The sequence below is a fragment of the Sphaeramia orbicularis genome, chromosome 14, assembly GCF_902148855.1.
Source record: "Sphaeramia orbicularis chromosome 14, fSphaOr1.1, whole genome shotgun sequence".
NCBI lineage: Eukaryota > Metazoa > Chordata > Actinopteri > Kurtiformes > Apogonidae > Sphaeramia > Sphaeramia orbicularis.
In genome coordinates, this window is record NC_043970.1 from 44378653 (window position 1) to 44450741 (window position 72089).

The window sequence follows — 72089 nt, forward strand, 5'->3', positions numbered from 1 at the left end:
TACCGTAAATGTTTTTGTTTATTTTGATTTAGCATTAAAACCAAACAAGAAAACTTTTTTTTTTAACATCACAAATTTCTGGCGACCCCAGACATTCAAAATGGAGATTTTTTTTTTTTTTTTGCTAAAATTAATTTGTTTTTGATCACATAATAGTTTGCTATACTATGTTGCAAATAAATGTTAATTTTAGAGGACGTTTAGTCTATATAATGTATATCACATGCAGCCCGGGGGCCAAAACCGTCCCAGTGAAGGTTCCAATCTGGCCCGTGGATGAATTTGCAAAGTGCAAGTTAGGGCATCAAACTCAAAAATAATGTCATAATAGCCTAAAAATAACGACAACACCAATTTTTCCTCTTTGTTTTAGTGTAAAAAACATTAGATTATGAAAATGTTTATATTAACAAACTATCCTTTAAAATGTGAATAACTTGAACAAATATGAAGAACCTGAAATGTCTGAAGAAAATTAAGTGCAATTTTAACAATATTCTGCCTGTTACTAAATGTTTTGTGCCTTTTGTAGATCTGATCTATAATGTATATTACTTACTTATATTTCTTAACAAATTCCATTTTTTTCAGGTTACTCACGTCCTTTTTGTTTGGATTGTTTTTAAATGTAAATATTGGCATAGTTGAATGTTATTTTTTGCACTAAAACAATTTGGAGTTGTCATTATTTGTTGGTTTTCATGCCATTATTTTACTGATCCAGCCCACTTCAGATTAAATTGGGATGAATGTGGCCCCCGGAAGAAAATGACTTTGACAACCCTGATGTATATTATTATGGACGGAGGCAGTACGGCCAGGTGTAGATTACTGCACTAAGGCAGAATTGGATTTTCCTTGGTCAGGATATGTACAGTCAGTCCATCTTGGATTTAAAAGGCTGACGAATAATACTGAACAAACAAGAACTCAAACTATGAATTATGAAAGAGCTGCAGCATCTGAAACCAACCACAATGAACATTATTTTTTATTAGTCTTTTTTTTTTTTTTTTAACCAGTTACTAGAAACTCCAGGCGACCCCACGTAGGGTCCTGACCCCAAGGTTGAAAAACACTGTCCTAATGGGTCTTCGTGCATCTGCTACAGTTGCCTATTAGAGTCGTTATGTCCAAGTTAAAAATCATGTCTGGAGGAAAATAAATCGCCTTTTTATTTTTTCCCCGTCTTTTGAATAAAACAAAGCCTAAATGTACAAAATAGGATGAATACATTAATCATTTCTGCTCAGAAGTGTCAACCAGTGACAGAACTCTTCATTAAAAACTAAATTAAATCATTTATTGCCATTCTTTCTGACAGACGTTTGAATGCTGCCTGGTTTATGTGGGTGTATTTTGTATAATTTGCTCAGGTTTTTAGATACTTTTTTCTTCTTTTACTGACTGTATACATGTATTTTCTTAATTTGTGTTTGTTGTGACCATTAATTAACTAAAATGTCAATTAAATGTGATTTAGTAATGAAGTGGAACCATAAATCTGACAAATTTCTCAAAATTCCAACCTAAACGATCAACTGTTAGAAGTATCAGATTGAAGTGGAATGTTGGGCCTCGAGTAAAATGGCTTTAAACACTTGGATCTGAATTTGTTCCCTGGTTCGTTTTCTTTCTCAGGTGTCTCCGTATGAACCGTCTGCGGCTTCAGGACCCGGTTCTACAACAGGCCTGTGAACGCAGCAAGGTCCGCTACAAGGACCTGGGTCTGCCTCAGGAGCTGACCATCTGGGTCGACCCTGGAGAGGTTTCATGCAGGTCAGAGGTCACACAGCATTCAGCTTTTTAATCGCGTATCAGTGACTGTGGGCGGTACTGGGACATGGAGCAGGAGTGGAAACTGTCTTTGAAGACCTGGGACAGATGGACCTGTTGAGGGTTCCATCAAATATGTCAAAAAATTTAAGTGAATTTCTACAAAATCAGCAAAATAAAATGCAAATGAATGTTTTCCACCCACAACTGTAGTAGTAGTAGAAATAGCAGTTGTAATGGTAATAATAACTGTAATGGTAATAATAATAGTAATGGTAATAGTAATAGTGATGATAATAATAATGATGGTAGCAATAATAATAGTAATTATAATAAGACTTGGTTCATCATCATGGTTTTGAAGTTGGCCTGTTGGATTCAGTGTTTTATAAAATCCTACTGATGGGTTTGACAAACCCATTGGATCATCTCATCTCAAAAAATCAACATAAAAAAATCAATGTCATTACATCCAGCCATTAGTCTATAAAAAGGGCAAAAGTGAGACTTTTTGTCAAAAGCAGTTTTTTTTTCATCCTACATGAAGCCAGCTCTTCAGTATCTTCAAACAATACCGCTGACGGCCACTAGATGACGCTCCAGAACATCCTGTCTTCCACAGACTTGCATTCAGCTGTTCTTTATAAATACTAATATTTTTTTTATTTTCCCAGCAGTGTTTCTAATCTCATTAGTTTTAGCTTTTAATTCTTCCATCAGTAAAATCTCAGGGTGACCTTTAAGCTTCTAAATTACTTTTCCCTGTCGGCTCAACTGTAGTTGTGGTTAATGGGTTCCACTAACAAGACCATAAAACTACACAAGCTTGAATAAAGGTCACATGTTTGCAGTCTCAGTTAGTATTTGGTTTTATTTCACCAAACATCCCTCATAAATGGCTCTTACCCCTGCCAGTCCTGCAGCTCCGCCCCTTTTCTCCAAATATAATCACTTCTGGCTCCAAAAACCATCTTGAATGTAACACTTCAGATACAGTTCTGTCCTTTTGACCAGAGTTTGGTTTTGTTTTTTTTCCATCATAGATATGGTGAACACAGTGCTCCGTTCTGCGTCTCAGTGGTGGATGAAAGTCGCCGTGGAGACGGGGAGTTTTCCCGCCGTATCCATGAAGCTGTGGAGCGGGCCAGCCTGGACGTCCAGTCAGGTTCGTCTTCAGACGAGGAGGACGGAGGCAGAGACGTCACCATGAGCAGCAGCAGCAGCAGCCTATTGGCTCTTTGCCCCACACCGACTCCGCCCACAAACCCTGAACCCAAAACCATCCCGACTGTCAGCAACCCCAACAGCGTCTACCGGGTAACAGGGACGGGTCTCTGGGGTCAGGTCTTAGGTTTAAGACTTCCACGTATCTAACACATTTTTTTAATGCTAAAAAACTTTTATGAATAACCTCATGAATTTGTTGAATCTGATTTTTTTTTTTTTTTTTTTTTTTTTTACATTTTTTTTCCCCCAAGGTTCCCCTTTATTTTTTTTTAACCATTATGAGACTTATAACTGACTCTTTAGATTTTAGAAAATACATTATTTTCTGTGTAGCTACATGACAGACTGCAGAGCCTGTTGCAACACCTTGAACTGTCACTATTCACAAAATGATAGTTTTGTTGATTTTAGAATATATCAGGAATTAGAAGACGTTATTAATCACTGGGGGAAATTATTGTATGTTACCATTCAAGTTTAATAAAGTAGCATGAGGTCTAATTGGTGCTTGACACAGTGTTAAATCTTATTATGAAACTGTTCACAAAATACAAGTTTGAGGTCTTGCTAATACAATTTGGAACAGAGGTGTGAAACACACGGCCCACCACAAGGGTCCAATCCAACCTGCAGGATGAATTTGCAAAGTGCAGAAATTACACTGAAGACAAGGGTGTCAAACTTATTTTACTTTCGGGGCCATGTTCAGACCAGTTGTGACCTCAAGTAAAATAACAGCATAAGCTGTAAATATCATCTTCAATTTTTTTTTTCTTGGTTTAATGTGGAAAAAATTTTACTTTATGCTTGCAAATAATGACTTCTCCAAATTTTTTCAGTGCAAAAAATATTACATTCTGAAAATATTTCCATTAACCTCTGTAGATCCAGTCCATAATGCACATGTGTAAACGAGTTAAAGCACAATATTGTTAAAATTGCCCTTACTTTTCTTAAAAATCTGTTTTTTCAGGTTGACTTTTTTTTTTTGTGAAAGGATAATATGTAAATGTACTTTTTTTTCTTTTCTTTTTTTTCCACCAAAACAAACTGTTGTAGTAGTTTACTGGCTTTGTCTACTTCAGATCAAAATGGGCTGTATGTGGCCCCTGACAGAAAATGCGTTTGACACCCCTGGTCTATGGCGTCTGTCCTCCCGACCTCTGACCCCTCTGTCGTCCTCAGTTCAGTGAGTTCGCTCCAGGAGCCCCTCAGACCTGGCTGACGTACCATAAGCGGAACGCCTTCTCCGGGGAGGCGTTCCCCCCTCTGCCTGCTCTGGCTGCAGCTCAGACCTCACAGTTCTCCAACCAGAAAGGCTTCAAAACCTACCGGGCCACCTTCACCTTCACTGGGCCCCGGGTCGACAAGTACCACTGGGTCAGCAAATCCCGATCCTAGAGCGGACTGAACCCACAATCAGACATCACCGGCAGGAAAAAATACTCTAGGTGATTTTTTTTTTTTTTTTTTTTTTTTTCCAGGACAGTTTGTCTTTAAAAGGATAAGTTTATTATGAAATGATTTAAAGTAATGCTGTTTAAGCATGTTTTTAAACCTTGGTGAATCTGAGTGTTTTTACTGAACCTCCCTTATAAATGTTTTAAATTAAAGGAAGTGTGAATAAAGTAACATTGAACTGTGGTTGAAAAATAAATGCGTCCATTTCAGTTCTGAGATGTCGCCTCTTTATTTCAACCTTCAACAAAAGCTTAAAGATCAGATATTGGAAAAACAGGAACTGTTCAGCTTCCTCAAATATGGTAAGTGTATGTATAGAGAGAGAGAATTTTTTAAATTATTTTTCTCCCTTTCTTCTGATAGCTGTTATTATTAGTGCTGTTAATGGTGGTTTTAATTGTAGTAATGTTCACAATTTTGTGCACATCTAAGTATGAATGTGTGTGTATGGGGGGGGTATGTGTTTTGTTTTTCACTTGTTTAACGTATTTTAAATTGCAATTTAAAAAAAACCAAACTTAAGTGGCAGTTTTGTCAGTACAAATGACCTGTTTGGCACTTTTGTTAGAAATGTTAACCTTTTTACAAACATGTTTTGTGTGTGAAATCTGAACTTATTTTTTGCACTAACCTGTTCGATATATCCATTATTCAAACTTTTCCAGCTATTGAAAAGTAGAAGATAAAGCTTCTGTCTCACATAATTTAAAAAAAAAAAAAAGTCCATACTTTTTCCTCTGTAAATTATTTTTGAACTTAAATCAAAGTCTCATTAAACTTGTGCAATATTTCAAAATGGCAGTCAGAAAATTCAGAATGACTGAAACCAGTGACTTGGTAATGTGTAAAATATTAGTTACGTCATATGGGCCTGGTCAAGTGGTAATGGATCAAAAAGACTGCTGTTCAAATGGTTATACCGTTTCAACTTAGGTAACATACAGCATATTTTGGTACTTATTTATAAGTACTTTGATATGGCAAGAATGATTTATTTAAAGGAAGTTTTTGTGGTAAATGGCAAAATAAGCCTGGTAACAGATCACAGAATTTTTTTTTTTTTTTACACATGCAAATGGCTGAAATGCCCCGTTCTTGACAAAACGTCACATAAAATACAATTAAAGATGTTAACTAAGTGTTTCTATAAGATGAGTTAGTGTTTGAGCAAAAATGTGCCATAATTAAAATTTCATTAGGAGCAAAAGAAAGTAACGGATCAAAACAGACCATAGTCTCAAAAGCACAGACTATTTAGTTTGAAGAAAACAGGTAAGTTTCCAGTTACAACTTTATTACATAGAACATAACTATGCAAGGCTGAATCCCCAGGCCCCAAAATTTACATGCAATAAAAATTACTTTTTGGAAAAGGTAATATAAAAATCTCAACACAAAATGTTGGATACACGTAATGAAAAGTAAAATATGGAAAAAAAAAGAACTTCATATATGACATTTCTTAATTTGTTTTTCACAATATTTAAAAAAAAAAAAAAAAAAAAGAAGAAAATTGTAATTCTGAGATGTGCTTTCACTGATTAGATCTCCCTGTTTTCATACGGCTGTAACTTTTTTTTGTCAACAGGAATTTTTCAAAACCAAGAATGGATCCGAAAACCAGACAAAGTTTGCTGGAAAAAAAAAAAAAAGAGCTAGAGTATTGGTGGGGACAATTTAAAGTTTTTTACCACATGTATTCCTCCCCTTGACCAGGCCCATAGATGTTTTTCTGCTGAAATTGTTTAATCCAATGATGGTCCACTTCAGTTTCCCAGTTTGGGATTAATGAAGTTTATCTATGTTAATTTTGTAATTCAACTTATTTACTAAAATGACCTTTACTACTGAGTAAATAGTTCTCTTTGTAAATCTGTTTGTAGCTTTACAATAGTGCCATATAAAACTTTGAGTCGCAAAAAAAACAAAACATCCATTCAAGGGGAAAATGAGACAGCGAAAGTACAAATATTTAGGAACTATGACACAGAGGGTTCATACGGAAGAGGATTAGGGCCACTGGGAAAAAAAAAATTAAAATTATAGTCCAATATATATATATTTTTTATTATTCTGAGAAAAAAGTCAGAATTCTGAGAAAAAAAAAGTCAGAATTCTGAGATTAAATTCAGAATTCTGAGGAAAAAATTAACAATTCTGAGAAAAAAACCCTCCAAATTCTGAGGAAAAAAAGTCAGAATTCTAACTTTTTTCTCAGAATTCTGACTTTTTTCTCAAAATAATTAAACAATTTTTATTGGACTTTAATTTTTTTTTCTCTCCATTGGCCCTAATCCTTTCCTGTCGGTTCAAGACTTTTTCTTTTTCAGCATTTCTTTAATGTCTGTCCATGAATAGAACAATAGATAGAACAAAAATGGCAAATTTATCTGTGATTGTAGGATGAATTTCGAAGTGCAAAAATTACACTGAAGACAAGGGTGTCAAACTTATTTTAGTTTCGGGGCCACGTTCAGACCAATTGTGACCTCAAGTAAAATAACAGCATAACCTGTAAATATCATCTCCAGGTTTTTTTTCTTGGTTTAACGTGGAAAAAATTTTTACTTTATGCCTGTAAAGAATGACTTCTCCAATTTTTTCTTTTTCAGTGCAAAAAATATTAAATTCTGAAAATATTTCCGTTAACCTCTGTAGATCCAGTCCATAATGCACATGGATAAACAAGTTAAAGCACATTTTGTTAAAATTGCCCTAACTTTTCTTAAGAAATCTCAGTTTTTTCAGGTTGACATTTTTTTGTGAAAGGATAGTATGTAAATGTACTTTTTTCTTTTCTTTCTTTTTTTGCGCTAAAACAAACCGTTGTAGTAGTTATGCCATTATTTTACTGGTTTTGCCTACTTCAGATCAAATTGGGCTGTATGTGGCCCCTGACAGAAAATGTGTTTGACACCCCTGGTCTATGGCGTCTGCCCTCCCGACCTCTGACCCCTAAACAACAATTTTTGTTGGACCTTAATTTTTTTTTTTTTTTTTCTCCATTGGCCCTAATCCTTTCCTGTCGGTTCAAGACTTTCTTTTTCAGCATTTCTTTAATGTCTTTCCATGAATAGAACAATAGATAGAACAAAAACTGCAAATTTATCTGTGAAATGTAAAGATGTAGGAGTGAAAAGAGTCAGAACATAGAATTATCAAATGACACAAACATGTAGCACCTCCAGTGGTTTTCTAAAAGGTCATGAAGGCTCTGTTTCTGTAGATGGGATTTAATCTGAGCTCTGATGCATCCGCTGTGTGTGGCGGCGGTTGTACTGGTAGTGTTGCTAGTGATTGGTGTGTGGAAACAATCAGCTAACAACACTGCCTTCACAACAACCCCGATCACACTCACCATCAGGATGTAAGACGCAACAAATGTCACAATGGGTGACATTTTCACAGCACCGACGACTTCTAAGAGTCTGGAACTTCATCATGTGAAATATCAAAACTGTCAAATAAAAGGGAACTGTAGTAAATCTGAACAAGTAAGACAATAATAGATTTAATACATGGTTAGAAACAACACTGCAGATAAAATGGAACATGGTCAAGAATATTTAAAAAAAGAGCATAATTTTGAAAAAACTTGGAAACCTCTCTTAACCCTTTTATACATAGTGGTCACTACAGTGGACGGCTGTTCAAAGGGGTTCTCTTGTATATTTACGGATTTTGTTGTTTTAGTTCCATATCAGCTGACACAGTGGACGCTTATGTATCATCCATCACTGTAATTTATACCATTACTGTAAATTTGGTGTTCTAGATAAACCTGATCTGCGGTAACATGTTTGACTGTAAAAAAAAAAAATTGCTAATTGTTATTAAACTGTAATTAAAAGTTTTCTTTTGCTTTGGTTTTTTTTTTGCATATTATCTATATGCAGGTATTGTTAAAATGTGAGAAAACCTCAAATTAGCAGCATTAAAAATGTTTTTACCTCATAGTATATCAGTAAATACATGTTTCTTTGCTTCTAAAATTAAACGTATGATGTCCAGGTGAGTGGACATTTTGTAATTCCGTAAAAAATAGGTTCATTAAAAAAACATTCAATCACGTTTTTTTTTTTTTTTTTTTTATGCCTACTGAGGAATAAAAACACTTAGGAAAAACAAATCTTGATTAAGGTTCTCAAAATTCATGCATGAAAGGGTTCAATTATATTGAAACTTTGACCCCTCCTCCTTTTTTTCCCCCTGTCTTTCTATTTTATTTTAGCTACTTATTTTTCTTAATTAGACAATTTTTGTATCTTTTCTGTACTGATCACATGTCAGTATTGGATTTACATTAAAAATGGTCTTCTTTCAGGTAGGGTGGGATTGTGGGAGGGATAAAAAGAAAAATGAAAGAATGGAAGTCCTTTTTATCACATTGCACTGTCATGCTGCTGCCTGCGAAATTGCTTCCAATAAAGAAAGTTAATCATAAAAAAAGAGCATAATGTCTTATAAAACAGTAAAATGACAATCACAAGAAAACATCATTTTAAAAACACTGTTTTTGAAGTGTCAAAGGTCAAACTTCTGCTCACATATTTAACTTTCTACACATTCAATACAAATATGTGTTTTAGGATGATTCAGTAACAGAAAAGACAAATAAAAAAACTAACAGCAGATTAAAACATTTATCCAATCTGTCAGAGTTTTCAAATAAAGCTTTAGTATTAGTGGAAAAAAAAAAAAAAAAACACTTGCTGAAATCTAAACCTGTGAATAAATGATAAATACAGATTGAGAAATAAATATGACTGTTTTTTCTATAAACTCAGTATCACAGTCTATGAAATGACTTTACTTTAGCTTTTAGATAGATAGATAGATAGATAGATAGATAGATAGATAGATAGATAGATAGATAGATAGATAGATAGATAGATAGATAGATAGATAGATAGATAGATAGATAGATAGATAGATAGATAGATTTACTTTATCAATCCCCAAGGGGAAATTCAAAATATGAGGAAAATTTTGTTGTAATTAATTTAAATAAATCTCCTATATTAAACTTGTAAACCAAACATTTCACATGTATTTTTCCAGTTTTTTTACTCACATCTGAAAAAAAAACCCCAAAAACATCAGGTTTATAACAAATATTGCCTAAGAATTATTTCTAAAGCTGTTCATAAAATAATCCATCAGTTTCCAAGAAAAGACAAACTCATGACTTCGCATAGACTTAAGTTAGAGATTCATTTGATCAATTTGGTGAAAATCAGATTATCAGTCAAGATTATAAGGACAGAAGTGAATGTTATTAGTATATTAATAATACAAAATGTGCAGATGATGATGATGATGTCCTACCTGCAAGCGCTGTAGCTGTGTTTGTGAGTGACCAGTGAAACACAACAGCCGTCTCCACAGCTACACGGTGTGTGTGAGTGTGTGTGTGTGTGTGTGTGTGTGTGTGTGTGTGAGTGTGTGTGTGTGAGGGTGTGTGTGTGTGTATGTGCGGTCATGCCTCGACTTGCCTCTAACAGGTACGGGTTAAGTTGCCGTGGTGAAACAGAGTAAACACTCGCCCTCATATGTGACCACTGCTTCAGCTACATTTATTCAACACAACATGTAACTGATGCCTCCAGAAGCAGCTGATATTAGAGAGTAAAAAGTGAGGTCATTGGTTCTTCTAAAATGGTTAAAACAAAGTGACACGTTGTTTGATTTAAGGAGACTTAAAGGTGTAAAATATTAATTGAAATCAATTTTTTAATAAAGTTAGTTAAACCATAAAGACCCAAATATCCACCGTCGACCAAAACCATCCACTGATCTAAACTGTTTAATATCTGTTGATCCACTGATCCTATCAATACATGTAAATAATTGGTGTAAAATACAGTTATTCATCTTTTCATGGTAATCAGATATGTCCCATTTGGATGTTCAGAGGCTCAGTAGTTACCATGGAAACACCGTCATCTTCTACAACAGGGGTGTCAAACTCATTTTAGTTCAGGGGCCACATACAGCCTGATACGATCTAAAGTGAGTCGGACCAATAAAATAATACAAATAATAGGATAAGAACTTTTGAGTGAAAAAAGTAAAATTTCGTAATGAAAATGTTTACATGTATGAATTGTACTTGAACATAACATGAACAAATACACTACAAACAAAAAGTTAAGGATATTTAATTTTTTTGGGTCATTTTTTTTGTCATTTTTGCCATTTGTAAATAAAACTATGGTAATTTAAAAATGTGTTTCAATTCAATTCAAACACAAAAAAAGTAAGAAGCGCTGTGCAAGAACCCCAACTGAAAAAAATAGCCCCAAAATTAAAAGTATCCTTAACTTTTTGTTTGCAATGTATGAACAACCTGAAAATTCCTAACAAAAATAAGTGTAATGTTAACAATATTACGCCTCAGTTTATCATTTATACATGTGAATCCCAACTTAAAGATCACAGTGGATCTACAAATACACAAAACATTAAATAACAGGGAGAATATTATTAAAATTCCACATACTTCTCTTAAGACATTTCAGACATTCATATTTTTTTTTTATAAAAGACTAGTCTATAAATGCAAATATTCTTGTGTAATGTAACTTTTTTTTACACTAAAACAAAGAGAAAAAGTTGCAGTTTTCATAATTTATAGGTTATTATGATAGTATTTCACTGGTCTGATCATTTTCAGATTGAATTGACCTAAAATGATTTGAACATCCTTGATTGTTAATATCTTCAGTGTAATTTTTGCATTTCACAAATTCATCCCAGGGGCCGGATTTGACACCTGTGTTCTACAACATTGATTCACCAGTAAAACCCGTGGAGTTGGATCAGTGACAGTGGATGGACACACTGGGTTTATGTTCAGTTAATGATAGATTTTGCTGAAGATGCCACTTTTTCTTCAGTTTTCTCTGTTTCTTATATAATAACCTCCACCTTTAATCTGAGTTTTTGTGAACATCTACATGATCAGTAAATTAAATGTAGGAAAATACGTGATTGTCACTGAAAAAATGCAAATGAAAGAGAATAATATTACAATAAACGGTGATAAATCATATGATGATGATGCCCTATTGACATTATAAGATAAGATCAGAAAAGATAAGATTTTTTTATTCATCACATGCATAATTGTACGTGGTTCAGTGTACAGTGAAATGTATTTTTTGTATCTAAAGGAAAGACATGAATATAAATGAGGATCAAATGTATACATAAATAAAAAGATGTATACAATGCAAAATAATATTTTAAATGTATGTTACCTTTCATAAATGTGTCTCATAAGACAAATACTATACCTACCATCACATCACTGTAAAAATAAATGTATATTGAAAAAATCGTTTTTGTGTATTCATAGTCTAAGCCAATGAGTTATTAAATGAAGAGGCTGATTGTTAGAAAATGAATCATATTTGAGACATTTTTCCATCTCATATGTGGACATGTCTGCTGTCCCTAAAAAGGATTCTTTTTTTGTCAGTCTTATGCAAGAACATTAATTCCCGTTGTCCCTTCTTCTATTTACTGAGTCGAAAGTAGGCAGTACAGACTAACTGTACTCGTGAAAAAACGCTTTATTTTTATGAAAATGCTGTTTGGTGGCTGGTTTTACATCAAAAACGTCGGACAGGAAGCAGGAAAAGCTCTTCCCTGCTGCGTTTTCTCTTTTGTCATCCGTAAAGTACAAACCAGCCAATCAGAAAATGTTTTGGTTCACTAGCTGGACACATTCGTCCAATCAGAGGCATTTTTGTTGCTACGTCCTCGAACGGGTAGCTACATCCGGTCGTATATATGTTGCCACGAGTTAGCGGCGAATTTGGAGAGTGTCCATTTTGAGCACCCAGTCGGCGTCTCCGGTATCTTCCTCTTAAGTAAGCACATGTTTTTGTTTTCTTTTGCGTATTTAGATAGCGGTCTTCTGTACAGGGTCATTTTGAGATTCGTTTAATTGAAATGTTTCCGGTTTGCACGTTTTTAATCTGGTTTGTGTGTTCATGTTAGCAGTAATTTATGCTAGCTGTCTGTTAGCCGTAGCAGTGCTAACACACGTTAAACCGGTCATAAAGCAGTGTTTGTCTGATCGCGACAAAACCGATCAGTGTGGATCTTCAGACTTTTCTCACGGCTTTAATGCATCCTTGTATGTATAGTTTTTGTGGCTCATCTGATTCGGATTCAACCGGTCACTTGCTAGCCGGGCCTGTACTCTGCCCCGGGCGGTAACGGAGCAAAGCGCGGTCCACTTAAACCCGTTACATAGTGAGTCTCTGCGGGACATGAATGAAACCCTTTGACGCTAAATTAATGTATCACGTTTCACCAGGTGTCCAACAGTATGTACATGAAGGAAATGTATGTGATCAGACCAGATTGAACAGGTTTATGTTCATAAATGTTGACTAATAATTTGCAAAATGTCTGTGATAACGAGCATTGCTGTTGAAAATGTTACGAGTTGCTGATAAAACTGATTACGTTTTGTGTATTGCATCAAAATAAAGCAGCTTTTAACGATAGAATACGTGTGATTAATTTGCTAATATTGTACATAAATAATAAAGCGAAAAAGTCCCTGAAACAACAATGTAAATCTCATTGTGTGTAAGATGTTTATTTATTAAATTTAGTGTTAATGTGTTCTTTGTTTTGGTGATTTTGTTTACCGAAACCTAGCATTAACTTATGTCATTTCAGAGTAAGATATGTTCTACAGAGTGCTTCAGATCAATAATGTTTTTTTTGGTGATCTAATATTATATTGACTTTTTTCCATCAGTTTGGATTTAATGCTTCACACCACAAACTTCTTACTTGACAGCATAAATTCCAAATAAACCCTTAGATTTTGTGGGGGAAAAAAATCTATAATGAACGATATGTTTCTGAATGCACTGTCCTGTTTTAAACTGCCTTCTTTCAAAGTGAGTTCAAGTGTGAAAGATCTTCTGTGGAAGATTTTCCTTGATGTAATTAACTCGGGCGACTGAAGTCTCAAATTAGCTCAAGATGAATCACTTACATTGAAACTACATAAGATCACATGCACATGGACTAATAATAGGCAGAAAACTATGAACCAGTCATGGCCACATAAGCATCTCTGAGCATTTTCTGAATAATAATGGGGCTTCATAAATGCATATGAACATTATTGTAACTTACACTACAGGTCAATTTGAGACTTTACCTTTGTGTTGACAGTAATAGATTTCACTGCTCTTGGTGATTTTAAGTCATATTCCTTAACTGATCACCTTATCCTATCCTCAGTCTCTAACAGCCCACCGTCAGAATGGCAGACGCTGAGAATCTGCTCATGGAAACGTCGGAGCAGAACGGTAATGAGGGAGAGGAGGACCTGAACGGAGCCGAGCAGGAGCTGATGGCCGGTGACGAGGAGCACGACAACGGCACAGACGGAGGAAAGATCGATGCCAGCAAAGGAGAGGAGGATGCAGGGTGAGTGTCTTCACTTTTTTTTTTTTTTGTCATTCTGTGGTGCTGTGATGGCATTTTGTAGTTGTCACAACAAAAAAACTGTACATTTTTGCTATGTTTTTGTTTGTATGTTATTACAGCTAAAGCTGAGTGATATGCATAAGTAAACAAGCCTAAAAATACTGAAACATTATGTAAAACTTTTAGCTGAAGTAAACACGTGCCCTAAAGAAAAAAATATATTGGGATAATTTTATCACACTGCAATCATTATTGTTCTATCATTCTAAAAAAAACAGACTAATTAAACACACAGCACATTGTTTCCACCATCAAAAATGGATTTCCATAAAAAGAAACATCTATGTGATCACTTCTGTCCAGAGTGGTACAGAAAAGGCAACAGAAATTTTTCTTTTTTTTTTTTTTGATAGGGGAAATCTGTTTTTGTTCTTTTTTGTTTTTTCTCTTCCAATTAATTTTCCCAAAAGCAATTAATACAAACCCAAATAGGATATTTAAAGAAAACAAGCAGTTAACTTGTGTTAACTGAGGCTTTAAGACTAATGACTTGTCTCTTTTTATTCCAGCAAAATGTTTGTTGGTGGCCTCAGCTGGGACACGAGTAAAAAGGATCTGAAGGACTACTTCACCAAATTCGGCGAGGTGTCAGACTGCACCATCAAGATGGACTCCAACACCGGCCGGTCCAGAGGCTTCGGCTTCGTTCTGTTCAAAGACTCCTCCAGTGTGGATAAGGTCTGTAAGCAGTTTAGGCTGAGAACATGAGATTCTGCATGCAGGTCTTTGGTTGTGCTGCACCATATTCAGGCTTAAGGAAACCACACATTAACCACTGATTTCATGCTTCAAAAGACAGGTTTGCATATTAAGGTTCCTGGACAGAAGTCTAAAGTATTTTCTCCACGTGAGAGTATTGTATGTAAAATATTGTTATAGCTAAATTTAGTCGCTTCATGACATTCAATTGTAAACTATGTCCAGTTGTTCTCCTTTCATTAGTTTGATTAAAGTAATATCATACTTTTCTTTTAGATGTAATTGGAGTTAATCACATGCAGACGCTGAGATTTACTCCATTGGTATTAAAATTTCATATGGTTGTATAATTAATCAAATATTTGTTAACCAGTGAAATTGTTTAATTCAAAGTGCTGTAATTTAAAGGTCTCTTTGATATTTAACATTTAATCACACAGGGGTTGCTATGTGTTACAGCTCAAACTAGTGTTCAGAAAGCTTGACAACCAAATAAATGAACTCAAAATGCTGCATATTATCTACAGTAATCACAATATGACTTACACCAAATCATTCTGCTGTCAAATTATCTATTTTTTTGATATGTGGCTACATCTCAGCAATTTGTTCAATGTAATTAACATGTTGAAGTTCAGTACAGAGCTCTGAAAGAAAGTTGGAGGAAATATCCATAGTTTTTTGTTTCAACTTATTTAACGCACAAGCTTAGTATTTTTGGTGGATGTATCATACGGTTTTTACTTCTACCACTTTAACAGTAGAGGAAGTTACCACATCATGCATGATGTTAGTCAAGAGGGTGGGAATTATTTTTGCACAATATAACACAACACACATTTGACTGTAAATGACTTAACACTGAAACTATTAAACTGTCCAGGACATTTGGTCTCATCTGTGGCTCTTCGTGTTGATGGTAAACATATTCATGTGCAGGTGCTGGAGCAGAAGGAACACAAACTGGATGGGCGTCAGATCGACCCCAAGAGGGCAATGGCCATGAAGAAGGAGCCGGTTAAGAAAATTTTTGTCGGTGGTTTGAACCCAGAGGCCACTGAAGACACCATCAGGGAATATTTCGGGGCCTTTGGAGAGGTAAGTGTAATGTGCACACATCACCTCGCTCTGTGTCACAGGATCCTTGGGTATAATGAGAGATTCTTTTATATGGACTGTCTACTTTAGCCGATTAGCCAAGTCGTGTAAAATTGGGGTAGGATGATATAAACTCAGCTCCTTCCTACTCCATTTAAAGACTTACAATGAAAAAGTTGTACGTTGTGTGCCTATTTTTCTTTTTTTTTTTTTTTTTTTTGGTTAGCGTATTGCCTTTAATATCCTGGAGTGTTCTGTTTAAATTTATCATTTCTTTTTGCCTTTTGGTCACCTTTATTTTTTATTCCTACTTAAGTTTGAAATAAGTTTTCATTATAGGATATGGAGATACACTGTGTTTATTCATATCCTTTTGTAGATTGAAACCATTGAACTTCCTATGGATCCCAAAACGAAGAAAAGGCGGGGTTTCATCTTCATCACATACAAAGAAGAGGCCAGTGTTAAGAAGTGCCTGGAAAAGAAATACCACACCATCCAGGGCAGCAGGGTATAAACACACTGAGTTATTTGTGATCAGTGCATGAATTTCAGTGCAAGATTATAATAACTGGAGGAATCACGTTAAGTCCCAGAGGTTTTGTTTTTCAGTTGTGACATGTTTGTTCCTCCACAGTGTGAGCTGAAGATCGCCCAGCCAAAGGAGGTTTACCAGCAGCAACAGTTTGGAGGAGGACGTGGCGGAGGATACGGAGGAGGCCGAGGTGGAAGGGGCCGTGGGGGTGAGGGCTTTACACATTTATCAGTGATTTTGGTGTTTTATGGAGGTGAAGACGTGATGTAAAGGTCCAGTGTGTGAGACTTTGTGTGATTTATCGGCAGAAATGGGAGAAACTGATTAGTGATGTAATGATAAACACATTTGTTTGAGGCACAGCAGAGAAATTAGTTAACTTTTTTATTTTCAAAAATTGGACATGACGCAATCACAACCTGAGGAAATGAGTTAACCCTTTTTAGGGCACTTGTAGAAATACTCTGAAATTCATTATTTCAACCCAAGTGTTTTATTGGGGGACCTAATGAGGCTTTATTGATTTTATGAAATTTTCCAAAAATTTGTACTGTTATCTAGAAAATCAAGGTTAATGAAATTACCATATTTGGTTCCTTAACATAAATGGTAAAAAAAAACAACAAAAAACATCTAAGTGTATATATAAAAATCCAAGAAAAACACATGTAATGCCAAAGGACCGTGTATTTTAGAACACTATAACATTACTTGTAGAGCATTAGACCGACATGTGTGCTGGTCCAGACCCCTGTCCACATCCACATGATCCCTTTGAACATCATTCCTTACATTAGTACCATTACTTCATGGTACCGAACAAAGCTGGTACTCACTGTTCATGCAGAGGTGGACCTTACAGACCCTGGCGACCACAGTGGACCTCAGATTGTTGACTCACTGGAATGGTTGCTGTCACTGTCTTGTAAAATATGCGGAAATTACCAAAATTAGTCACTTGCCCAATAAAGGGTTAATCGAACTTTATTTCCAAACTGTCCCTCACTTTATGCTCACCTGTATAAATAGCACCTCTGACGCTGTTTCTGGTAGGCATTTCTTCCCAGACACTGTTTCTGTGATTACGTTGGAGTTTCATTCATCTCTAAAGCACGTCGGGAAGGCCAATAGTAAAACTAATAGACTGGTCATCAGTATTTGATGTGTATTGAATGAATTAAGTTTAACAAAGTTACATGTGAAATGAAAGTTTTGCTGTAGATGAGCTCAGGGAAGTGAATCTGATCATGGATGAAGACTGGATTCTGCATCTTGGAGTCCACCTGTGTCTGTGTCAATACATAGAATGTCTCATAACAGTAAACATGAAAGTCATGTGTTATTTTCTGTGCAAACAGTGGCACAAGTGTGCTGTAGAAAGTCAATGGATAAATGTTAAATTAAAAAAAACTTGTTAAAATCTAAAAACCCAAACCACTGGTATCAAAGTGGACATTTTGGGGTCTGCGCCTCTTTTATAACTTCTGGATCTTCTTGGTTTGGCTTTTTTCAACATCTCTGATACAGTGGCTCATATCTTTTTAAAAAAAATAGTTACAAACTCAGCATTTTTCAGATTTTGGCAGATGGTCTCTTGTTTTCTTGCGACATTCCCAGTGTATTCTATCTGATGTGCAGCTGGACAGTTTCTTTGTCAAAACTGTGGCTTATTTATATTTGGTTTAATCTAATACACAATTGGATTCAACCAAAATCTCACAGAACTTTAGGTAACTGTAATATTTTGGTTTAAATAATAATAATATAACACAACACATGAAAGCCCCTAATATCTTCAGCCTGTACTGAGCTGTTCACACACTAGTCTTTTTGATTTTGCAGTCATTATTTCGGAGTCTGGTGTTAAACAGAAGTTACTGATATTAAAGCTGTAACTGAACTCTGTATTTTGCATCTCAGGTCAGAGCCAGGGCTGGAACCAGGGCTATGGAAACTACTGGAACCAGGGATATGGTAACCAAGGCTACGGATACGGCGGGTACAGCGGCTATGGCAACTATGACTATTCTTCTGGTTACTATGGATACGGTCCCGGATATGACTATGGTATGTGCTGTTTCTTGAACGGTCATAAACTGTACATAATATAAAGATGATGCTTTTTATGGCTGCAGTTAACGATTATGTAATTATGGTGTAAATGCTGGTTGTTTTACAGATAATTGACACAGAAATAGGACGTTCTGTCCATAATCTGGAAAACAAACTGTAAATGCACAGATTTGAGTGACTCTTAACACGAGGCCCAAAAACCTTTAAACCAGAAACTTCATTAATATACTGCCATCAAATGTCAGATTCTTCAAAAGGTGCAGAATCAATGCAGTTAAATCCTGATTTCTCCTGGTCAGTAAATGCCCTTTTGGATCCAGGTTACTATTGGTCATAATCAGATTACCTGGAGCTGCAGTGGGGGTTAAATAAATCACATCTGAAGAAGGTGGATCTTATGATTCTTAAGATATACTATTCTCAGAGCATTTATGTGTTCATTTCCTGTTAAAAATAGCCCAGATGTTTTGTTTTTGTTGTATCTTTTCCATCTGACCTCTACTCTGTCCGCCAGACCAGGGCAACGCCAGCTACGGGAAAACCCCGAGACGAGGGGCACACCAGACCAGTTACAAGCCATACTGAGGATCACACGGTGGTGCAAGGTGCGTTTGTGGTTATTCACTGTTTTTAAGGTCAGCCCACACCAAGAACTGTGAGGAACAATAAAATGAACATCAACACTAGACTCATCCACCTTAGTTTGAGCACCATAACGAATACTTCTCACCTGTGGGAGATGGTCGGCCTCACTGAATGTGCTCTGCCAGAAGGTTGAATACTTAGGTCATGGAGTAGCAGGATTGTCGTCCTCCTCCTCGACCAAAATCGGGCAGCCCTTGTCTGATCAGTAATCAGATCACTCAAAATGATCCAACGTGACTTTGAATGATTTTTTTTTTTGTTTGTTTTGCTTTAATGTGCTCTGGTGGCTGTTATCTGTACTGATGATTATAAGCTAAAACAATGTCCCTCCCCATTCTGTATCCACCAGCTCATTCTGTACTTTGCATGTAAACCTAAATATTAAACATCTTGGTTTTGTTTTCGCCTGAATGTGACTGAATATAACGTCTGTTCCTCAGGACTCCAGTGAGAGCGACGGCTGACGACGCTGGGCCTGACTCGACCTTTTATGACAGAAGACCATTTGTACAGAAAACAACTCAAATGTAACTTTTCCATGTTTGTTTTTTCTTTTTTTTAAAAAAAAATCCTATCAGTTTTAGGTTTTACTTTCCCTTTGGTGTTGTTTTTTTTTTTTCTTCCCCTCCACATTTCCATCAGGAAGTGTAATTTTTACTGTACTTTTTGGTACCTGTTTTGATTCTAATGTATTGTAAGGGTTGTATTTTACATGTTTGCTGGCTTTACAGGTTGAAAATCTTGGCGCTGTAAAGGAGCTTTTTTGAAAAATAAAACAGTTTTCAGTAATGTTTTTTTGTTCTGATGCTTCCAAGCTCTTTGTAGAGATGGGTTTAGGATTAAATTTGGTTGTGGAATTTAATATCTATTGCCTTTTTTTTTTTTTTTGTTTATTTGTAGAATCAGTGCTCTGTAATGCAAACTGACGAGCTTATTCATGAAGGTTTGTGCTTTCCATACCCTGCCCCTCCCTCCTTTTTTTAGTAAATGACTAAATCCTGTGATCAAAAAGCGATTTAACCACCTTGGTTAGCATCACTCAACAGCCTGCGAACTCGGTTCCCTAAGGTGTCGAAGTCAACGGGAAATAAAGCTGTTTGGTCACCGCTCTAAACCTGATCCACATCTGTCTGTGGCCCTCCTGTTATAGAAGGTTTTAGTTTACTTGCAGAATTGGTTTGTCAAATGCCACTGGTTCAGTTTAAAGTTTGTCTGCTTAATTTTATTTGATGTCTCTTGAATAACTGACAATTTATTAGTAATAAACACTTCTTTGTTATCATTTGCATATTTGCAGTGCTTAATGTTACTGTTAGTATGGATTAAGATGGCAGCTTTACTCAACACTTGAATTTTATTCCATTTAACAAACACAACAAGCTGCTTGTGTGGCTGAACAATCAATCAAGTTATTCTTTTTTATATCACTACTGTGATCATCTGTAATTGGTTTTACAAATGGGAAAGTCAGGATTCTCTTTGCATTTCCTCATTTTCACAGTACATTTTCAGCCTTGACCCAGAACAAGGAATTCTAGAGCTTTGGAAAACAATTTGTAAATTCTCAATCAGCAATTAAAGTAAAGGTTAGTGTAGCCTTAGACTTTACGTAACATTTAAACATTACCAGTGAGTAGAACGTGAATTGGAATATGTTGTCATTAAAAAAATCATCTTCAGCTCAGCTCATTCAGATAAAACCAGGAAGCAGCATACACAGATGAAATAAAGCAGAAAAAGATGAATATGCCTGTAGAATAAATGAATGCATCCATCCAAAATAATTTCCGTCATGTTTCTTCATCAGTCATTAGAATCTAAAAGGTATGAATATAGAATTTTTTTCTGAAAATGAATCCGATATATATTTCGATATGAATCTAAACTGGGTCATGTGGGACACACAAGCCCGGATTAACCATATGGGCAACTGGGCAATTGCCCAGGGGCCCGCGATGTCTGAAGGGCCCTGGGTAGCTCGGGCATAACGAAAATATCTGGTTATCTTTTGCTTATAAATGAAACTGTCCGCTGTCCGGAGCCAATGCACTGCACAGAAACCCTGCTCCTGTCTGTGACCGTGAGCTGAGACCCTCTCCTCATTGGTCAGTCCAAAAAGCAAATCAGCTGTAACGCAAATCAACGTGCGTGCACTGAGCGGGATGTGAGACGTCAAGAACTATGCGACATACGTACGCGAATCAAAACGATGTTTACATTGCACTTACTTTAACTCTCTTGTTGAATTCTGAGGTGACAAGTGGATTTCTGTTTAACTCTTTCTTCGCCAATGACGAGATTTTCCGTCACTCCGTGTTTTCACTGTTATACTTTAGTTGAAGCTGTTGCGGATCATGTGAAATACTTTTCTTAGTCCAAAAACAGACAGTTAAGCCGTTTTTTCGGAAAAATGAAGGACCGGGTTTAACGTTCTCGCACTGGAGTCTCCGTATCCCATGGCAACGCATCCAGCGGCAGTCACAGAATGAGGAAGTGCAGACTGTGCAGGAACCGCACGCAGTTTCAAAAGCCTTAAAGATGATTATGGAGACAGAGTCTGACAATTCAGTATATGATGGAGCTACAGAAGAACCATTTAGAGACAGGAATGGAGAAACAGAAGGTGAGGGAGACGGACACGGAACACGGGAAACACGGATCGGCTCAGGTCCGACACGGAGATTGGGGGGGGGGGGGGGGGGGGGGGGGGGGTCACGGAGCGACACAGAAAAAATGACAGACAGGAGGAAGAGAGAAGAGACATTTCTAGGGGACATTCAAGGAGAAGACAGACAACCAGACGTGGGAGAAGATAAAGGACAGCTAGTGTTCATCTGTTAGAGTGAGTTCAGATTCAGACTGAGGACACAGATGTGGTTCAGCTCCATAATGTCAGTGGGGACACAGGTAAGACACTGTTTGATTTAGCTTCTGTATGAAATAAATAAATAAATAAATAAATAAATAAATAAATAAATAAATATATTCATGCAAAGATAAATAACTACATGTCCATATAATTATTTACAGATCAAACACAGCAGCTGGTCCAACAAGGATGTGGTACAGCCAAGCAAAGGCCAGAAATCTACAGTATAGTGAATTTGTTTCTTTTTTTCTTGAAAATGAGGAATATTGAAGTGTTCATATCAAAAAGCTAAACTAATATGTTGTTACTTATAACTGATGTATGCCAAAGTGTAAAGTTTAGAAGGAACCTGGTGCTTTAGAAGATGTTTGGTCTAAAGTTTGGTGTGGATTCCTCTAACATTTTGTGGAATGATGGGATATCTTAGAGCTGTTTGTTATTATTATTATTGTTGTTATAATTATTTTATTTTGTGATTTTGAATACAGTGTTACTGTTGGTAAAGAAGAGTCAAAAATGTAAATAGGAAATCAGTTTTATCTTGAAAATCAATGTCTTCGAAAAAATTCAATTTTCTCAGTTTTTGCTCTAAATTCATTTTTTTCCTGAAAATGACCAATATTCAAATATTCATATCTCACGAACGAATGAAGATAGAATAAAATCGTCTTTTGTGTTTAAAAGTTGACGTTCTGTTCTTTCTTTTGATGTATTCAGTGTTCACATACTCCTAACACAACATTTTCAGTCAGCCTCCAAAGATTAGTGAAAATGACCAAAAAGGCTGGCGCTGGCTACCAACTCACTGGAAAATGCTCTGGAGGGGAAAGAGTTAAAATTCATATCTGAGTCTATCAGATGATGTTTGTGTTTTGTCTGTGGGCTTTTTCTGATGATTCAATACATTTGTGTTGGCAAAAAGTGTTCTTAAATAAATACTGGATACTTTGGAAATGGTTTCTTATTTATTTTTTGTGAAAATGGAGGACACTTCCCTCTCTTTCTAATGTAGTGGATCAATTTTAGATTATACTGATGCTAATGTGTTTTGTTTTCATATCATCATATACAAGTGAGTGGCCTTGACAAGAGGCTATAGTGGTGCACTTGTAGTTCTACGAGCATTTACACATTTGTACATCAAAATGCATTTGATGATAGTTAGATATTGAAGTTTGGGGTATATTTACATATATTCCTGGAACTTATTCTGTATTTTGCCAGATTATAGGGATCCTGGGGTTGTGATGATGGGGCCCTTGAATATTGTTGCCCAGGGTACAATGAAGTGTTAATCTGGCCCTGGGGACACAGGATTAACACTTACTGTGTTTGTTATCACGTTCACCTCACACTCAAAAGAGCCAGCTGTGGATTCCTGTAGAGCTGTCACTAGCCAATAAGAAGAGTGAAAAAAATGACGTGTTCCTGCGGGTTATTCATAGCATTCTCCACTGAAACAGAGGTTCGAATCCCGGTTGAGGTAAATATGTATATGTTATTTTTACCTTTATATGAAAGGACTGTAATTGAAGAAAAACTTGACTTTTATTCTCTAAAATGAAACATGTTTTCTAATGTACACGTACACAATGTGTTACAGGTTTTAATGGAATGAGGTTGTAGGCTGTGCTTGTGAAAAAATAACAGAATGGGCTTTTCGGGTTTTCAGTAAAATCAACTTTTAATGAACAAATATTCATTCACAAACAACGAAAAATCCAGCTTCTGGAAAGCACAAATAATCAAACTATTTATTTTTTATTTATTTCAGTTATTTCAGTCATGGTTGTGCATTTCATGGGAGGAAACTACTCAACAGCGCCAAAATTCGCTGCGGCCAAATATATATTACATCCGTAGTGTTGAGGACTACCATAGAAAATGAATGGGAAAAGTTAAGAAAGTTAAGCTTAACTGTCCACAGAACGACCGCGGGGTATTTAAATGATGCCTTCGTTCCCATGGAAACAGTTTCCGTAGTGTAGTGGTTATCACGTTCGCCTCACACGCGAAAGGTCCCCGGTTCGAAACCGGGCGGAAACACTTTATTGTTTCTTTCTTACATTATAGACACTTTTAAATCATTGAATTTGCACAGCTGTGTCCTACAACTCTAATTTCCTTTTAATTTATTGCAAGAAAATCGGACTCTATATGTGTGGACCTGTTCACACGATTTAAGAAAGAGTAAGACAAGAAAAACATAGTGTACTTTCTTATTAATATGTAGAAAAGATCAGAACAAACAGTTGAACAGCGAACCACACAGTCTGAACACACCTGACCTGAACACAACTACACTGCATCTGCAGTGTTGAGGACTATCGTTAAGAATGAATAGGAAAAGTTCATAAGGATAAAAGTAGTACTGAAATGTGTTTACCATGAGTTTTGGGATACTGGAGACGTACAAACTAATGTCAATAGTACACAAGTCACCTCACACGACATTTGTTAGTCTTTAATTAAAACAGCTTATTGCCACTTCATCAAAAACACATTTAGAAAAACAAAACAAAACACAAATACAAATTAATTCTGTTTGTATTTCTTTTTATTCAATAGGCTCTTCTGAACGTGCAGGGTGGTTTCCATAGTGTTGTGTATGGAACGAATGGATTTGTATAAAAAAACACCTTACCTAACAGAATCAAGAGCCAAAGAACCGAAAACAGTTGACGACGCGTCACCATCTCCTCGGAGGATCAGCGTGATGGAACTTACTGCGGCTGCGCGTCATGGGAGGAAACCACTCAACAGCGCCAAATCCCGCAGCGGCCAAATATATATTACATCCGTAGTGTTAAGGACTACCATAGAGAATGAATGGGAGAAGTCAAGAAAGTAAAGCTGAACACTTCACGGCACGGGCATCTTACACGACATTGGTTAATCTTTAATTAAAACAACTTTTTGCCACTTCATTAAAAACGTTTTTAGAAAAAAACATATACAAACAACGTCTGTCTCTACTTACTTTTTACCCAATAGGTTTACTAAAGAGGGCATGTTGGTTTCCGTAGTGTAGTGGTTATCACGTTCGCCTAACACGCGAAAGGTCCCCGGTTCGAAACCGGGCGGAAACACGTTTTCGCTTTATTTCACGATATATAGAAGTGTATCTCAAAAAGAGGGGCGTGCGCGAAGGCCCGTCAGTTGGGGCATGGGATCATTCCTTGGTGTTTATTTTTTCCTCAGGTTCGAACATGTAGCAGGTGGAACTAATGTTTTAGCGTTGGAGCACCCTGGACTCATTTTAGGGACGTACAACAAACAAATCGGCTGCCATGGTGATCTGTCACTGGACTAGACAAAGAGTTTAGGTTTGGAGAGTGGACAAGGATTGGACTGGAAAAGAAAAATGTGCAATGTTTCTGTTTTTGCACAGTTTGTACAGATTGCACTTTGATGTTCTCAGATGTGCAACGTAAACGGGCTCACTGCAGCCACTGATATTTTTTAAAATGTTCATCTTTGTTACCAAAATGTGTTTGTTGTTCTAAAAAAAAAAGTACCTTATTGTCATAGTTGTAAGATAATTAAACATTTCCTATTTTTAATTTTGAAAAATAATGTCTCAGGGAGCAGTCTTGTTGAGTTCATTTGTATTGTTCAATCAAAAATCTACGTTATTTTTAATTTGCACAACAAATTATTCAAGGAAAAGCAAAAAAGTATTCTTACGATATTGATGTTTCTTTCAGGAAAACTAATAATTGCACCACGGGTACAATGTTGTTGGGGTTGAGGGGGCTTGGAGATTTTTCGTGCTCCAAAGGGGGGGCCCGACAGAAAAAGATTGAGAATCACTGATATATAGTAATATGTGGCACATGTTCATTACCAACAAATTAGATTATATAGTAAAAATTCCAACATTTTTGTATATTCTGCGCCTGCTAATGAAAATTCAATGAATAAAAAGTAGAATATTAATGAAAAAATGATTTGTTCCTTTCATTTTGATTTGATGACCTGAATACCGGAATGTCTTCAACGAAATAAGCAATGATGTTCACAAAAATAGACCAAAATCATTCACAAAACACACAAAAAAAGAAAAATACTCAAACGACAGTGAACATAGTAATCAGTAAGATTAAGCAACAAATGAAATAAGCAAAAAAAGAGCTAAATAAGTAATGAAATAGACAAAAATTATCCTTTCCTGATTTTTTTTTGAGGTAGATCAGTGCAGTCCAGTTCTCTCATCGATCATCCGTAAACATCCTGCAAAAGTGGCGCTTTACGTAGAGGTCACGTGACTGCGTGCAGCGAAACAAACATGGCGCCGCGAAAGTGAGGAAAAGTCTACTGTGAGTGTTGGAAAACTAGAAATGTTCAGTCTAACGTTGTATTTGGTGGCTGTTTACGGGACTAATAAACCCATATCTATTTCCAGTTTTGACCCAACGGTTCAGTAAACACACAGCTGTAATTATAAGGTATTTACACGCCTTTATGTCTCGTATCGTTTATGTGTGTCTCATGTCAACCGTTGTTCTTTGCTAACTTTTACTAATTTTAGAGGCTGTTTGGTTGGAGCTACCAGGAAAAATCTGATGAGTATTCATATGTAATCTTGTTGTAGTTGTTTCAGACTCATGAATGGGCTCTTTTCTCGTGAATGAGTTAGTGGGGGGTCCACGTATGTGTCATCGTATCCTGCTCTGCTGCTGGTCGGACAGATGAAAGGAAGAAGAGGAAGACCACACTCATCATCGTCATCATCAGGTAGGATGATCAGGCGTTTCACTTCCTGAGAGAAAGAGATGACATCCTTCTTTCCATTATGAGAAAATGTACCACATTTTGGTTTTGAAGGCAGTATATGAGTTCAAGCTGTTTAAATGCAGATACACATCCAAGTGTAACAGACATTCTAACGGAAAATCAGTAAATCTGCAAACAAATGTGCCAGATTTTGTTTGATGTTAATTACTTAATTAATGTAACGTAACTAACTACATGTTATTACTCTTTAGTAAAATTTCTAGTAATGTTTAAATATGGGTATTAAAGCTAAAAAATATAAAAAAAAATAAGTAGCCTAGAGAGTTTGTCTCCTTTCTGTACCTACCTGGCCCACTTTCATAGACTTAGAAGTAGTTGAATTTTTGATTTCATTTTGATGCCGTATATTGATATTCTACAACTATCTAAACCTCCAGATGCTCCAGCAGCTGAAGTCAGAATAAAGTTTGAAGGTAAAGTAAAAACAAAAACAAAAGGTAGAGTAAAGGTGGAACCTAAACTAACTAATACTGCTTTGTGATTGTGTGGAATGACTTTGGACTATGTTTTGGCAAACTTACAAAAATGAGATGGCATTAAAAAAAAACCCATTCATTTCTGTGTTGTAATCAGGTGAGTGTGAGTTATGTTAATTCTGTGTGAAAATAACTGGTGGATGGACATTTTGAAATGTTGACAGTTTGTGTTGGTTGAAGTTTCTCAGGGGCAGAACAGGATGGCTCTGAGGAAGCAGATGCAAAAGGATGTCAGTGATATCCCCTCTGTGAGTCAGATAGAAGAAGACGCGCAGGAAGACGACGCTCCTGATGACAAGGTAGGAAAATGTCCAAACACTGCAGTTAGTGCTGGTTTTTAGTCACTGTCAGACACTTTAGCAGCTGAAAGTTGTTAACTTTTACCAAAAAATTCTTCCCTATCCCCCACTAATTTGTACAAAAGTTGGGAAAAAATAGTTTGCCCTCAAGAGTTTGATGCAGCATGAACCACTCTATTGTTTTTCAGGATGAGCTGTCTCTATCGATGCTAACAACATCAACAGCAAGAGGGAAGCGGAGGAGAGAGAGAGCGAACAAATCGAAATCCAAAGGTATTAAAATAAGCCAAATGCTAAATCAGTTTTGTATTTAACTGTAACTGTTAATGCGCATGTTTCATTTCATGTCCTATAAATTAGGAGATGCTTCATTTTAATTACACAACTATTTAACCAAAACTCGAGTTAATATAAATGTGATTTCTTCCTTTCTTTATTTCTTACTTTAATTATAACAATGAAACATAAAATCCACTTTTTCCTATCCTGTTATAACTTCTAAAATTTTAAACAATGATATCATGAAAGTATCACCTCTTGTTTTAACAGAAGTATATTGGTGTGAAATGATTCAATCAGTGGTGTTTTGTTGATCTTATATCTTATATAAGGTGATCAACATGTCTGTCTGTCATATTTTTTTTTTCTTCAGTATTTTCTACAGCAATCATACTTCAGTTTATTAGTTATGAGCTGTAGTGTGTTGCTGAAGTTTTCTGTACATATTGTGGACTGATTCAAAATGTTGTTTTCTGAAACTCTTTGTCTCTTCTGCTGACAGTGGGCAAATTCAGTGAATCTAAGATATCATCAGTACTGTTTTTGGATGTTGTGGAATTTTTTTGCTGTCTTGTATGAATGTTCTACTTGTTTGATTTTAACTGAGTGACTGTGAATCACTTTTTGACTGATGCAAAGGTTAGATGCTCTATAAATAATTATAATTAACTGAATAACAGCCCTACTGTTAGACTGTAACCTTTGACCTCATTGTTTTTTTCTCAGAGATGACGGAGGAGGAGATGATGGACTTAGCCCTTCGTCTTAGTGAACGGGAGGCCAGTATGACTGCACTTAAACTAAGGGAAGAGGAGGAGGACATGATGAAAGCCATCCAGGAGAGTGTGAGTGCTGAAACTGTGCTTTCCTCTGGTAGGAACACTGTTGGTTTACTGTAAATTAGGGTGTTTTCACACAGCGTACTCGAGTCCGTACTGTACTTGGGTACGTTCACACCTTTCCCGCATTCACAAGTGCATACCGCAGCCCGTACCTGAGTATGAGTGGGTGTTCCAGGGCCTAAACAGTAGGTGGCGGTGTGGAAGGAATTCTGTTGTGATCCAACAAACGCGGAAGTCAGAAGAAGACAAGCCCTTACGTCATCAATCGAGAAACTGTTTTGTTCGTTTGTCTACAATGGTGGCAAGACAGGCACTACTTGTCTATCTGTTTGCCTGTTTGAGGCAAAGGAAAGAAGAGCGACCTTCGTTGTCCCTGATATATTACCAAGCGGTTTGGTCAATAAGGCAAGCCCATGCCACGCGGATCCGAGGCTTTTTCAGGAGACAACAGGAGTGCTGTCTATGGTCTTGTGGTCATAAGGTCACTTCTGTAGTCGGAATGGTGAATATGTCACTTCCGGTCTCGGGCATGGATCGCTTTCACATGGCAACGTACTGTGCTGGAGTCCGTGCAGTTCATACCCAGGACTACCTTCTCAACTGGACTTGGGTATGGTATTCGAGCATGGAATGTTTGCATTCATATTGATAATATTAAGTGGACTTTAGGGTCAAACGTACTCGGATACGGACTCGGGTACATAGTGTGAAAGCTCCCTTATAAACCAGAAAGAACCAGATATAGTTACTTGAAAAATCTCTCCAACTGAAAACCAATAGAGCATTTTTTATCTTTTCTCAGACTGTTTATCCCTCATTTCATTACAAAAAAACATGTATTTATAACATAATATTTATGACTGACTTTGTATGATTTCAGCTGGATTTTTTCTAGGCAGGTTTATTTATATAGCACACTTCATGTACAAGACAATTCAAAGTGCTTTACATAAAACATTAAAAGCTTTACAGCAGAAGCAATAAAAAGCATAGGCATGAGAAAAATAAACAAAACAAAACAAAATCAGATAAATAGATAAAACAGATAAGCAGATAAAACAGATAAAAACTTTCAGCTTAAAAGAATAAAAACTCTATTCAAATGCAGCTGAGAACAGGTGGGCCTTCAACCTGGATTTAAATGAACTGAGTGTTTCAGCTGATCTGAGGTTTTCTGGAAGTTTGTTCCAGACATGTGGAGCATAGAAGCTGAACGCAGCTTCTCCATGTCTGGTTCTGACTCTGGGAACTGACAACAGACCGTATCCAGATGACCTGAGGGGTCTGGTGGGTTCATACTGGGTCAGGAGGTCACTGATGTATTTTGGTCCTACACCATTCAGAGCTTTATAGACCAGCAACAGAACTGTAAAGTCTATCCTCTGACGGACAGGCAGCCAGTGGAAGGACCTCAGAGTTGGACTAATGTGGTCCGCTTTTCTGGTCTTCTTGAGGACTCTAGCAGGAGAGTTCTGAATGAGCTGCAGTTGTCTTATGGATTTTTTAGGTAGACCTGTAAAGACACTGTTGCAATAATCAAGCCAACTGAAGATGATGTAGTTGTACAGTTGAATAGAGACAATTCAGCATGAAAGTATAAGTAATTTCCTGTTATTATTGTCTGGTTTATTGAGTAAACACAGCTGCTCTTTGTGGACGTTTTCCCTCAGTATGTGTGTGTTTTTATTTTTATTTTATTTTATTCTATTTTATTTTTTTTGATTTTATGTGTTGTTTTCTTACTTGCTGTTTTTAATCACCTTTTACATGTTTCTTTTATAATGTTTTAAATGTGTTTCTTTTTGTTTCTTTTATTTCAATGTCCTGTGTGAAGCACCTTGAATTGCCTTGTTGCTGAAATGTGCTATACAAATAAACTTGCCTTGCCTTGCCTCAGATGGTCAGCCAGACTCAGCTGTACCCACCCTCCCAAAGTCAGAGCATTCTTGGTGATGCTGATGCCCCGATCTGTGTCTCCTCTCGACGGAAGCTCCTTTACCCAAATGGAAAGAAGCCGTTTGATGGTGATCAGGTGGCGTCAGAAACTGACTACACTCTAGGGGAAGAGAAGAGCAGAGGTGAGTTAATTCAACAGTTCAACAGCTGACGATCCACTGAAGCCCCACAGTATCTTCTGCACCATCAACAGCAAAAACGGAGGTTTTGTTTGGGAAATACCCAGACCAAATGCCAAGCTAAAAATAAATAAATGAAATCAGCATAGTTTTTTTTTTTTCGTCTTTAAGGACCAAAAGAAGGAGAAGATGAACCTAAAAACATGAATAAAATCCAGAAAAGGTTGGATGGAAGTCCTCTGATGGAGATGCCAGATTCCAACATCTGTTCTCAGGCTTCACCGAGCAGCGGCTCAGAATCTCTACGAGTGCCTTTGGACTCACCACAGGTTAGTTATAAACATTATGTTCTCTTTGATAAGAAAACACATTTATTTTTACATTGTTACATACTAAAGATTTAGTTTATGTAAAAACAGGAAGAAGTCTCTTACATCTGCATTTCTTCTCGACAAGTATGACTTTATTGAAATATTTCTTTTGTTTTTGTTTCAGAGCTCTGACTCCACACAGATCGAGGACTGTCAGCTTCGTAAATCACCCGTCTTCCCCATGGCAACCAGTAGAGCCCAGGTTTGCATATCCCCGCTGAGTCAGGACGTGCTGGAAAACTGTGCAGCATCAGGGTTTGTGTCGTGCTCTCAATACAGTTGCACTCAAAAGTCTCTTCCCGCTCGACCCCAGAGCCCGACATTTCCCAAAAGCCCTGCATGTGTCAATAATGTCCTTTTACCTGAGACCGCGCCTTCTCTAAAGCACGGCACCCTCTCAGGGACTGATCAGGGAGACGACGCAGAGACTCAGCTGAGTCCTCAGTATTGTAAAAGTCCAGTATTCGGCAGGAACGCTCAGAGTGAAGATCCACAAAGTGCCTTGAAAGCTGAAAGCAGAGGCTGTGAAAACTCTGGGTTCATCTCCTTATCTCAGGAGTGTTTGACCTCCACGTCCTGTCAGCCCAGGAGTCCTGTGTTCAATAAGGACATTACAGTCTGTAAAAGTCCAGACTTCTCGGAGACTGATCAGAGACAGGACACAGTGCAGAATCGAAGCTGCTCTAAAAGCCCGGTTTTTGGCAGGACCGGACAGAAACAAAACACTGCTTCTTTAACTGCAGAGCTCAGAGATCCAAACAGTGGAGGAAATCCAACTTCCTGTTCATCTCGAGGGTCTGAGCATCTGAGACAGGTGAGTCGAGACCACAAAAGGATCCACGAAAAATCCCAACTCATTCATCTCTAATGTCTTCATTTTGAAGTCAGTTTGTGACAGTTTGAGTTTGGGCTGTAATTTATTTATTTTGTGTTATTTTGTTATATTGATTTTTAAGGGGTGCCAGCCAGGTCTCTTTCTTGGCAGTTAAGATGTTAAGTCAGTCGTTTTAATTCAGTCTTTTGTATATGCTTCGGTTTTTGTTTTTGGCTATTTAGTTTATGTTTGCTTGTTTTACCTCAAACCCACACAAAGGATGCACAAAACACCATGAAAATAGATGACATAGTATTTGATCTGGATAAACTATGTACCCTGTGATTTTTACCATGTTTTTACTAATCTCATTTAATGGAATATATCTAATATGATTTTTAGGGGCTTTTTGTCGACCTCCATCAGCCTCCATGTTCATGTCAGATCTGCTGTTTCTGCTTTTTCTCTGTTCATTCTTCTTTTTTTTTTTGTAGGACATTGACCTTGACACCAGTGATGAAGACCGGTGTAACTACATTATGGTGTCACCAAGGCCAGGTACAGTCATTTCTGCTTATTTCATAAACAGGTCACTCACCCTGAGCTTGATCTGATCCCATGAGTTGATTCACTGTTGGTCATTTTTCACTGATTGCTCTGTTGTCAGATGATAATGAGGAAGAACTGACTGAAGCCTGGAACTCAATGGAGAGAGAACTAACCAGCGACATGACACTGCATTGGTCTGATGAGGACGCTGATGTTATTGTAAGGACACTTTTTTTATTATAATATCAGAATGTGTTTAAAGCTTTAGACATGATTTGGACATTCTGTTCTTTGTATGCCAAAACCCCCCACAAAAAACAAACGGATATTCTGACTACTTTCCTTACTAGGTTTTCATTGTGACATTTTGATATTCACTGTTTTGGTCTGTGATTAAAAATTACTGGAAGAAAACACACCTAATATTTAAGACTAAGGCAGTGGTTTCCAACCATTTGAGTTGAGATGAAATTTTTTATCAACACGGTTGAGAAATGTCTTTGGTTCCACACAAAGACAGAGTATATACATAAAAAGAAGAGATGTAGTTACACAGAAATCAAAATCAATAATGAAAAGCTGCAGACATTTGTTCTATTACAGGCCAGTTATCACAGTACAGGTATTTAATTTAATTTAATAATGTAGTTCAAACTAGCTCCTAAAACAGAAACAACTTTAACATACTGAGAAAACACTGATGATGTTATCTATTAATAATCATGACACATAGAATCATTGGCTATATAAATCATATCTAAGAAAAGATAAGACTTTATTGATCCCATTGTGGGGAAATTACACAGTTGACAGCAGCGAACACAAAAATAAAGTGTAGTGAAGACTGAAAATATACACTTCTGAAGCAAAAAATATATAGAGAAAAAAGAAAACTACTCTTTATGTACGTATTTATATAAGTTTATTTAAGTATTCTATACATATTTATAATATATTTGCACATGCACATGGTAAAGCAGTATGTTTTTACATTATTGAATAGCACTTAAATAAAGCCTCTGAATACTTCTTCTAGTATTTCTACAAAGACGGTTTGGAAAAATATTGTATTTCAGCTTCAGGACTTTTCCTTTTATCAGAACCCTTTAAAACCGGGGTCACCAGCCCTCGTCCTTGAGATCTGCTATCCTGCATGTTTTAGATGTTTCCCTCTTCCGTCACACCTGATTCAAATGATAATCCTCTCATCGAGCTCTGCAGAAGCCTGATAACGACCCGTCAGGTGTGCAGGAAGAGGGAAACATCTAAAACATGCAGGATAGCAGATCTCGAGGACCAGGGTTGGTGACCCCTGCTTTAAAGGATGTTCTTGTTAACAAAGTGTGATGAAATGTTTTATGAAACGCACCAAGACCAGATGTTCACAGTGTTGACGTCATCTCCTTCTGTTGCAGCCGGTGGATTCTCCCAGCCCAGTGTTCCCAGAGGAGAGGGCTGTTCATCAGGCAGGCGCTCAGACGGCGTCCCAGAAACTCCCGACTGCAGCTTCTCCACAGACAAACTGCAGGTGAATCCAGATTTATTTCACAGCCTGATACTGAGCTCATGATGCATTTGTTTTCCACAGCCCTACTTAATAATCCTGATTTTACTTCTTCTTTTTTTTTTTTTTTTTTTTAATTTAACCTTTATTTAGCCAAGAAGAAAGATCCCATTGAGATTAAGAACCCCTTTTCCAAGGGGGTCCTGGCCAAGAGGCAGCATGAAATACAACACACAGTCACAACATACAGTAATTTACAGGACAAGTCAAACTATGAAAAACAAGTGCAAGTCACTGAATTAGTCTCTAGCACTTTGAGTTTGGATTTAAAAGCATTCGAGGAAATCATTCATTCAGCATTCAGTCAGTTTCCAGTCTTTTAGCAACATATTCCATGTGCAAGGAGCAGAGTGGACAAATGCCCTTTTACCCAGTTCTGTATGGACGAACGGCACAGAGAGGAACAAATGTTCATTTGATCACAGACAGTAAGAATCAACACTTGTTATTATTAAACTACACTTGTTATTATTAAACTACAGCTATAGGAAGGCAATAATCCAAGTATGGCCTTGTAAATCAAGGTGTCCCAGTGTCCCAGCCTCCTAGTGGACAGGGCGGGCCAGCCCACTCTGGAATACAACTCGCAATGTGTCATGGCTTTAGAATTAATAATAAACCTCAGAGAAGCATGATAAACTCTGTCAACCATTTGAAGACATTTTGATGGTGCATTCATATAAAGTAGATCTCCATAATCTAACACGGATAAAAAGGTGGCAGTAACAAGGCGCTTTTTTACATCAAAAGAAAAACACAACTTATTTTGAAAGTAAAAGCCCAGTTTAAGTTTTAACTTCTCCTGTTGTTTGTTAAAATTGTACGCTAACATTCAGTTTATTTGAAAAGATATGGAAACAACTAGTTCCATCAACGCTTTGTTTATTTTTCACTTGTTTTGATTCATTTTTAGATGACAGTAAAGGGTCTTGTATCAGTAATGTTCATTCAGCTCTATATGTCTTCAGTCTGAATCCTCAGAAGTGTCATTCAGCCTCATTCACCAACAACAAGAGCAACTCCATCAGACAGACGTCACCTGGACCACCTTCTTCTGCATCCACCTGCCAGCAGCACCGCTCTGCTGTGGATCCTGCCCCCTCTGCAGAGCCTCTCACTGGGCAGACGGTCCACTACTACTGGGGGGTTCCATTCTGTCCACGAGGCCTGGACCCAGACTCGTACACAAAGGTGAACACTGGTTTTAGTTCACATGGAATAATGAACACGTTAGATTCAAGATTCAAGATTTTTATTTATTTGTCACATATGGATGTACAGGTATACTCACAGTGAAATGAAATTTCAACAAGCACCCCTGTGCAAACTGTGCTTACCATGGAAAATAAAATACACATAAAATATATAAAATATAATGTGAACTATAGAATGTGTATGTAGACAAGTAAGTGTTCAGTGTAACAGCAGTAACAGTTAGGAGCATACATTTAGTTTGTATGTCACAAGTTGGTATTATTAGTTCAATTTAGAGTCCATTATGAATTGAAATAATGCTGTTTGTTTAACAGTTAAAGCCCTGTTTGCATCAGACTAGTATTACCTAGTGTCTCTGTGATTTAGAAGTGACTCCTCCCCATGTCCATTTGTGTGTATTTAGTGTTGCAACGTAGGCCAGGAGTTAGCAAAGTCTTAACAAGAACATTCTGACTTGTGTTAACATGCCTCCTGAGAGATGTGATCATAGTGTACAGCTCTAATGCAAAGTGAGAGGATTATCTTTTTTATTTCCATGTAGCAGGGAAGTGAGATCTGATGTGATGTGATAATGCAAGATAAGTTCTAAAGCTAGGTGTGGACTGTAGCATTTGGAGCTGAACACTTGTGCTCGGATCAACAAAACACGTGGAACACATGAACAAGGACTGTCCCCCAAATCAAGGTTATTATTGTTAACGAAAACTAACGAAATGACAAAAACTAGAATTGTAAAAACATTTTTGTTCACTGAAATAAGTAAAAACTATAATTAAAAGAAAAAAACGACAACTAACTGAAACTGTATTGTGTGCTTATAAGACTAACTAAAAAACGTATAAAAATTATGTATAAAATTCCCTTTGTTTTCGTCTTTGTCAAGGTCGGATTGAGATGAAATCTATTTGTTTCCCTCAAATAACTTTAGCTGCTGGCACCATATGACATTTAACAGTCCGTCACTTCTCATCACCTGTGGTTTAGAGTCGTCTTCTGGTCCCCACTCTACCTGGAAACATGGAGACTAAAGTTGGGAGAAAGCAGCAGAGTCCTGTCTGGGATGTATTTGAATATGACGGCGAAGAAGATAAAAGATATGAAAAAACTTAAACTAAACTAAAACTAAGCATTTAGAAAATAACAAAAACTAATAAAAACTAGCAAACCTGCTCTAAAAACTAATTAAAACTAACTGAATTAGAGGGAAATAAAAGTCCAAACTAAATATGACTAAACTATAATGAAAAATCCAAAACTATTATAACTTTGCCCCAGATGAGGTCAAAACTCCTAATTAATAGCCCCCCAACCTCATAACTGTTGAAAGATAGAAACACCCATCTTACCATATACAGGGTGCTTGTGCAGGTCTTTAAAGTCTTAGGAAGTATGGCATTTTGAAACACTGTTTTCCAGACCTTGAAAAGTCTGGAATTCTTGTCTTCATAAAGTACGGAAAAAAGTCTCTGTCATAGTTGAATTTTAGAGAATGCTCAAAGGCACAAAATCTAGTAAGATAAGAAATACTTATAGAAAAAACTGATAGAAGTTGCATTTAATGTGTAATATGAACGAGCACACAAAAAATTGGATTTCACCAAAAGATCGGAATAGTGCATTAAGACCTACTGTCTGAACGTAGCCTAAGTTGCATTCTCCTGCTGTGATTATTTACTCTTTTTCTGTTTCTCTATGACGTAGGGCTGCAACTAATGTTTATTTTCACTGTTGATTAATTTGTTGATTTTCTAAATGAATCATTTGATGCATAAAAGGAGTATCATCTTATAGAATAAAGCACTAGATATTGTCCTCCAATATCTTCTTTGGTCCATAACACAAAGTGGTGATGTGGTAGTTGGTTGCTTAACTCTTACATGTTTTCTTTGGCTGAATTAACATCTATAGTATTTGGAAAAACACCAGACTACAATAATAAACCTGTTAATCTGTCAGCAGTAAATCATTCATGTAGTTGCAGCCCAACAGGTGACAAAGTGAGTAATGGGTTGGTGTGAATTGTTGGTTCTGTGTTTTTTCTCATACACCATTTACAGACTAACTCTGTAAAATAGGGGTCTTTAACCTGTGGCTCCAGGGCCACATATGCCTCTTTAGCTTCTGTCTACAGCTCCTCTGGTCAAAAAACATGAGGAACATTTTGAAATGAACTGAATGAGTCAATATTTTTTAACACTGTTATAGCCCTAAATCTATTCTGTCTTCATCCATCTGCAAAAATGTGCAGGCTTTACATGGAATAAAATAATTCTTTGGCAATATAAAAAACAAAATCGACTATTTTCTTGCGAAATTCAGTACAAGATGCTCAATTTGCATTTGTTCGTAGTTAGTAAGTAAGCCACTATACATAAAAATTGCGCTTTTTCTTCATTACACAACACTATTATATTTTGGAAATGGTGTCCATCATTAAAAAAATTGTATAAATCTTGAATGTTTTCTTTTTTGTAGTTGTATAATTTCTTAAATGCACCAGACATTCCATTATTGTAATGGAAATACAAAGTTAAATAGCAAACTATCACAAATAGGCCACCTCATGGTAAAATATAGATGGGTTTAAATATTTTTTTCATGGCTCCAGTCAGATTTCTTCCTTTTTTTCCGAGACAAAAACAGCTCTTTAGGTTGTCAAGCTCACCAACCCTGGCTGTAAGACAAAGCTTTCCTTCGACTCACGCTGCTCCCCTTGTGTTCCTGTCGACAGGTGATCCTGGCTCAGATGGAGGTTTATGAGAAGAGTGTGAAGCAGGCTCAGAGGTGTCTGATGAAGAAAGCGGAGTGGGGGGAGCCCATCCTACCACAGCCAGAGGTATGAGATGTGTAGATATACGGGTGCTTCTCTGAAACTGGGTACATTTCGGTATCTGACACTTCGCCAGCTTTTTAGACCCAATAATAAAAGAGAAATTTAAACATATTTCTCCTCAGGATGTACCGAATGATGACCTCAGATAAATGCAAAAAAATTATTCTTTTGCTCTGAGCCATCCCAAAATTAATGCATTTTTAATAAATTATTTGGGCCAAAAATAGGACCAAAATATGGACAGTTAAATCTCCCTAGGTGTCAGTGCATTTGAGTGTAAATAACTTGTGTAAATGGTCTTATATAGACGATAAATAAAGACACTGTGTTAGATGTGTCGATCCTAGTGGTTTTTCTGATCCATATATGTGGGTTTTTCATCAATCTCAGTCTCATTCCAGGTTTTGTATATAACCCATTGTGTCCACTTGAGTTACATGTGAGAACCTGCCCAGTTAAACGCATATAAGTTGTGAATGATTTTGCAACAGTGGTCATTTTTGTCAAACACTCTGCCTTGCATAACTGGTTCAATTCCCAAAATGTACCTGTGAGAGAATAAAGAGATATTAAAAGAAAAAGTAGCGCGTAATTTTCCTGTCCTTTTTTGACAGTGTTACATGTGGATTTTTGTATTAAATATAATGTAAAATAATATAAAAATGTGTTTTGTCTGAAAAAGTTTTTTATCTCAGTAAGTATTTCTTTATAAAATAGACCCAAAGTGCTTCCAAACTTGCTTCATAACATTAGTCTACATCTGGTTTGAATTTTTAGCCCCATGTCCTGTTTTTAGGACCAGTTTCATAGAAGCACCTATATTGATGATAATACGATGATATGAGTTAGAATCAGAACTATCAGTCCACCAGTGGTTAGTGTTAATTCTTACTGAAAATGTATTTTTGTCTTACTCTCTTTATTAAATTTCCAAACCAAGGCTCCAACATAAAGTAAATCCTGTAAATCAGTGAATATGGAATTCCATTTGTCCTTCCGGTCATCCCTCTGTCCATGATTTTGTCCATCCCATTTCTCGGACACTATTCACTCAATGCTTTTTAAATTTGACACATTCTTTACCACTAGGAGAGGTACTGTACAGTCTGATGGCTGAATTTCAAAATTTTTTTTGCAAATTTTGGAAAAGTTTTTGAAAAGATTGAAAGTTAAGACTCTAAATCAGTGGTTCTTAACCTGGGTTCGATCGAACCCTAGGGGTTCGGTGACTCAGTCTCAGGGGTTCGGCGGAGGTCAAGACACACGCTCGACTCATCAGTTGGGTGTGTGTGTCGGGCTAGGTCCGTGTATGTAAACAAACGGCTTCGGAGACTCTTTCTCTGATTGACATCCAATATACGTGGTGTATTGTTGTTGCTTATAGCACTACAACACATCCGGAAGTGTTTATAATCTCTTCCACTCGTCTGACGATGAATTATTTTCCACATCGTTGTTATGACTTTTGCTACTTCCTGTTAACCACGGAGGACTCTCTTCCACTCGTCTGACGATGAATTATTTTCCACATCGTTGTTATGACTTTTGCTACTTCCTGTTAACCACGGAGGCAGACATGTGTAGCGTTTGTTTACATTTTCAGTCACCACACTGGTCAGTTACAATCATGTGACGACCGACGCACCGTTGCCAAGGTGAAGCCACGCATTTCTGAACTGGTCTCTCAAAGACAACAGCAGAAGTCACACTGATTTGCAGTAAATATTCCTTATTATTGTAGCCTGATGGAAATTAGGTGATGGGTGTGTGTTAAAATGTTAAAAATGATAAATAGCATAAATACAATAAGTTCATTATTGGAATACATAAGGTTAAAAATTAAAACCATTTCAGTGTGGTAGTACTAAAAAAGGTCATGTCTTTGTGAAAAGGTATGTAATTTGTTGTGAGTTCATGCGTTGTATTGGTTTTGTTCTTTGAACACAGTGATGTTAATGCACGGTTCATTTTGTGCACCAGTAAAACATATACCTGTGTCTTGAATTTGAAAAAAATCATATTTTATTTTTTAATAAAGAAGGGTTCGGTGAATGCGCATATGAAACTGGTGGGGTTCTGTACCTCCAACAAGGTTAAGAACCACTGCTCTAAATTAATCTCTGGGTCAGGATAGTGTCACTGAGCAGGAGGAGCAAACTGTTGTGTGGTTGGGTAGGGGCATTAGTAACTTCCACCTACTTTTTCACTTTTTTTTTTTTTTTTTAATCTTTTTCAGAAATCTCCTTCACCCGAATCGGCATCTGAATCGCCTCAACTGCATCTCCCACGAAGGTAAAACTTGCCACCCCCTCATCCAACCACAGCTGATACACGATGTCTTGAGTAACATGACATTTAATATTAGTTTCAGATTCAGATTCCTTTAATGTCATTCAATAACATTTTAAACAAGAAAAGCACTCTGAGAGCACAGACCTCCGCCAAGACAGATCTACCCCACCCCCCACCCCCCTGATCACCACCAAAATTTAATCATTTCTTCCTTGTGCCAGTATCAATATTTCCTGAAAATTTCATGAAAATCTGTCCTTAAGTTTTTGAGTTATCTTGCTAACAAACAAACACGCACGCACACACACAAAGCAGTGATCACAATACCTCCTAGCGGAGATAAAAAAAACATGTATTCTCTCATAATATTAATAACTCCTTGACCATATTTTGCATGTAGGATGTAATTTTGAATAAGCAGATTTGTCTACTATTAGGCACTTTTTTTCTCTTTACTTTTATTATTTTATTTCTTTTTTTATTTTACCTTTTTTGTTCCAGAAGTACTTGGCTATTTTTTTTTTTTTTTTTTTTTTTATTACAATCATCAAGTATGTCATGTTGGACCAGGGGTAGGAGGGTGAGGGGGATGGGAAGAATGGGACATGCTTAAAGCCTCTGAAATTGAATGTTCAAATGTTCAATGTAACTTAAATAAGCACCAAAAAATTATAAATAAACATGTTTAACAAATAAATAAATAAAAATTTAAAAAATATGGAGGAATAGAAAGTGTTATCCAGGCCCAGTGTAGTAATAGACACATAATAAATAATCAAATCTAAAAGCAGTACTGTAAAAAAAACATGTATTATGTAAAAGCCAAGTCAACAGATGAAAACAAGTTAAAATGCAACATATTGGGTGAGGTGCAGAGTCGAGTTTTTAAAATATTTAGAAGTATTCAGCTGCCTTCAGAGATCCACAGTTTTCTGCCCTTTCATGAACTGCAAGAAACTGTTTTGTTTTGTTTTCTTTGTGGTTTTTATTTGTGTTGTTTAGTGCACATTAAGAATCTATGCTTTGCTATTTAATTTTCGTTTTATCTTACCACCAGGTGTCAGCAGTGACTGTGGTCACAATATTACAGGAGTCTTGCTTATTCTGGAACTGTAAAAACCCAGAAACATCCTCAGTGAATAGTTTGTGGAATTAAAAGAATTGCATTGTTACCGTATATTTCAAATTATTATTTCTCTACAGTTTAACTTTGTTCCTGAGTGCGAAATTTAAAAAAACAAGCTGTTTTTTTTTTTGTGATTTACTTTTTACTGAAAAGTTTTAACAACACTAATACAACAAAAACACAAAGAACACAGACCGTCATCTCATTAAAAACTAAAGCCAAAACCAAGGAAAATAGGCATAAACACGGTTGACAGGAGAAGAAAAAGTGAAGGTTATAATACATACATGTACATATACAAAAAAAAGCAAAGTAAAAACACATGACTGTTTTTTCAACATTTCAGTAATATCTACCACAAAATTTGACCATTTAGCCACAGTTTGGGGCTTTGCTCGGTAAAGTCTGGCTCTAAATTACCCACGTGTTGTACATTTAATAACCAACATTTAATAGGGTTAATTTCTTTATTAAACCATAACTCTAAGATTTCACAGCTGTAAATCCACAAAAAAGAATTCTCCGACAAATTTGTTTAAGGTTCAAAGCAGTATCATTGTTCAAAAGACATAGACCTGGGTCTGGTATTATTGTAAACATGAGAATTTTACTCATAACATTGCAAACATAAGTCCATAAAGTCTTTATTTTAGTATATTCCTAGAACATATGTGGGACTGTTCCCACAGAAGAGTTGGAACACAAAGTACAATTTGGACTAGAGATCAGACCCATTCTATAACGTTTATGAGGAGTAGCATAAACTCTGTGGATTATTTTATAAGTGATCAATTGATGGCTTAGATTCACAAGGTGTTTTTTTTTTTTTTTAAGTTTTAGCTTTTTCATGAAAACAGAACATGATGAAAACATACCTGTTAGTCTCTGATTCTGTGATTTAATGATTATTTTGTATTTAGTTTCATTCGATTTCAGTTAATGTGAATTCTAAACGATTTAAAGTAAGTGCAGAGTTTGTTTTGAACAGGTGTTTTTGCTGATACTATAAACTTAAAAAACAAATGAAAAATTGATAATTCACAATAATGGTATTCAGTGCTGTATCGTATTACACTAAATAACATTATTGTTTTATTTCCCAGCATTACTTTATGAAAACAGGAAGTCCTGGAGATGTACCATTGGACAAAATACATTAAATAGTCATATTGTCTGAGCTGACTCTCCAGGGGAAAAATATACACTTATATTGGTAGTTACTTAATGCCAAAGGAAAGTTATCCATCCAGTATCCAAATATGACACAGTAATAGCAATATAAGTGACATACAGTTGAAGTATAAAGTAACTGTATTACACAAAAGAATAAAACACTAAAGATATAAAATTGCAAATGTCTACAGTCGTGGAAAAAATTATTAGACCACCCCTTGTTTTCTTCAGTTTCTTGTTCATTTTAATGCCTGGTCCAACTAAAGGTACGTTTGTTTGGACAAATATAATAATAACAACAAAACAGCTCATAGTAGTTTTATTTCAGAGCTGATATCTATCCATTTTGTATGTTTTCTTGACAATAACCAAAATCACTTCAGGTCTTACATCAATATCTATGGCATTGTACTGACAAAAACAGTACTTTTAGGCATTCCATGTTTTTTTTTTCTGTCTGTTTTAGTCACATGACACACACAAAAGTTAGTACTTGATTGCATAACCATTGTTTTTGATGACTTTTGATGGTCTAATAATTTTTTCCACTACTGTATATGTATATTAAGTCACAGTGCATTAATATAGTTAGTGGTTTAATTTGCATATTAGAGTAATTTTGTCCAGTGAAATAAAGTAAAAGAATGTTGAGCCGTTTCTATGACTCAGATTCATGAAATAAAGCCCTTAGTTTTTAGAATGTGTTTTTTCTTGTCTTTGACCTTTATTTAAACACATTTCCAGACGCGTCCTCAGACAGAGAGGAAACAACCCATGTGAAGATACTGAGACCCCTACAGCTGAGGCAGAGGAGGAGGAAGATGACAAGAAAGAAGAGGACAGAGAAGAGAAAAAGGAGGAGGAGGAGGAAGGTAAAGGAGGAGAGCAGCAGCCGGATTCTGATGACTGCACAGTTTGTCCAGGTGTGAAAAAAGTCTGATGTATAAAACAAGTTATAATCGATTTTTTTTTTTTTTTTTTCCTCCTCTTAACAGTTCGTGCCACTATTTGTTTAGTACAGGGTTCCTACACAAGTAGGGATGTCCGATATTGGCTTTTTTGCCAAAAACCGATATGCCGATATTGTCCAACGCTTAATTTCCGATTCCGATATCTACTGATATCGCTGCCGATATATGTGGGATATTAAACTAATTTTAGGTAACATCACATATCTCCTGTCATGGAATTAACACATCATGCCTAATTTTACTGTGATGCCCCATTGGATGCATTCTCAAATGCAACAAGGCTTTCAAAATGTAAACACTGTCTGTGCAAAGAATACATACTTCAACTTAACTCTTTCTCTGCCAGAGCATTTTCCACTGAGTTGGTAGCCAGCACCAGCCTTTTTGGTAATTTTCACTAATCTTTGGAGGCTGACTGAAAATGTTGTTAGGTGTTTGATCTGTAAATAATTATATGGACATGTAGTTATTTATCTATGTATGAATTTATGTATTTATTTATTTATTTCCTACTAAAGTCAAATCCAACAGTGTCTTACCTGTGTCCCTGCTGACATTCTACAGCTGAATCTGTTCTGTGTCCATTCAGAATCTGAACTCACTCTAACAGATTCAGACTAGCTATCCTTTGTCTTGTCCCATGTCTGTGTCTGTCTTCTCCTTGAATGTCCTCTATAAATGTCTCTTTTCTCTTCCTCCTGTCTGTCATTTTCTCCGTGTCGCTCCGTGCCCCCCGCACCTCCGTGTCGGACCTGAGCCGCTCCGTGTTTCCCGTGTTCAGTGTCCGTCTCCCTCACCTTCTGTTTCTCCGTTCCTGTCTCTAAATGGTTCTTCTGTAACTCCATCATATATTGAATTGTCAGACTGTCTCCATAATCATCTTTAAGGCTTTTGAAACTGTGTGCGGTTCCTGCATAGTCTGCACTTCCTCATTCTGTGACTGCCGCTGGATGCGTTGCCATGGGATACGGAGACTCCAGTGCAATAACATTAAACCTGGTCCGTCATTTTTCCGAAAAAGCTGCTTAATTGTTTGTTTCTGGACTAAGGAAAGTAATTCACATGATCCGCAACAGCTTCAACTACAGTATAACAGTGAAAACACGGAGTGACGGAAAATCTCGTTATTGGCGGAGAAAGAGTTAAGTTGTGGAAAAAATGCCATATTTATTTATTTTCTCTCCCTCCCTCCATGAGTCTATTACAGTGTGGCAACTCTACTGTACAATTTTGAAAACTGCACATTTCTTTCAGCTACAAACAACGCTTCATTTATGCGTCGGTAAATGCTGGTGAGATCAAGGCATTATTTTATCGGTTTTAATGATAGGCAAAAAACCCGATACCGATATTACATTTTTATGCCAATATCGTATATCCCTATACACAAGTATGGAAAAGTACGGAATTTGATTTCATAAATGTCCAGGTCTGGAAATGTATGGAAAATGGAAACAAATGTATGGAAAAATATTCATGTTTCCCAGACTGTTCCCACTGGTCAATTTTCTAAAACATAAAATTATGAATATGTAAAAAAAGATATGGGTTGATCTGGGTTTTTTTTTCAGGCACTTGCTAGTGCAGCTAAAATATTTGTGAGAGCACATACAGTCGGCTATGTGTCCCAGAAAACATTTGGGCAGATTGACAAGTTGCCTTCTGCTCTTACGCTCCTCCAACCCGTTTTAAGCCCCGCCCAGGTGTTGTCAAGTTTCATTGCTGCTTTGACGGGCAGGTGATGTCCACACACTGTTTTGTGAGCTAACTATTCAACATGCCTTGTATGATCGTTGGCAGAACTCATAATGGGTTAGGGCTGCACGATATTGGAAAAAACTGTCATTGCAATTTTTTTTTTTAACCCTGCGATATATATTGCGATATGAAAAACTACTCAGGAGGATATAACATCTGTATTGCGCTGACGTAAATGGTCAAACAAATTAGTTGTTTCCTCTCATTGTAGTGACAGATGGAAGAAACTATCGACACAGATCATGATCGTGTTTCAGTTTCATCCTTCTTGTAGCTGAAATAATTCCAGATAACTGATGTTGATTTTCTTTTTGGCACCAAACCTTCATTTTCAGTGATTTTCTCTTGTTCGTTGCTCATTTTTCAATGTTGTTGCCAGCGAATCACTCCCTGTGCAGGGTCGTGGTCAGCTTCGGCAAACTGATTAAGAATGATCGGGATTGGTGGATCGCTGTGCGCAGTGTGTGTCAGGTACCCAGGTTGAAATTAGATGAGAACACACTGAGTTCATTTACTTCCTACACTGCAGAATCTGTGATGTGACTATTGCGCACATGTACATTGTGATGACGATGCTCAAATGATATACAGGGGTTGGACAAAATAATGGAAACACCTAACATTGTGGCATCATAGAAGGTGTTTCCATTATTTTGTCCAACCCCTGTATTGTGCAGCTCTATAATGGGTAGATGGAAATTCTCTGACTGGCTCATAAATCCCAAATATAGAGGCTGGTGGAATTTTTTTTACCAAGATGTCTGGGAAAAGTATGGAATTCAGAAATTTCAAATGCGTAGGAACCATGTTAGTAACGGAGTCTTGAACAGGTTGTGTTTGAATGTATTTTAGGAACTTAAGTTCAAGGTTCATATGGGTGTTTGAAATCCTTGAATTTCAATGTTGAGTTTTCAAGGTCTGAAAAATGCTTGAATTTCCGTTTAAGCGCTTGAAAGTGCCTGTAATTCTGTGATTTATTTGTTTTATTTTTAATATTTACTCTGCCAGGTTAGATTTCAAGCCAAAGCTACTTGCAGAGAGGTGATACCTTTTGAAAAAGAAAATTTTGTGTTCCCAGGTCAACTCCGGGTACATTTTTATCTTAGTCTTGGTCTCGGTGCGAGTGTGTCTGAAGAATGCCAAGTGGCCTCCCTTTTTTTGGATAAAACTTTGCGTTCTTTAATTTCTAAGCCTTTTGCTGTTATGAAACATCATTTTAGATGTTTAAAGCATAATACAATCTACATCATTGTGATAAAAAGTGAAAAAAATAATCCTGAGTATATGTATTCCTGTAGATGTATATTTTATTCCAGCAATAAGGTGGTGAAAAAAATTGAAAATGACCCTTAAAAGTGCTTGAATTTGACCTTGAAAAATTTGTACAAACCCTGGAAGTTGTTACACTCATGCACTGACAAAAACACAGACCTTAACTCATGTTTCTGTTGCGTTTCGTTGACTGTATGTGTTCATGTATTTGTACATTGTCAGTAAATTTCCCTGAGCGCTTTTTCAGGATTGCTGCTCATCCTGTTTTGCATTGCTCATTAAATCTGACCTCTTTAGTGTGAACTTACCTGATTTACTCTTCTCTTTGTACTCACAGAAACCCAGCTGAGCGACAACGACAGCACGCAAGACTTGATGATGGACACTGACGCTGCAGCAGAGGTATGTTCATGATGACGTTTCAAACATACCACAGATTTTCCCTTGGTTTCTGGAGGGTTTAGGTTGTGTGATGTGATGTTATTTGGTTAAAACCACTGCAGAATTTTGAATGAAGGTTACTATGATACTTAAACAGCATCAGATAATGTGAAAACCTTTCACATTTTCTATTCTGTAATGAAGACTTTACTATGGAAATTATCTGAACTCTTCACTTTTCATGGCTTTATATAATTAGTTATTTCTGGCAGGGTAAAATGCTTTAAATAAACCTTTTTAGTGCAAACAGACTTCAAAGAATCACAATAAATGGATTTAAATGTAGTCTCTGGTAGAGATCAGTGCTCATTTTACAAACTATTAGGGGTCCGCGTTCACGGCCCTGTGACTCAATCACATGACATTTTCAACACGTTTTAGTCAGAGGCCTCGATATATATCAGTGTCGCGACACTTCCATAGACTCCCGTTGTCAAAGAAATATGCACCTTCTTCTGGGTCATGGAGGGGCCATTGGCTCCAAACACTGAGTGTAAAGCCGTTGGAACGCATTCATTTCTATTGCAGCTAATCTAGCAACCCCAGTGGTAAGTTAATAAGATACCATCATCTTTCAAATTGAGTGTATTTCCTGTATTAGCGGACATTCATGTTGTAAATTCAAGTTTCTCTGGTTTGGGTTAGTACAAATTTATATCTTAAACAACTATTACGTTCGATTTTCTGCTGTAGTCCTATAGTTTTCTAGCTTGACTTGTCCAGCTGTTGAAATTTAACCACTATAACCACAAATTATGGAGTTTTTATGATAAGGTAATGTTAGTACAAATGTTGTTATTAGTGGGTTTCATTTTAGTTGTTTTGCTGAACCTGGTGGTTTTTGGTCCAGTTTGTCAGCTGAGGTCATGTGATCATTAGGAGGAGAGTTGCTGTAGAGCTGAGCTCTGCCAAAAAAAGTTTATGAAAGTTATTATTCATGGGTTAAAGGAAGTGAAACTTCTGTCACTGGGCATTTGTAAGATCTGACTCATCATATAAGAATTCTGTTGAGTTTTGAGTTTGCTAATGTTGAGTTTTTAATGAGTTTAGCGTCCGTGTTGACGCTAACATGCTAAGTTAGCCGCTATGCTATCCTGTGGTTTATACCTTATTGTATGTGTTATCAGAGCAGAGCTTGGCAGACGCACAATGTTCACAGATAAACACTGTTTTCTGATTGGACCACAGTCTTATAATAGGAAAACTTAAAAATGGTAAATTGTCCATCTCCTTATGAGTACAGTACAATTACAGATTGAATGAACTTGTGAAGTTAGCACCACTCACATACATAGCCTATCCAAGCTAACACCAACCTTTCCCCCCAAAATTTAAGTTTTCAAAGTAATAAAGTTAGTCCTTTCAGTGGTCAACCCCACTACTCAAAAGTTTAACACATACAACAGTACATACAGTAGCGACACAACGGTTGTGGGTGGTTTATTTTCAGATTTGCCATGTTCACTGCTGTTTCTCCCATTAAATAACATGGGAGCGCTTAGTTTGTTTGGACCTATTCAGGCTTACTTGAACCATGTGATCACCAGAGCGGCGACATCATAGCATGTCGTAACTCTCTTTATAGGGTTCTGGTTTTAGCATCGGAAGTTGGTCACGTAGACCACTGACAACTGCATTTGAAAGTGCAGACTTAAAACACTCCCACTTTTTATTTGATGTTGATAGAGCAAATAAAACCAGAGATAAGACGGTTTGAACTTGGAGCAAACAACCGTGAATAAAAGTATGAAAATGAGGTGGGGGGGTGTAATATATCTGACCATATCTTCATCATTTTTTGTCCTCTTCCTTTTCCAAAACGGAAAAAACTGGCTGAATCCGCGGATTCTAATCCAGACTGCTTTAGCATTACAGGTAAGGGTGAGAATGACCCCCACCTGAACCTGATGCAAAAACTGGGAGGAACAGGGGTTGAGAAAACTGGAGAAAATGCCAATGTTAAGATATGCTTTTATGTCAGTAAGTCAGCATATAAAGGCAAAATCAAAAGTACTCAAAAATGTCCAAAATAGGCTCAGACCCCTAAGGTTAAAGTGGTTTGGGGGATAAGTGGAGACGATATCGGCTGATTAATCAAACATTAGCTTTTTCCCACTTCAGACCATCATCATCACTGTATTGGCCGTAACAACATAAACCCCACAAATGACCCAGGGTGAAAGACTCTGTAAATGATTGTATTTACGATGGTACTTGGGCTGTTTAAAATGAATATCTGATTTTATCAACACAGTACAGATCTCATAAAACAAGCACTTGAAAAAAGAAAGAAGAAAAAAAAGAAACAATCAAATAATAGGCAGAGTAAAGTCTCACCAAGGCAAACCTTATCTACACTAGTCGCAGTCAGTTTAAATGAAATCAGTGCATCTATAAGGAGTTAGCGCTGTACATTTAGTTGTACAGATGAGTTCAGGTGACACAGGTCCTGCCAGTCTTTTTACATTTTTAAGCCTTTATCAGTACGAGAATAGAAATTGTATGTATGCAATCATGAATGACTCCTCAACCTTAAGGGTCACTTTTGCAACAACAAAAACGTCCTTCAACAATGCAAACATGAATAGATGACATTACCCTGCCATTAGGAGGAACAACCAACCCATAGTAAGAAAAAAACATTCACCTGATGGTTAAAAAAAAAAAAAAAAAAACTTTCTTAACCCTTAAAGATCTAAAACTCTTTTACTGTGCCTCTTTTTCTTTTTTCACTATATTTAACCTTTCCCAAGTTTTTTTTATCACTTTGTAATGTAATAATATCCTCAGCATTTTTCAGTGAAAATCAGACATTTTCCTATATTTAATTTACTGATCATCCACATCTACTGTCATTTGTCAAACTGCATGGGTTTTATTGGTGAATCAGTGTTGCAGAACATGATGGTGTTTCCACGTTCACTATGGAGTGTCTAAACATCCGTGGGTCATATTTGATGACCATAAAAAGATGACAAACTGTATTTTACCAGAATTTTATTTAATGTATTGATAGGAACAATGATTTAAAAGTTGCTTAACATTTTAGATCAGTAGATAGTTTTGATCGAATGTTTAGATCAGTGGTGTCAAACTCCTTTTTTTTTTTTTCAGCCCAATGTGATCTCCAGTGAGCGGGACCAGTAAAACAATAACATAATAACCTGTAAATAATGTCAACTCAAAATTTTTCTGTTATATTTCAGAGTAAAAATGTTTACGTCGATAAACTATCCTTTAAAAAATGGGACTAAGAATGATCTGAAAATAAGTGCCATTTTAACATTATTCTGCCACAGGTTATCATTTACATGTTCACTACAACTGACAGATCACAGTGGATCTACAAATACATTAAACATTTAATATTGGGCAGAATATTGTTAAATTTACACTCACCTAAGACATTTCATGTTGCTCAGGTTGTTCCCATTTATTATGAAAGGATACTTTGTAATTGTAAACATTTTCATGTAATTGTACTTTTTTTTTCACTTTGTATTTTAACATTTTTAAAACTCTTTTACAACAGTCACAGCATGAACAGAGCACAAAACAGCAATGGGGGGGTGGGGTGGGGGGATGGTGCTGTTCCATATGCACTCATATGGTTTTTGTCATCCGATCTGGGAACAAGAAGTAGTGTCCTTAAATGTCGTCCATTTCTCCAATCTTTGATTAAAAGTTCCCACCTTAATTCAGAGATGGAATGTTAATTTTTCCATGGTTTATATTTCCTCTATAATATCCAGCCATTGCTGTGGTCGTAGAGGGTCACATTTTAACCAGTTCTAGGCCAGCGTCTTCTCTTTAAATTACATCATCAGGTATTAGACCCAGGTAGATAGTCTGGGGGTCCATTGGAATTTTATAATTTAAAATGACCTCCATTGTCTGAGCAATACAGTTCCAGTAATTGTACTGTTTTTTACATTAAAACAAAGAGAAACATTTGGAGTTGTCCTTATTTATAGGTTATTATGACAGTATTTTACTGGTCTGATCCAGTTTAGATCAAATTGATCTGTATGTGGAACCTGAACTCAAATGATTCTGACATTCGTGTTAATATCTTCAGTGTAATTTTTCGCATTTCAAATTCATCCCATGGGCCGGATTGGATCCTTTGGCGGGCCAGTTTTGGCCCACGGGCCATCTGTTTGAAACCCCTGTTTTAGATCTTTGAGGATTAATTAAAAACATAAACCTCATTAGATGATAGAAAGAAATCCAACATTCATTCATTTTCTGGACCTGCTTTATCCTCACTAGGGTCACAGGGGTTGCTTGGAGCCTATCCCAGCTACATAGGGGCGAAGGCGGGGTACACCCTGGACAAGTCGCCAGTTCATTGCAGGGCTGAACATATAGAGACAAACAATCACTCTCACATTCACACCTATGGGCAATTTAGATTAACCAATTAACCTATCAGTGCATGTCTTTGGATGGTGGTAGGAAGCCGGAGTACCCGGAGGGAACCCACGCAGACACGGGGGGGACATGCAAACTCCACACAGAAAGGTCCCATCCCGTCGACTGGTGTTGGAATTGAACCCAGGACCTTCTTGCTGTGAGGCACGAGTGCTAACCACTGCACCACCGTGTCGCAAAAGCCAACATGAAGACTTGTAATATTTTCTGAGTGTTTGATTATTGCCACTGTGTTTTTCCCACAGCTCCGGGTTAAAAGTCCAGAGCTACCAGAGGTTCAGGAGATCCTCCAAGATGAAGCTCCCACTATGGACAAGCAGCATCAGGAGGACGATGAGGAGATGGACGTGGATGTGGAGACTGAGGGTAAGGTAGCACCTTTAACGAGAGCAAAAAATACCCCAAAAACATAAAATGCATTTGTTTAAATGTAGAAATCGTCAAATACCATCTGTTGTTTGGAGAAAATCTAAAAATATGTGACCAGTGATGATATTCTGTTCATGTTTTCCTTTCTTATAGCTCTCATTTAATAGGTCTTATTTATTTTATTTCATTGTAATTTCTTTTTTTTCTTTTTTTCTGTCTAGTTTACTCAGTGCTTGTTCTAGTTATTATTATTATTATTATTATTATTATTATAATTATCATCATGGTTGCTATTGTCAGTATTGTTGATCTTCTTGTGAGGGTCTTCGCCACCTTCTTCCTTTTTCTCCCCCCTTCACTTTTTCTGTCTCTTCTCTGCCTTTCCTCTCCTCCCCCCTGTTCCTTTATGTCAGGTCCAGCATCGAAATGTGGTTCAACAAAACTCATAGTAAAGACAGTAGAATTTCAAGGGGAGCCTCATATACTTTATGAAGTTTAACTTGGCAAAGCAAATTTGTTCAGCACCAAAAGGAGCCAGACTAGCATTCTGCTGTTATGATGATGGACAAGACAAGTTAGAAGGGAAAAAATATAAATAAATAAAATAAAATAAAAAAATAAATAAATAAATGAGAATAAAAATCTGTGACCTTTTGCAGACCCAGAGGACAGAGAAACCAACAGAAACAAACCTATATGTGATGCTGCTGAAGGACAGACCGTGAGACCCGAGGACAGGACGGATCCAGATGTGGAGGTGGTTCAGGACAGAGGAAGTCTTCAGAGGTCAAAGTCTCCTGAACTGGAACCAGCCGCCGTCCCTCAGAGTCCTGAATCCAGTGTGGACTGTCCCATCTGTCAGAGGTCCTTCCCTGTGTCCGAGATCGAGATGCACGCGGCGTACTGCGATGGAGACGTGGCCGTTGTAGACGAGGGTAAGGGGACTGTTTCCATGGTGACAGACTGTTCATTTTTCTCAGAGGCACACTGGTTGATATCCAGTCTGTCTGTAACATTTGGCATTTTTTGACATTTAACACCAGCAGCAGCAGCAGCAGCAGCCTTTTACTGAGAGTTTTAAACCAAGACGAGCACATAAAAGACCTCGTTCTTACTGTCCGTCAAGTCTGTTTATGACACATCCAGCCTGTTTTCAGCAGAGATTCAACAGTCAGAGTTTAATCACTTTTCACTAGGTTTTCCTGAGGTTTTCAGAGGGCTTAGGTTCTTTCTTTGAATTATTTTAGACATTTAGGTTGTTTTTTTTTCCCCAACAAGAAAATTTTCATCATTTGAATCATTGGAAAATTGGTTGCAATCTCACACCATGTTGTTTTACTTTAACCCATAAAGACCCAGTGCTACTACTGTGGAAGCTCCTAAATTAATATCTCTATTTAACCTTTTTTAAAGGGCTCATATTTCTCTAAATCCACTTTTATTAGTCTTTGGTTCATTTATTTATGTATTTGGACTCTAATAGTTCATACAGTTTGAATTTTAACCCTCCAGGTGCTGCAAAACTCTCTATATTCATTTGGGCAAAATTCCAGTGGATTTCTACAACCTATTTTAATTCCTTCTTAATTTGTTATGTTTTATAACTAGTTACAGCATGACATTTGCATATATAAGGTTAAGACTTCCGACGAACATTTTTCCTGTTCGACATAATTGTTTGTCAGCAGCAGCGGTTGTAGTCCATACTGAAAATATGTCCAAACTTGGAGCCCATTACCTAAAATGTTCAGTTGTTGGTTGAACGGGACAGAGCAGCACAGCCAACAACCTGGAGGGGATGGGGCCTGAAGTGGCTCAGTGCTCCAAACCACCTTTCTGGCATCATTACTCAGAAATAGGGTTGAAGATGGACCTGTGGAGTTGAATTAATGAAGAATTCAGACCCAAGCAGAGCATTTACAGTTTATGGAGACCACAGGGAAATGTGGGAAAATGAAGAATTCCACTTTTAAAAAAAAAAAGCAAAATATCACTCTAAGTGATTTATCAGCATGTATTATGATATTCTGTAATTTTGCATTTTATCAGTATAAATTGGGTATTTTCCTTTATTTAATTTACTCATCATATAGATGCTCATTAAAGCTTGTGTAAATTCAAAGGTAATTGTATCAGAATTGAAGAAAAAGTGACTTTTTTTCAGCAAAGATAAACTGAACATAAACCCAGTGTGTCCATCCACTGTCACTGATTCAACTCCATGGGTTTTACTTGTGAATCAATGTTGTAGAAGATGACAGTGTTTCCACAGTAACTACTCTGAACGTCCAAATGGGTCATATCTGATGACCATGAAAAATTGACGAACTGCATTTTACCTGAAATATTTCAACATGTTGATAGGTTCAATGGTTCATAAGTTATTAAACATTTTGGGTCAGTAGATTTTGGTTTCCAGTGGCTGTTTAGGTCTTTATGCATTAAACCTGTAACCGTCCTGTGTTCACAGTTTCACTGAAGCCACGGAGAAAGCGAGCGAGGAGAACTGAGGTGGCACCAGAGGAGACGAACCATACATCTATCACTGGAAAGTAAGTCCCAGTGATCACCCATTGCATTAAACTGGACCGTCCAACTGGTCTCTAATAGGACGTCTTTTTCCCAGGTCCGGTCTGAAGCAGGAGAAGTGTTACGTCTGTCAGAAAGCGGTTCCTCTGAGAGACTACAGCCGACACACAGAACTCTGCATCCACCGCAGCGGATCAAAGATGGCCACAGTGAGTGTGATGATTACACACACACACTATGATGTTAACTCAGATGAAACACACACATGATTAAATATATTTCATCCTCTTACATTTGTGTTATCCTGTAGAGTTACTAATAGGCACAAACTCCATAGGAAACAGGTGGGTCAATATATAATTGGAGTTCCCCTTACAGGGTAACATAGTTGACAGGTATAGTTGATATTTTTGCTGTTTTCAGGCCTAAAATCAACATAACCATAACACCACATGACATTTTTACAGAAAGATTCCTGTAAATATCATATATACAACTGAGTAAAATTGAAAGTTATTTTGAAAGATATTGTAGTAACACTGACAGTAATCCAGACAGTAATGGTAATATTCAGGCATGTTTTTGACCTTTCAGACTGGAAGCCTACTGTCAGCTCTGGACCGAACAGAGAGCAGGGACTCAGGTAGGTCTCCAGATCCTGTTCAGGACTGTCATTTATATTCACCTTCAGCAAACGATTAACTCAAATGTCAAACACCCGTACCCGTAAAGACCTCTTACTTCAGTGACTTATCACCATTGTACCATTATTTAGCATTTTTCAGTGAACAGTACAGAATAGTATTTTCCTGTGTTTGATTTAGTGTGCTGGTGATGTTCATAGAAGCTCAGAGTGAATTCAGAGGTTATTATAGCAAAAGTGACTTTTTCACCAAAATCTGTCATTAATTGAATGCAAAAGCAAACTATTACATCCACTGTCATTTGTAAAACTGAATTTTATTGATGAATAAATCTTGGAGAAGATGACGGTGTTTCCACGTTAGTTGTGGAGCCTCTCAATGTCCAACTGGGTCATATCTGGCGCCCCTGAAAAGCTGATCATCTGATAATCATCTGTGTTTTTAGAACCTTTCATCTGTTAAACTTTAGGTGATTTGCCTTTTATATATTGATGATGGTGTTATTTTTGTGTGTGTTCACAGAGGCTGGTCCGTCTGGGTCCAGAGTCCATCCTGGGTAAGATGGTGACATACATGTCATGTTTTGGTTTCCCTTTTCCATATTCTCTAAATAAACTACATGTATGACCTGCAGTATCACAATATTACTTTTTTAGTACAAACAACAGAGCAAAATACCCATGTAATGAATACAGTCATGGAAAAAAATTATTAGACCACCTTTGTGTTCTTCAATTTCGTGTTCATTTTAATGCCTGGTAAAACTAAAGGTACATTTGTTTGAACAAATATCATGGAAACAACAAAAAATAGCTTATAAGGGTTTGATTTCAGAACTGATGTCTTCATTTTCCATGTTTTCTTGAGAAAAACCAAAATCACTTCAGTTCTTACATCAATATCTATGGCATTGTACTGACAAAAGCAGTGCTTTTAGGCATTCCATGTTTTCTTTTGTCTGTTTTAGTCACATGATACACAACAGAGTTAGAACTGGATTGCATAAGGCAAGGCAAGGCACGATGATGACTTTTGATGGTCTAAGAATTTTTTCTGCAACTGTATATAATAGACGAGTGAAATATCCATGTGATTGTAGAAATAAAGCAATCTGCCATGACTGCATTTGAATAAATACCTAAAAAATATCGATGCGATACTTTTTTAATATTGATACTGTATCGTAATATGAAATATTGTGGTATATTGCCGAACCGATATTTTCTTACATCCTTATTTGTCATTACTGTTTTGTATCTCAGACCCATTAAAAGAAAAAACACCTGAATTCAACGTGTCCCAATACTTTTGTCCATATAGTGTATCTTAAGTTTCTGAAATAGAGGAGATGAGATGATAGAAGGAAAAGTACTGAACCAAACTGTATTAAAATGAGACTATTATTTCATCTGAAGAACATTGTGTTTGTGTTTTCTTGTAGAGAAATTATTGATCTGAGGAACGAGGAGGAAGAGGAAGACAGTGTCACCGCCATCAGGGTCAGTAACTCTCCCATCCGATCGTTCACGCCCATCTCCGAGGTCAGCGACTGCCTCATCGACTTCAGAAAACAGCATCGAGTCAAGAAGCCGAGCCAAAGACGAAGATGACGACGACCGCACTGAACTCATGGTACCGACTGAACATTAAAAAACAATAAACAGAGCCTTAAGGTTTTCAGGGAGGTGTGAACTTCAATACTTCCTGTTGTTTTGGGAAAATATTTATGCAGGAAAACGTGAAGAACGGTCCACTTCGGTTGTGCCACTAAATATGTCCAGTGTGTTTGATTGTGTTGGAGTTTCCTCAGACTACCTCTTCATGTCTCTACGTTTCTGTAATATTCAGTCTCAACTCCATGACTTTTCATCTCATTTGTCCATAATTAGATTTCCTGGCCTCGCTTTTATTCACCAGAGATGCTCTCAACTCAGTAATGGTTTGTCGTTTCCTTTGGTGCAGCAGATAAAACCAGTTGACTCCTATTTTCACTGATTTTCATCAACACTTAACATGTTGTCACTGAAAGTTCAAGGCTCTCCAAAGCATTCTGAACAAATCAGAGAATAATTTCAACTCAAACACCAGTCGTTCTCTGGTTCCAGCTCCTTAAATGTGAGGATTTACTGCTTTTTTTGTTTTATATTGAAAGTTGAAGATTTGTAGTCGGTTGATTCAGCGGACTGAAACAGGGATGACCGATAAGGACCAAAATGTGATCGATATAAAACTTTTTTCATGAAGCCAGTGTCTACAATGAATTACAGCTAAGTATTATCTAATACTGTGTTAGAATTTGCTTGTAGTTCAGCATAAATGCAGTTATAAGGACATATGATTATTCAACAGATTCTAATGAAAATCCAAATTCATTATTAAGCCAATGTCTAACATTGTAACATCCTTATTATATGTTAAATCATATAATTATAATTCATAAATAAATCAGAATGTTTCCTAACATATTGCAGGAATCTAAGTGTATTAAAATTGTCATATAAGTTATAGGCATTTTCTAGCCCATTATAATTAAAGTTATAATAAATAATAATGTGATTATAAGTTAAAGAAATGCCCATTGGTTGCTTTAAATAAACTGATGAAATTTCTATATTCCAAATATATTTAACACATGATAGACTGTTGTTGAGTCACTGGTTGCTTTAAGTAAAGTAAAAAAGATCTGCAGCAAACTACTGTAAAGTTTATTTTCACACAGATTTTTTGGTGATAAATATTCTGAACAAACATGACACTGAGCAGACTTGGTTTATAGTCAGACCTCAATGAAAACATGATCCTCATAAAAGGTCGGACCAGAAAAAGAATGGAAACATCTTTCTTTTAATACTCAGACCTCAAGAAACTACAGCATTAAATCCTTATATGATGAAATAAAGAAGTTTGAGAATGTGAAATTATCACACCTACAAAACAAGATGTTTCATTGTGCACTTTCATGTATTTGATTATAAGTGAAGCTGATAAAACCACCTTTATGCATGTCTGATTTCTCTTAAACATTCTTCAACTTAAACTTCATGAGTCCTTATAACTATGCAGAACTACATCTGCATTATAACACATTTTAAGTATGCTTCAGATGTATTAGAAAGTGTTACTGAACTTTCAGGTCAGTCAGTAAATGTCATCATTTCCACCAGTCTATTAAAGGTTAGTTTTTGGTTCAGTTGTTTGTTTTTTAGGTTTTCTGCTTAAAGATGAAACAGTTACAATGATATAGTTTTGTTCGATATCAAAAAAATTTGAGGAAAACAATAAAACACGGACACAAAAAAGTGTTTACCATGTAAACCAACTTAAAGGACTGAAACGTGTATTTTATTGCAATAATTTTACTTTTATTGCATTCACATGTCACATCAGCTGTGGCTCCAAAGTTGATCAAACTGAAATCAGATTGATCAATATTAGTGAGATAAGCATTGAATTTACTCCTATAACCAGGTTCAGGGAACCCAGTATGTAGGCGTGGACTGTCTTGACCCTGTTTTAGCGGCCTGTGGCAGAATCTGTAAAGCCGACTCGTCGGATGGTGCTCCAGGGTAGGGCTGCACCAGTTTGGTCAAAAATAAAATCCTAATTTTTTCCTCTAAAAATTTTTTGATTTTGATTTTTGAGTAAAACTACAAAACACAGCAGAAGTCAGCATGTCATTTTTGTGAGAAGCCTGCAATGCCAGGCACTGCTCCCTACCGCAAATCTGTGATGGTATCAGAAGTTCGACGAATGTAAGTCAGTGATCCTCATGTGGTTTATAGTTAAATTGGGGAATCTGTGCCAGACCGACCCAGGACATGCTGGAGGGGTTATATCTGTGGTCTGGCCTGGGAACGCCTTTGGACTCCCCTGGAGCTGGTGGCTGTGCCTGGGCAGAGGGCTGTCTGGGCTCCTCTGCTGAGGCTGTGGCCCCCACGACCCAGATCAGAAGAAGATGGTACAGTATGGATCCGTGCGGGACAACATAAGATAAGTGATCCCCATGCAGTTATATTTGAATTGGGGGATCCGTGTGTGGACCACGGCTTACACTGGTATCACTACTGTGCCCCCCTCCCCATCACAGATTTAAGGTCCGTGGTCATTACATGGACTTCTGTAAAAGGCTGCTCTCACAGATAGGAGGAGGAGCCTATGGTATCCCGCAGGCACGTGGCCTGGTGGCACAAGAGAGATGAAATCGATTTGACAATTTGGTTTTTTTAAAAAATTGTAATTTAAAAAAAAATTAGATTTAAAATCAAGTAATTGTGCAGCCCTACTCCAGGGCCTTCCGCTTTCCCCATCCCTCAATGACCCATCTGGATTCTGTGGAACGCTGCTTTGTAGCTTCTAGTTCGCGCTTAAAGAAAGGCTTCTCTGCAAAGTCCAAAAACCGCATCTTAGGGTTGGTGAGGCGTTCATCTGCATAGGTCTGGTGCACCTTTGTAGAACAGTCGAAGTACTTCACTGATTGATCTCCCCTCATACCTCCCCTGATTGATAGAAAAAATGAATAGAGGAGCCATCACCAAGATAACGGGACTTTGGTTGACCACACGCAGGACAGTTCCTCATCCTCTTTGGCACAGGCTGGTGATGCTGTGGCACAAGCTCCCTCACCATTTGTTCTATCTCCTCTTTGGTTAGAAAGGACTCCTGGGTCTTACTACTGGGCGGGTTCATCAGTGCAGATGGGAGGGTTACCACTGGAACAGTCACAGTTTCCAAAGTTGCCGGGTCTCCAGGAGCTTCTCTGGACTGGTGTTAAGACATGAACTGGTGTTAGCTTGGTCAGGTGCTTCATGTACCGTGAGATATGCTGTTTGGTGGTGGGGTGTAACAGGCTGTTGGGATCCCTGGAGGCGGCCTGTACAAGGGCAGTATAGTCAAAGTGCACCTTGGTGAGCAGGTCTTTCTGGTCATGGTGCTTTGCCAGAAGGCCATCAATAGCATCCCTCATTGCCTTTGACCAGTGAGAATGGTCAAGCACATAAAGTAGACCACCTGCCTTGATGGAACCTGTGCATGCAGCCCATGGAGAGGCAGAACGAGGCAATGGTGGAGTCACTGGGACAACTGAAGGAAAGAGAGAGAGAGAGAAAGCCAATGATTTTCACATTGTTCTTCATAAAATAAATGTAACATTCATATATGAAGTCAGTTATTTTAAGAGATAAAGAATTGAGCTAAGTTACCTTCCACTTTGACAGGCTGTGCAGGTTGACTCACAGCACGTGAGCTAAGAGAAGCCACACCAAAGCTGTCATCCTGGAACATCTCCTCAGGAGTATCATCTGTGAATATCTCACAGAGCAAACAGATCTAAGTGATGATCTCCCTCTCCTGCAACAGGAACCCTCTGGGACTTGTGCTTGTCCCAGTCCAGTGGAACAGGTCAACAGCCAGATTCCACATACTGCCGTCCAAACCTTTCTCCTGTGTCTGTGTGCGAGACACATAAAACAGGATACTTTGCCTGTCCTATCAGTGCCTCTGAGCGCTTCTTCAGCTCCATGATCAGGACCGGATCAAACACTGTAGGCAGTTTCACATCAGCCACCTTCAGGTCCACAAGGTGCTGGAAATTCCACTGGGCTATGCTAGTCATGCCCTGTGCCTGAAAGAGTTCTGTGGAGACCTGAGTGCTGGTGAGCCATTTTGCCTGATGAAAATGGACCCCCCCCCCCCCCCCCCCCCACACACACACACACACACACACACAGCTGAGAGGTGCCTCTCACTGGGATCCACAGGGGTACAGCTGCCCCCTCTCCCTTGACATGGTTCAGCTGCACTGTTCCACCATGCCTGTAAAGGATTCCCTCTGCAACCTCTGAGGATGTGGACCAACTGAATCCTCCACACCTTCAGCATTGATGGCTTAAATAGCGGCACACCATCAGATTTGCATTCTGAATGGGGGCGCTGTAAGAGTATGGCAGGGTAAAGGTGTTCTTCACTGTTTCCATGATGGTGTGCTCCGGCTTCTATATAAAGAAAGGATTAAACTGGAAGTACTTTGGTGATGTCAGTTCATAGGCAATATCAGTAAGTTCAGGCTGAGGTGGGTAACGCCACAAGGAGAGCATGTTCATTGGATGTCTCACTGGTCAGGGCCTGGCCACAGTCCCAAGGCTTCCATCTCAGTTTTCATCCACATTCTCTGCTGGTGAGAGCAGTTCCATCGGCTCACATCCTGGTCATAGTCCAGGAGTGGTGGATCAGCAGAGGCCTCCAACTGAGCCCAGGGGTACCATGAAGAGTCTGCTGCTGAGGGTGATGCAGATGGACTAGAGACTGATGGAATGATGGGGAGAAGTGGGGGGAGAGGGAGAAAGGGGGACAGAATTAGAGTGGAAAAAACAGATTACAAAATAAACTGACACTGAACATCTGAGAGAATGCAGACACAGATACTGTAAAGAATGTACTGTGTGTTTGTGTCTTTAGTGTTATGGCCAGCTTGTTTAAGCCACGACAGCAGATAGGAGGGACCACACAGTTGTCTTGCCGTCAAAAAGAATGAACATTCTTTATTTTACAAAGACAAAGGGGTCAAGCCATGGCTGACAGGCGTGAGGAGTGGCAGCCCAGGGAGAGAGACAGCATGCAGCAGAAGCCTGGCCAATATGCCTTCCCAACCAGGTGTGGCTCGTTGGCAATCCTCAATCAGCCACACCTCCAAGACACCAGACCACGTCCTTCAGGCAGCACCAGATGGAGCCAATCCTCTGAAACAAAGACACACTAACAGTACCCAGCAAACCACTGGTCAGGGCCATCACAATAGGTATGAACAAGGAGAGGGCAAAAGAATATGAGGACAGGATAAATGTATCATATCATAAACAATAAATATTACCAGATAAATAAGTCAGCCCATATAGAGATGGTATTAATACTTTAGTAGTCTTTCCTCAGTGTATAGATTTGTCAGACAAACATTAGTCTCCCCCAAGTTTAGATACTTTGATTTGTGGTATGAAATGTAAACACACTTGATCCAAAATGATTCAATTCAATCATTTTTTAAGCTGTTATGCCCACAAATCCATAGTTATCTCGTGACTGAGTTAGCTATGTTCGCTTATATCTGACAGAAAATGTTCAAGTCCTCCCTAAATAGTCATGAAACAACACCGTGACCATGTTCATTGACGATAATTTGGCCAATGTTCATTCGTTATTTAGCTAATAAATAAACTGATATAAAATAGAAAAAAAGTCAGTGTAGTGAAGCATTAGCAGCGAAAATTTATTAGCATGCTATCTGTCAAGGTGTAGCTCAGTGGTAAAAGTATAATTTGTTTCATGACTAAATGGATTCGTATAAAAGAAAAAACACCTTACCTGAGAGAAATAAGAGCCAAAGAACTGAAAACAGCTGGAGATGTGTCGCCTTCTCCTTGGAGGATCAGAGCGATGGACCTTGCTGCGGCTGCGTGTCATGAAAGGAAATTACTCAACAGCGCCAAAAATCATGCTGTGGCCAAATATATATTACATCCGTACGGGGGGAGGTGAACAGGACAAATTTGTGGGGCCCACAGAGCAGTGGAGGGGGCCCAGTGGATATCAAAGTTGTGACAATTTTGTGTAAGATCCGCTGTATAAGAGAGGTGTAGAAGTCGGGAGGCGAATGTTGAAAGCATAAGTTTCATTTTCACATTATAATAAGTGACGTTGTTAATGGACTAAACCTCCACGTACATACCCCCCTATCCCAGGTCCGACAGATTGAGAAGACAGTCAATTTCTGTTAGGTCTACAACGATTATGCTTGCATGGAGCCCATGCAAGCATAGTGTTAAGGACTACTATAGAGAATGAATGGGAAAAGTGAAGAAAGTTGAGCTTAACTATTTGTGGCACGGGCATGAAACCCAACCCCTCAAACATATTGTATCTTATTTTGGCATCGATCCAGCTGATGTCATCATGTCTATGCGTGTGCTGATGTCAGCAATTGAAACAAAATTGATTTTTTTAATAAACATGTGAAATTTCGCCCATTAGAATTAAATGGGAGAAAAAAACGATTATAAAATTTTGAACTTTGACCTACTTTTCCCAAAATGTAATGACGTCTATTCTTGGTCACTGGCAATCTATAAACCCAATTTGATATGAATTCAACCAATAGTTTTGCTGCTAAAGTGGTAACAAACAAAGAAACAAACTGAAACAAAAACAATACCCCTTGCCTCACCTTTTGGGGGGGGGGGGGGGGAGTGAAAATACTGAAAATGGGAAATATCCAAAACAATTACACAATAACAAGATACTGTTCATTTGTACAAACCTGTTATCGACATTTGTCACTTTGTATGTTGTAATAATCTCAAAGTTATGATAAAGTAAACTGTAAAAACTACCGACTGTCATCAGGGAGGGTTTCATGATTTCATTGAATAGTCGTTAAATTGTAAATAGTCAATTTGTTTATGCAACTGTTGCCCTGTATAAAATACTGAATATATTTTAGGGGAATTTAATATCATTGGTTATGTGCTGAACCAGGAAAAAACCTAACATGTTACATTAGTGTTTCCAACTCATTTTTTGTAATAAACATGTATTCTTAAGACTGTGGAGTTAATTTAAACCACATGAACCCACATGTCCATGTTTCATATATTAGGGCTGAAGCTAAACATGACTGTCAGTGTTAAATTATTCTTTCCTTAAACCCAGCTGATGCCATTAAATGTCTTATTTGGTCCAATGAGTTAATTAAAAGGAAGCAGAGAATAATCACATTTAAAGGTGCAGTGTTTGATGGCATCTTTCTGTAAAAATTCCACAGCTACTGTATAGTGTATTGGACACAAGGACTCTACCCTCTTCTGTAAACTCTGTTTCTGGGTTATAATCTACCCTGTGAGCAATGCTGGGTAAATACATGAAAAACAGCTGTAAATACTGATCACTGTGAGTCCAGCTTGATTTGGACCAAGAGGAGAGAGCTGCGGATGGAACGTTGTGTGTATTGTCACATTCTGGTGGTTTTTCCACGTCATTTCAGCAACTGTAGCTTTAAGAAGCTGGAATCAGACACTTCTGACTGTTCTTTAAGGGCTTCCATATGGTATTAATATTCCAAACTCTCATCATCAGGGGGAAGTAATGTACAAGAATGCACTTAAAACCAAAACCACTAACGAATTAATGCTATGTATCCACAGACTGTCACTCACTGAATAAAGTATGAAGCTCATTGTTTACACACATCTGTATTATGGTATCAAGTTTTGTGCTTCAAACTAAAACTCATAAATGATTATCTTAACAGTTGCTCAAAATAACAGTGTCTAATAATCTTCACTTGCTGCATCAGCTGATAGTTTATGTTATAGCTGTTAGCTTTGCTCTGTTAGCTTAGCTCTGTTTTCTGTTCGGTTTTTGTTGTCTGTAGCTGAACTAAAGATCTGTTTGGACTCGAACAAACAAGGTCAGAGTTTAGTCTGAACTGTGGAGCAACAAACGGCACCTTAGCAGCAATAAGAACTTTATATCATCTCATAATAACTTTATACCTTCATAAACCTCATAATTAAACTCACTGTGTAGAGGAAATGCTCCCATTTCAGCATCAAACTCCATTCTTTTCATTTAGAGCAGAGTCCAGTGGAGAAAACGATAACTGTTGTCTGTGAGGCATTTTGGAAACAAAGATAACAATTTAATCCAAACTAACCAATGATATGATATTTATCACAATATAGAACTATATTATGACATTTATTATTATTCTTTTAATACAAATAATAATGGATTAGACTTCTATAATGCTTTTCTAGGTACCCAAAGCTCTATACATTATGGATCCATTATTCATTAACTCTCACATTTTCACTCTGGTGGTAATAAACTACATATGTATCCACAGCTGTTCTGGGACAGACTGACAGAAGTGTGACTGCCAGTTCGCACCAAACGGCCCCTCCCACCACCACCAAACATTCAAACGCATTCATACACCAGTGTGAGTGGCAGCACTGGAGGCAAGATGGAGGAAGTGTCTTGCCCAAGCACACAACGGCACATTACTAGGATAGAGCGAGATTGGAACTGCCGACCCTTTAGTTATTGGACGACCTGTGTTACGGGTCCCAGACGTGGTGACCACAATAACAAAAAAGAATATAATCTGTAAAATAAAGGTGGAGTCTGAGTGGAAGAAAAACAGAAGCACCTGTATCTTTCTCCAGATTGCGTCTATTAAATTTCTTTCACATACAGTTTACATTCAATGCATTCATATGTCAAATGTCAAATTATATCATTGAAAATATAAATGAAGTACATTTCTTTCAATATGCATCATCAAAACCACCTTTTATAGATAATCACACTTTCAGCTAACTCTGGATAATAGCGGTACAGACTACATACAGGACCTCTTTAATAACGCATTGGCTTGTATTGACATATTGCAAAACTCAGGATTACTCATCCAGGCTCTTATATAAGTGAATAAGACTTATTCAAAAATGGACACAGCACATTAGAATGTATATTAAGTAATTGTAGGTTATTGCATTAAATAACATTACAATATGAGAAACATATATATAGAGGGTATGCATGTGACGACACCGCTAGCGGAAGTCACCGCAGTTCCGTCCACTGAGTGGCAGAAAGAGGGAGATGAGTAGCGGCTTTGGCTTGAACACTGCGAAAACTTTAGAACAATCTAAAAAATGGGGAAGAGCTGTTGTGCCATTGATTGCACAGATAGGTTTAAAAAGCACTCGGAGCTATCGTTTTAGCGGCTACCTAAAGCCAAATACAGAAGAAGCAGATGGATCGCTGCAATTCGAAGAAATAACTGGAATCCAGGCAATGAAGCCTGGATTTGTGGTTGCCATTTCATGTCAGGTAACGTTAATTTATGCTGTATTCTTGCATAAAATCATACCTTAAATTACATATCGTTTTGGCTAATGTTATTTCTTAGTAAAGCTCTTAATGTTAGCATCTGTCATTTAGTTCTATATTTCATAACTGAAACGTTTTTGTCTTCAATTGTGTGATTATGAACCTTGTATGCTACATAATTTGTAAACTAGCTTAAACTGAGGCTAACCTAGTTTTCCACATAAGGGGGTACTCTAGCACAAAGCTGTTGGAGCTGTGTTGTATCAAGTATTTGTTGTTAACTCTACTTAAATCTCCCCAGTACCAGTAGATCATCCACTCACTTGGGTCAATACTAAGGGTTCAACTCCAGTAAATCAGTAGTGAACTGTGAGCACTACTACTTACTTACTTACTTAATTACTTTGGCAATCACCACCAAGAAAATACATCTGCACTGACAGAAAACCTCCAAAACAATAGTATGTTGAATTGAAAGCACTCACCAGCTGTAATCCTCTAATTAACGATGACGAGGATGTCAACAACTCTTTGTCTTTTGTATGCTTTCAGCCTTTGCATTGGGGATTTTCCCAGCGTTGAAATCAGGTTCATATAAATGTCAGGATACGTGATTTCCGGCCACATATTAATGTTCGTAGACCACTTGTTGTTTGATAGCTTGTATGGATCCATGTCCAATCCAATTGTCTTTAATTTCATGATATATTTTACATTTTTCCTGGTCTCGCTGTAGTTACTGCTATGCTTCGCCATGTTGAGCCGGTTTGTTTTTGCCACTCAGTCTGACCTAGAGGGGCGTGGCCCAGGGGGGAAGTGACGTAAGTGCATTCCTTCTATTCAGTTTAAGGCATCTAAAATTACATATTCAACATTAAATAAAGAAATTGTGCGTTCTGGGTTCTCAAAACAATAATACAGTCATATCAGGAGCCTTAGGAAATGAACTGGAGCAAGACACATTAAGAATATAATTCCTATTTTACACAGATCACAGTGAAGTAAATGTATGCAGCACGAAGTGGCGAACTCGCGATAACTGCGCGAACTCCCGCGAGACTACGGCGCCATGCGGTTCAGCTTTTTTGCGGTTCAATAAACTTAAACAAAACTGAACTTAGTCACACAAATCATCACAACATTACTTTTAGCAAATATAAAGGCAATACGAAGCTTAAGGCTATCATCCATGGTCATTTTAACCAAGTACTGACCTGTAAAATAAAGGTGGAGTCTGAGTGGGAGAAAAACACACGCACCTGTTTCTTTCTCCAGATTGAGTCTGAAGCGGAACAGGAAATGGGTCCGCTATATGCAACCGGGGGTGGACAATTGCAGTGCCAAAGGTTCCACTTACCATTACTCTCCTTTACTCACCAATATTAACACAGGGCTACATTTTGTAAATGTAAAATAATAATGTTCTTACTTATAAGAGTATATTTGCACAAATAGTGAAAATAAAAGGGTTTTATCTACGAAACAATAAATATTATAACAAATGTGGTTGCACATATTTGGCTGCACCACACCCGCTCTAGGGTCAAAACACAATAAAGTCCTGTTAGAGAGCGAACTTTAATTGATTGCCATCCCAACATTTATTTCAGTATAAAGTAGCTCCTTGCTTTGGATAATCCCTTATGGTCCAACTAAAGCAAAAATGAATTTAAAAGTAAAAATATGGGTCATTTAGCAACACTAATCTGTCAAATTGTCTCTAAAATGTCCCGTCAGAGAGATTTCGAATACCATGTTTTGACCCTTTACCTCCTGAGTCATGGTCGGCCCATTTTGTATCCCCTGTTAGAAAAGAAACAACTGAATTCAACATGTCCCAATACTTTTATTCATATAGTATGCCTATTACAGTATTATCGATATTAGAAAAGCCATGTGGCCTCTGTGTGCGCGTGTCTGGGGATTCACATTAAATCCGTACAGAGCTAACTGCTGCAGTTTGTCATAATTATGCATTTTTGGTCAATGAACGGACTCGTTAAACCGGCAAATTGATAGGACCAGTATTTTGGAAGATATTAGTAATTTTGGAATACAATAGCCTTAGAATCACATTACTATGACCAGAATACTTTGGCGGTGATTGCTAGACAAATGCGGTACAACATGCATGAATACATAACAGCATAAAAACGACCATATCTAGAACCTGTGAATCCACATGTTTGAGTTTCTCGTTATGTTTCAACCACTGAAAGTATTTTCCTCCATTCTCTACTTAGGTGCAAATGTTAACATGCAGAAGAAAAAGCATTTTAGACTCATGTGAAAGGAAACTCTGGAGACTTAGAATTAACCCTTTAAGTTCACAAACTGCACGGTGATGACGTCTCACTGCTGAGTTGTGGGTTTTAGTTTTGTTAAGCGGCACCTCCAAAGGCTCTGGATGTTGTTTTTTTAAACTGTGATGACTGGATTTGCAGTAGAAACACCTGCTACGTTCCTGTAAAATAAACAAACTTCTTTTCTTCAGCTCAGACCACACTGATGGAACCAAAACCCTCTGAGGTGAACTGTAGAAGATCCAACACTTTCCTGTTCTGTTGTGTTTTGTTTGTGTCATTTTTCTGGCCTTGAAAACTGTATCAGCACTTTAGATTTCATTGTGCTAGTTTGACTTTGTCCTAAAAACAGAAGTAAACACTGTGATGCACTGAACACATGGTGGTGGAGTTTATTGACACGACATCCCATGTTTAGGTTCTGAACTTTTTAAATCACAGGTGTCAAACACGCAGCCCAGGGACCAAATCCGGCCCACCGAAGGGTCCAGTCTGGGCCTTTTGAAGAATGTGTGAAATGCAAAAATTACACTAAGACATTAACAATCATTTTAGTTCAGGTTCCACTTTCAGACCAATATGATCTAAAGCGGGTTGGATCAGTAAAATACTATTGTAATAACCTATAAATACTCACAACTCCAGTTTTTTTTTCTTTTTAAATGTAAAAATGTTCATGTATTTACACTAAAACAAAGTATAATTTTGCAAAAACTGTGAATAACCTGAAATGTCTTAAGAGAAGTAAGTGCAATTTTAACAATATTATGTCTGTAAATGATAAACTGAAGCTTAATATTGTTAAAATTGCACTTATTTATTCAGTTTGTTCATGTTATTCACATTGTTTTAAAGGATAGTTTTTAGATGCAAACATTTTCATAATGTAATTTTACTTGTTTCACTCTAAAACGTAGAGGAAAGTTTGGAGTTGACATTATTTATATATTATTATCTTATTGTTTTACTGATTCAGCCCACTTCAGATCAAATTTAGCTGAATGTGGCCCCTGAACTAAAATGAGTTTGACCCCCCCTGGTTTAAAGTGTGAAGAGGAAAATATTAGATATGAGACAATAATCTACCACAGACTCAGATCAGCAAATTATTTTTGGTTCATTTTCATCTCTTTTGTTGATTATTTTCTTCATTTTGTTGCTAATTTTATTTTTTTGTTCAATTAGTTGATTATTTTGTTTTAATTTCTTTTGATTTTATTGTATATTTTATAGATTTTTGCCCTTTAGTTTGGTTTTCTTTTTGTCAATTGTCATTTATATCTATTTAACTGAATTTATTTTGCACATTTTTGTTCACTTTGTTGATTAATTTAAAATTTTCCTTTTTTTTCGGCTTATTTTGTTATTTTTTTTAAATTAATTTTCCTTTGTTTTTCATTTATTGTTCCTTTTCTACGACTTTAGTTGATTAGTTGTTTGTTTTTTTACATTTATTGCCTATTTTCTTCAGTTTTGTCACCATTTGGGTTTTCATTTTGTTTATTTTCATTTGTATTGATTTAATGATTTTTATTTTTGTTCCTGTCACTCACTTTATTCTTTTTTTTTTTTTACATTTTATTTTTATTTTGTTTTTAATTCTATCTCATGCATTCTCATTTATATTGATTTGATTATTTTTATGCATTTTTTGTTGTTTTATTCATTTTTCTTCATTTGGGTGCCTTTTTTTTTTTTTTTTTTTCATTTTTATTTGACGCTACATGGATGTTTCTCAACATTCAAATCAAATTTAACAGAATCGGTTCAATTTTGTTTCTTCTTCTTCTTTTAACTTCCAGTATCAGGAGGAAATACCACGACAGGAAGCAGATCTGAAGAGACAGCATGTCAACATATTCTAGACCAGTGATATTGCATTTCATTTATCTCAGTTACACATAGTTTATCTCTAAATCTGTGTCTCAGCGTCAATAACATGTCTCACATTGTCCCTTTTTTGGGATCTGGTCTCCAACAGAAACAGTGAAATCATTGTTACTGGTTTTATTCCTGTGACTTTTTTCAACCTCTGTATCAAACATGACACTATGGTCGTTAGTTTTTTCTGAAGTTTGCGTTTCCGGTGACACTTTGAAGCAACGCAGTGAGAGTAGTTTTGTAAGAATGTCTCAATGTTCTGTTGCATCAACCAGGACAAAGTAATCAGCAAAAGTGGCAACTAAAGTTAGAGATGAAGCCAAAAAAAAAAAAAATGGAGTGAAATTTTTCTGTTTGGATGTTACTTGTGTAAAAGCAGCAAAACCACAATGTAAAAATACTCCAGAACATAACTTCAGTAAAAAATAAAAACATTAAAGTGCAGAATATTCCATTTCAGAATAATCTAGACACATTAATGTGTTCATCTTTAATATTGTGTTAATAATCAGGCTTATAACTGTATTTATGGGTAATTATCTTTCATTTTGTTGCTTGTTTTCTCATTTATTTCCCATTAGATGGATGATTAATATTTTTCAGTTTGTTTTATTTTAATTTATGTTAATTTTATGAATTATTTTTTTCATTTTTGTTTCTTTTTTTTTGTTTGGACAAATAATGAAACTGAATTTGATTAACCCATAAAGACCCAGAGCCACGTTTGTGGCATTTCCAAAGTTGTTTTTTCTCTATATTTGACTTTTCTTTCGTGACTTATCCCCATTTGTTATAATATTATTCTCAGTGTTTTGTGTTGTTGTTTTTTTTCAGTGTAAATCATGTATTTTCCTATATTTAATTCAATGATAATGTAGAAGTTCATAAAAGCTGAGATTAAAGTTGAGGGTTATTATATCAAAAACAGAAAACTGAAGAAAAAGTGACTTTTTCAGTTGAATATATCATTATTTGAACATAAAAACAAGCTTCTACAACTACTGTCATTGATCCGACTCCATAGGTTTTAATGGTGAATCAGTGTTGTAGAAGATGACGGTGTTTCCATGGCAACTACGGAGCCTCTGAATGTCCAAATGGGTCATATCTGATGACTATGAAAAGACGGCAAACTGTATTTTACACCAATTATTTACATGTATTGATAGGATTAGAGGATCAACAGGTATTAAACAGTTTAAATCAGTAGATGGTTTAGGACACTGGTGGATGTTTGGGTCTTTATGGGTTAAATTATGTGATTTGAAACAGGCGAGAATAGATGATTATTTCCATCATTTGGTACAAAAACTGCACAAGATAATTTTCACTTCTTCCATTGGCAGATTTTTTGCTTGAATTAAGATTTTTTTAAAAATTTAAAAAAATCTTGAATTAAGCAAAAACAAATATCTGCCAATGGAACAAGTGAAAATTATCATCTAAGATTTCTTCAAATCAGATTTTCCAGATCTACTGTCTAAAAATCAGTTCTTATATCTCACTGAAAAGTTACTCTTTAGGTCTTATTTTAAGTGTGATGAAATATTTGGACTAGAAATGAGGAAAACACACTTGGTAACATTTGGATTTTTTTTCCAGTGAAGACATGAGCTAAACAGCACTTTAATCATTTGTTTTCTGATTCATCTTATTAAAGTATGTAAGATTTAGCACATTTAATGTCTGAAGTAGATATTTTCAATGAAGCCTGAAAGTCTGAATTAACTTCTATTTATACTCCTCAGTTCACTGTACTTGTCTGGAATTGAGCCTAAAAGTGAAAAACCACATTTTATGTATTTCAAAGTGTGAAATCTAAGGAGTCAAAGCAAACTAGACAGACAAAAATACATAAAATCCTCTAAAATAACAATTTAACCCTTTAAACCCTGAGCCTAAAATGATCCGCCTGGACTTTTTTCCTTTTATTTTGACTATAAAAAGGTTTGAAAATATGCTGTGTGGGTCCGTGTGCCCATTTTTCCCC

The 72089-nt window shown here is 37.0% G+C and overlaps 3 protein-coding genes and 2 non-coding genes across 8 annotated transcripts in view; all 5 read left to right on the plus strand.

The window, feature by feature from the left end:
• Positions 1-4673, plus strand: part of btg4 (B-cell translocation gene 4) — a 6317-nt gene extending 1644 nt beyond the window's left edge. The window contains exons 2-4 of the mRNA XM_030153306.1: positions 1642-1779; positions 2820-3093; positions 4189-4673. Coding sequence (XP_030009166.1) covers positions 1642-1779; positions 2820-3093; positions 4189-4404 — 628 coding nt within the window. The 3' untranslated portion in view covers positions 4405-4673. The remainder of the gene's footprint in view (positions 1-1641; positions 1780-2819; positions 3094-4188) is intronic.
• Positions 4674-12257: 7584 nt separating this feature from the next.
• LOC115433327 (heterogeneous nuclear ribonucleoprotein A/B-like) lies at positions 12258-19901 on the plus strand. Its single transcript, XM_030154674.1, has 9 exons — positions 12258-12341; positions 13741-13929; positions 14499-14667; positions 15628-15786; positions 16166-16297; positions 16424-16529; positions 18242-18388; positions 18909-18999; positions 19480-19901. Exons 2-8 carry the CDS (start codon positions 13763-13765, stop codon positions 18977-18979), a joined length of 951 nt encoding a protein of 316 aa, XP_030010534.1. The 5' UTR covers positions 12258-12341; positions 13741-13762; the 3' UTR covers positions 18980-18999; positions 19480-19901.
• A 3980-nt stretch (positions 19902-23881) lies between these two features.
• On the plus strand, positions 23882-23954 carry trnav-cac (transfer RNA valine (anticodon CAC)). The gene has a single exon. It is a non-coding gene; the product is annotated as a tRNA-Val (tRNA).
• A 970-nt stretch (positions 23955-24924) lies between these two features.
• On the plus strand, positions 24925-24997 carry trnav-aac (transfer RNA valine (anticodon AAC)). Its single transcript has one exon. It is a non-coding gene; the product is annotated as a tRNA-Val (tRNA).
• Positions 24998-26184: 1187 nt separating this feature from the next.
• On the plus strand, positions 26185-56711 carry uimc1 (ubiquitin interaction motif containing 1). Of its 4 annotated transcripts, none has more exons than XM_030154698.1 (25): positions 26185-26227; positions 26314-26356; positions 26503-26645; positions 27083-27118; positions 27362-27480; positions 27669-27753; positions 28486-28604; positions 30499-30679; positions 30848-31005; positions 31172-31861; positions 32356-32419; positions 32529-32629; positions 33826-33938; positions 34943-35165; positions 37921-38025; positions 40259-40314; positions 43358-43536; positions 46952-47016; positions 51735-51859; positions 52516-52793; positions 54329-54410; positions 54485-54596; positions 54982-55030; positions 55554-55587; positions 56473-56711. In XM_030154698.1, exons 3-25 carry the CDS (start codon positions 26600-26602, stop codon positions 56639-56641), a joined length of 3189 nt encoding a protein of 1062 aa, XP_030010558.1. In that variant the 5' UTR covers positions 26185-26227; positions 26314-26356; positions 26503-26599; the 3' UTR covers positions 56642-56711. The 4 variants fall into 4 exon arrangements, with proteins under 4 accessions (XP_030010558.1, XP_030010559.1, XP_030010562.1 ...); XM_030154699.1 differs by having other exon boundaries at positions 51735-51855; positions 52518-52793; XM_030154702.1 differs by having other exon boundaries at positions 43358-43485.
• The last annotated feature ends 15378 nt before the right edge of the window (positions 56712-72089 follow it).

What these genes read in the sequence shown, in the direction of transcription:
- LOC115433327 (XM_030154674.1), top strand. Translation starts at nt 13,763, where the DNA reads ATGGCAGACGCTGAGAATCTGCTCATGGAAACGTCGGAGCAGAACGGT. An exon ending in AAAGGAGAGGAGGATGCAGG is followed by an intron (nt 13,930 to 14,498) that starts GTGAGTGTCTTC and finishes TTTTTATTCCAG; the next exon opens with CAAAATGTTTGTTGGTGGCC. An exon ending in ATTTCGGGGCCTTTGGAGAG is followed by an intron (nt 15,787 to 16,165) that starts GTAAGTGTAATG and finishes ATCCTTTTGTAG; the next exon opens with ATTGAAACCATTGAACTTCC.
- uimc1 (XM_030154698.1), top strand. Translation starts at nt 26,600, where the DNA reads ATGAAAGGAAGAAGAGGAAGACCACACTCATCATCGTCATCATCAG. An exon ending in TCTCCACAGACAAACTGCAG is followed by an intron (nt 33,939 to 34,942) that starts GTGAATCCAGAT and finishes ATATGTCTTCAG; the next exon opens with TCTGAATCCTCAGAAGTGTC. An exon ending in CGTGGCCGTTGTAGACGAGG is followed by an intron (nt 52,794 to 54,328) that starts GTAAGGGGACTG and finishes CTGTGTTCACAG; the next exon opens with TTTCACTGAAGCCACGGAGA.